A 72089-nucleotide genomic window follows, 5' to 3' on the forward strand; every position below is an offset into this window, starting at 1 on the left:
TCAATGTCATCTTCCTCATCTCCCCAGTAGAAAGAACTATCAGCAGGAAATTTATCCAGTCAACTCATGTGACATGATCTCTATTCAGCATCAGTCTATGGAATCTAGCAAGGTATGGATGTTATTAGTTAAATCTGGTCTTGTCTCTTCCGAGTTCATTTGTTGTCTGACTGTTCTGCTTTGAACAATTACTTCTTTAAAGTAGTTCACCTCATCTGTGTTTAAAATCTTTGATTATTTATTGTGTCATTCAAGAATTAATTAGTGTTTCCTAAGCAACAACAACAACAACAACCCAGTATAATCCCACAAGTGGGGTATGGGGAGGGTAGAATGTACGCAGCCTTACCCCTACCCTGGCAGGGCAGAGAGACTGTTTCTGATAGACCCTCGACTAAAGAAGGTGAAAGAAGAGCACCCAAGGGTGTGGCCTAGTGGTCAATGAAGTGGGTGAGAACCATGAGGTCTCAGGTTTAAATCCCAGCGGAGGCAAATATTAGGTGATTTCTTCCCATCTATCCAAGCCTTGGTGAATAGAGTTACCTGGCACTTGTTGCTGGTGGGAGGTGGCAGTTATCCCGTGGAATTAGTCGAGGTGCGCGCAAGCTGGCCCGGACACCACGGTTATCAAAAAAAAAAAGGTGAAAGAAGCCTTGATAGCAAGCAATAGCAAGACAAATAATTAGAAAACTAAATCGAAGATAGCAACAGAGAATATGAAAGAGGTACCGATAACAAGTAATAGCAAGACAATATATTTAGAAAACTAAATCCAAGGCAACAAACGAGAATATGAACGAAGTACTGCCAGCAAACTATGGAATTAGCGATGGCAAGTAATAACAGAACAAGACATGCGAATATAGCAAACTAAGGAAAAAAGGGTACCGTACTAGCACTAATACTATCGAACTATAGAAGACAAAGGGAAACGCACGACTACCTACTAACCTTGTACCCTAATCTTCAACCTCCACCCCTTCTATCCAGGGTCATGTCCTCGGTTTAGCTCAAGCTGCGCCATATCCCGCCTGATCACCTCTCCCCAAGACTTTTTTGGCCTACCTCTACCCCTCCTCTCACCTCCCAATGCCAACCTCTCACATCTCCTGACTGGGGCATCTGTGCTTCTCCTCTTAATATGCCCGAACCATCTCAACCTCGCCTCATGCATCTTTGCCTCCATAGGGGCCACTCCTACCTTGTCCCGAATAACTTCATTCCTAATTCTATCCAACCTAGTATGCCCACACATCCATCTCAACATCTCATTTCAGCTACTTTCATCTACCGGACATAGAAGTTTTTGACTGGCCAACACTCTGCCCCATACAACATAGTCGGTCTAACCACTACCTTGTAGAACTTACCCTTAAGTCTCAACGGCACATTCTTATCACACAAGACACCGGAAGCGAGCCTCCACTTCATCCACCCTGTTCCGGTACGGTGTGTGACATCCTCATCTATTTCCCCATCCTTTTGAATTATAGATCCCAGATACTTGAAACTCTCTCTCCTTGGAATGACTTGCGTATCAAGCCTCACATCCCCGTCCGCCTTTTGGGTAACACCGCTGAACTAATACTGCTCAGTTCTTTTACTTGTCCAAAATAAGAAGTTTCTACTTCCATGCTTGTTTGTGTTTCGTAATTATTCTGACCATCTAATAGATGACACACACTTTGCATTATTCGCCACATTTATCTGTTTTTCCACTAGCCATTCTTTCTCTTTTAATCGGTAGGTAATATTGTTCAAATCATCACAGTGCCAAGTGCTCTTTCTTTCTGTAGTTGGAAGAATATTGCATCTCGATCATTAGGAGAATCAAAGAATTTTACTGTTGGCCCGGAGACATAGTGATGGGTTCTGGAAGCTCTGCATCGGTTGGGGAGCTTCCCATATACCTGAGGTATGAGATGGACTCCAAAGATTTAGATCTTAATTCCAGCTCCACGCCATCAGAAGGAATTGAAGATGACATGAAGGCAGCTGCACAAGATATTGCCAGTTATCAGGTCTCTTTTTTTGGATGCACTTTCTGGGTTTATTGCCTCGTTATTTCTGTTGTGAACTTAGAACTACTACAATAATTATAATGAGCATTAGCATGGTTGCATGCTAGTCATGGTCAGAATCAAGGACAAGGGAAGGCTTTGGTCGTATGAACATTGAACCATGTATATTCAATTGGGAACAAGTGAGGAATATAAGAGCTAACAACTGCATGTTATGGACATGCACAATTAAACAAGCTAGCTGTCAATCTTGAAACTTGCTCTAGCGTAGGTCTTGCCATAATCCTGTTCACAAATGTAGGACCCCCTTTGAGTTAGATTTGCATTTTGAGTTAATAGGATTTCCGAATTACAAAAATTAAGCACTGAAGATCCTATTGTCATTGCTACATTGTTTTTTCTCTGCTCGTAACGCTTTTGATTTTAGTTTTTCTTTTTTCTTGTCAAGGCCTTTTTGTGCTTTTTAAACTAATTATCCTCATCTGGATTTCAACTCTTGCTGTAAATGTGTTTAGGTTACTTCATACTACTTCTAGATCATGCGTATGGCTTTTCCTGCCACTTCTAAAATATTCCTTGATGTCAATTCTAATTTTTCATGCTTAATTCCTATGGTTGGGTGTTCCAAGTCTATAGTTGCCAGTTAAAAGTATGGCTATAGATTTGTCATGAACATTTTCAATTGACTTTTTCATATGTTCCTGGAAGTTGTTGGTTTGGATGTGCTTATCATAGTTGATGTGGTTATATACGTGTGCCAATCAGGTTGTTTTATCTGAGGATGGTAAAATTGTTGGCTTCCAGCCGACCAGTCGTGTTGCTGTTAATCAATGGGCAGCAAACCCTTTGGTGAAAGAGCTCTATGGAGGGACAAAACTTTCTCCTGGTATACAAACATTCATACTAGCTGTTTCATTAATTGATGGTCTAATCTATGAAAATATCAGTTACTTAGCTAGGATGATTGTTGGATGCAGGCTTGATAGAACGAGGTCTCAAGATAAGCCATCCAGGCGATGTTATTGTACTGGAACTATTGATGTCAGTAAATCCTCAAAGTTCTTTTGCTTTGGTAAGACCAGTTAATGCGATTGCTGAAAACTGTTGATGAACATGTTTGCACCTTCACATTCAATACTTGTACAACTAGTTACAGAGATGGGCAAGCCTTGTTCCAGGTATAAAGGATTAGAGGAATTTACAATACTTTGGGTTCCCTCTTTACTTAACTGTCATGTGAGTTTTCTTGGCATCGCTGCAGAGTAGTGCGGTTGATGAAATGACCCAATGTGTTGACAACTTTTGTACACAACCCGAACTTCCTCAGTCTGTCTGTAGTAACTGTGGCCGACTCACAATGCATTGAAAGACCATTTGGTGGAAGGTAGTAAAACACCTAGTCCATCACTAACCATGTAAATTCGAAGGCCCTCCTCCCCTTCCCCGGGGCAAGTTGTAAGCACCAACGGAAGGCCAAGATATCATAACTTTTGTTCCATACAAGAAGTGCTTCCTCTAAAATGGTTTTGACTAAACTGAGAAGCTTTGTCCGGTCATCTTTGCTCAGTACTGCAGTAAGATGTTACAGAAAAAGTTTACTGTGAAGTCACCAGACCTATGATTTGAAAAAGAAAAAAGATGCAAGTGAATTAATTCAGTTCCTGACTTTCAGTTCCTCTTTTGCTGCATTCCTTAACTTCTGAACATGTCATGCTGACTATTGATGTTACCATTAGCGGAAGAACATAAAGTGGAAGAACAAAGAATTTCGTAAAATTGAGAGCTTTTTGAAAGTAATTCTAGTACATTGATTTCCACCAATGTGTAGTTCAGAATTTTATAGTCCATTAATTACCATTACCAATCAGTTCAATGACCGTGCAATTGACTGCTTGGCTAGTACAAATACCACAAATTCCATATAGAAATTATGTCTATCCAGCCGCATCTTGATCTCTTTGTGAATATCCCATAAGTTTATGGGATTAAAGAGATGATCTCATATTTTGAGATCTCTTTTAAGGGGATATGTAACCCTTTTTATAAGAGTGACCTCTGTACTTATCTTCCGGAGACTATGGAGTTAGGAATAGTTTCATTTCTATTCTTCTTTGTCGTACGATTTTATTCTATCATTGTTGATTAGACCCTTTTATTCTGTTCTCTCGTGGATGGCGAGGACGCGTACCGCATCTTCAGCGGCTCGTGCATATCAGGAGTTTGACCGCTATTTTGTTGTGTAATTTACCTAATATGGAGGTATACATAATTCGACGAGGATATAGATTAATAATGTGGCTTTATGGAAAAGAATGATTTTTATCGAGCACTTTTTGAGTCAACTTAATGTTATCAATCTTGGCTAAAGACTACCAATTTTAACTTCATGGCTTCACATCATTTGCCAACCACCATCATCAGCCACCACTGCCACCAATCAATCCACAAACTACCACCACTAACCACCTTTGTGACTACCCTTCGCTGCACGACATCTATTGTCAACCGTTTACACAAAACAACGAACCACCACCATCAACCACCTTCACTAGCCATTATTAGTCACTTGCCATCAATCATCTCTACTTCCACCGCCAGCCTCCACACAATCACTCCTGCTAATTCCCAGCACTACTCACCATTGCTACTAGTCACCCCCATGAGCCATTTCTCCGCCAACTTAAATGCACAACCACCACCACTAACCACCTCCATCACTAGCGGCTATCATTCATCGTTTCAGCACGTATGTCACCACTGGCCACCATCGAACAATCAGGGGCGGTTCAACGGATCTCGTGGCATAAGGCGAAACCATATAGAGAGGCCCTTAAATTTATTTTATAAAATATTTACACTAACAACAAAATTTGCTTTTTAAATAACAAATTAATTATTTAAGACAAAAAAAAAAAGCGAATTTCGAAAAAAAAATAGGAAGAGCACAAAAAATAAAGTGGTGGACTATCAGATGTTGAGGTCCATAACTCAAAGTGAAAATTTTGATTTAGCTATCATCACAAACAAGAAAAAGAAATAAACGTACATAACGTAATAGCTTCAGTTTTGAGCATTGACGGTATAAAAAATATTTACTCCTTCTAATCAATTTAAACGATAATTATAGTTCATTCTATTAAGTACTTAGCACTTATTGGTGAATATCTAAATGTCACGACCCAAAATCCCAACCTGTCGTGATGGCGCCTATCTCGATACTAGGCAAGCCGAAAATCTCGATAAACCACAAATCTCTTAAGTTTGAAAATACAATAATTTAATACAATACAAAATTTCACAAATACTGACACGAACACTTCCCAAAACCTGGTGTCACTAAGTACATGAGCATCTAATATGAATACAAGTCTGGAAAAATACGGTCTATAATAGTCTAAGACCAAAATACGGTAAATGAAGAGGTAGGGAAAGAAAGACAAGGTTTGCGAAACACGACAGCTACCTCTGAATCTCCTGAAAATCAACTGCGCGAAATGTTCAACACCCGCTATGTCCGGGAACACCTGGATCTGCACACGAAGTGCAGGGTGTAGTATGAGTACAACCAACTCAACAAGTAACAATAATAAATAAGGAACTGAAGATAATGGCGAGCTACACAGTTACAATTCATTTTCAGTAATTCCAGCAAAGAATAGACGTGCTTCCAAATCCGGCAGTTTAAGTCAAATAAATTTTATACAGTTCAATTTCATGTCATCCGGATATAAAATCTTTCAAAGATTTCACAACGATGACAGATAGCAATCAAGTGCAATAACAAATGCAAAGCAAGTACAACTTCTCAAGCGACAGTCACTAAACTCATCACAACAGCTCAACCACTCGGCTCTCAGCCCTCAACACTCACACTCAATGGGTATCCGCGCTCACTGGGGGTATACAGACTCCGGATGGGCTCCTACATCCCAAGCGCCATAATCCGCACGGACAACTCACGTACTGCATGGACAACTCATGTGTTATAATATCCTGCACGGATAACTCACATGCCATATATCCTTACCTCACCGACAGGTCATCGGCCTTACTCAACCCTCAACCTCTCTAGTCTCTCGGGCTCTCGAAAATCACAAAGATAAGCCCAAACAAAGATAACATAGTAAATCAACAAATATCAAGAAAGACTGAGGTATGATGCACAAGTAAAATCATGACTGAGTACAAGACATTAATTAGAAAATAATTCAACAAGTACGCGACCTATGTGGGTCCCAACAGCACTATCACATAGCCTAAGCATGATTTTTAACATGATTTACAGTCAAATTTCTTCAACACAAAGAGAGCTTATAACTAATAACAAGTTATTCAACTTTACAGTTTTACGGGACGGACCAAGTCACAATCCCTTCGGTGTACGCCAACACGCCCGTCACCTAGCATGCGCGTCACCTCCAAAATAATCACATGACACAAAGTCCGGGGTTTCATACCCTCAAGACAAGATTTATAACTGTTACTTACCTCAAAACGTGAAATTCTTTACTCTGCTATGCCTTTGCCTCGCAAATCGGCCTCTGAATGCCTCGAATCTAGTCACAAATAATTCGTTTCAGTCAATAAAATTTATTGAAATTAATTCCATAAGAAAATACTAATTTTTCATAAAAATCTGAAATTTAGCTCAAAAATCGCCCGTAGGGCCCACGTCTCGGAGCCTGACAAAAGTTACAAAATCCGAAAGCCCATTCAACCACGAGTCTACCCATACCAATTTCACCAAAATTCGACCTCAACTCAACCCTCAAATCTACAAATCTTATTTTCAAATTTCTAAGTTCCGATCTCCGATTTACACCTCAAAATCACGTAATCTAGTCTGATTATTCAATGATAATTCAATATTATGGAGTAGAAATGATCACAAGGGACTTACCTCAAGTTTTCCTTTAAAATCTATCAAAACTCGCTTCTCCTCAAGCTCCAATTTGTCAAAAATGGCGAATAGGACGAAGTCCCTCCTTTATAATTCTGCCCAAACAGTCTCGGTTTTGCCTCGATCTTGGCCTTGTATTTTGGCCTTTGATCGAGATCCTCGATACTGGGCCTCGATTCTGACCCTCGACCCTGGCCCTCGATCATGTCTTCGACCCTGCATTCGATCGTGGCCCTCAACCCTGGGCTCGATCGTGGCTTGATTCTGGGTTTGATTTTTGGGCTCGATTCTGGGCTCGATTTCTGGGCTCGAATCTGGCTGAAGAATTTCCAACAGAAGGAAATTGCAGCAGCTGTTGTAGTTCAATTTTTGATCCGTTAACCATCCGAAACTCAACCGAGGCCCTCGGGACCTCAACTAAATATACCAACAAGTCCTAAAACATCATACGAACTTAGTCGAGTCTTCAAATCAAATCCAACAACAATAAAAACACGAATCACACATAGATTCAAGCCTAATGAATTTTAAAACTTTTTATTTCTACAAACAACGTCGAAACCTATCAAATCACGTCCGATTAACCTCAATTTTTGCACACAAGTCATAAATGACATAACAGACCTATTAAAATTTTCAGAATTAGATTTCGACCCTGATATAAAAAAGTCAATCCCTGTGTCAAACTTCCCAAAAATTCAACTTTCGGCATTTCAAGCCTAATTCCTCTACGGACCTCCAAATAATTTTCGGGACACGCTCCTAAGTCCAAAATTATCATACGGAGCTATTGGAATCATCAAAATTCAAATCCGAGGTTATTTACACATAGGTCCATATCCAATCCACTTTTCTAACTTAAATTTTCAATTATGAGACTAAGTGTCTCATTTCATTTCGAATTCTTTCCGGACCCGAACCAACTAACCTGATAAGTCATAAATCAATTGCAAGGCATAAATTGAGCAGTAAATGGGGGAAAGGGGTTATAATATTCAAAATGACTGGCTGGGTCGTTACATTTTCCCCCTCTTAAATAAACGTTCGTCCTCGAACGAGTTTAGAATAATACCTGGAGTCTCAAATAAGTGTTGATATTTGTTCTGCATCTCCTGATCAATCTCCCAAGTAGCTTCTCCGACTGGCTGGGCTTTCCACTGCACCTTCACTAATGCTATGTTCTTTGACCTCAGCATTCGAACCTGCCGGTCTAAAATAGCCACCGGCTCCACATCATAAGTCAAATTACCGTCCAACTGTACTGTACTGAAATCCAGAATGTGAGACGGATCCCCGACATACTTTCGGAGCATGGATACATGGAACACTGGATGAACACCTGATAGACTAGGTGGCAAAGCAAGTTCATAAGCCACCTCCCCAATTTTCTTAAATATCTCAAAAGGCCCAATATACTGAGGGCTCAACTTGCCCTTTTCCCCGAATCTCAACACACCCTTCATGGGTGAAATCTTGAGCAGAACCTTCTCCCCAATCATGTGAACAACATCACGAACCTTTCTATCGTCATAACTCTTCTGTCTAGGCTGTGCCGTGCGAAGCCGTTCCTGAATTACTTTGACCTTCTCTAAAGCATCTTGAACCAAGTCAGTACCCAATAGTCTAACCTTACCAGGCTCAAACCAACCAACCGGAGACTGACACCGTCTCCCATATAAAGCTTCATACGGAGCCATCTGAATGCTTGACTGGTAGTTATTATTGTAATCAAACTCCGCGAGTGGCAGAAATTGATCCCAAGAACCTCCAAAATCAATGACACAAGCGCGTAGCATATCCTCCAATATCTGAATAGTGCGCTCGGACTGTCCGTCCATCTGAGGGTAAAATGTTGTACTTAACTGAACTTGTTTGCCCAATTCTTGCTGCACTGCCCTCCAAAACTATGAGGTAAACTGCGTACCCCGATCTGAAATAATGGACACCGACACACCGTGTAGGTGAACAATCTCGCGAATATAAATCCTAGCCAATCGCTCCGAAGAATAATTAGTACCGACTAGAATAAAATGCGCAGATTTGGTCAACCGATCTACTATCACCCAAACAACATCAAACTTTCTCAATGTCCGTGGGAGCCCAACTACGAAGTCCATGGTAATACGCTCCCACTTCCACTCCGGAATTTCAAGTCTCTGAAGCAATCCTCCTGGCCTCTGATGTTCATACTTTACCTGTTGACAATTTAGACACCGAGCTACAAACCCAACTATATCTTTCTTCATTCGCCACCACCAATAGTGCTGCCTCAAATCCTGATACATCTTTGCGGCGCCTGGATGAATAGAGTATCGCGAACTGTGAGCTTCCTGGAGAATCAGCTCACGCAAACCATCTACATTAGGTCTACATAGCCTGCCCTGCATCCGTAATACACCGTCATCTCCAATAGTGACTTCCTTGGCATCACTATGTCGAACCGTGTCCTTAAGGACAAGCAGATGTGGATCATCATACTGGCGCTCTCTGATGCGATCATATAAAGAAGACCGAGAAACCACACAGGCCAAAACTTGATTCGGCTCGGAAACATCCAATCTAACAAACTGATTAGCCAAGGCCTGTACATCCAAGGCTAAAGGCCTCTCTGCTACCGGTAAGTATGCTAAGCTGCCCAAACTCTCCGCCTTACGACTCAAGGCATCGGCCACCACATTGGCCTTTCCGGGATGATAGAGAATGGTGATATCATAATCCTTAAGCAACTCCAACCACCTTTGCTGCCGCAAGTTAAGATCCTTCTGTTTAAACAAATATTGTAGACTCCGATGATCAGTATATACCTCACACTGGACACCGTACAAGTAATGCCGCCAAATTTTCAAGGCATGAACAATAGCTGCTAACTCAAGATCGTGGACTGGATAATTCTTCTCATGTATCTTTAACTGTATGGATGTATAGGCAATCACTCTACTATCTTGCATCAGCACTGCGCCGAGACCAATACGCAATGCGTCACAATACACAGTATAAGACTCTGAACCTGTAGGCAACACCAATACTGGAGCTGTAGTCAAAGCTGTTTTGAGCTTATGAAAGCTCTCTTCACACTCATCCGACCACCTGAACGGAGCACCTTTCTGGGTCAATTTAGTCATAGGCGATGCAATAAACGAGCATCCCTCCACAAAACGACGATAATAACCGGCCAAGCCGAGAAAACTCTGAATCTCAATAACTGAAGATGGCCTGGGCCAACTATGAACTGCCTCTATTTTCTTTGGATCCACCTTAGTTCCTTCACTGGACACTATATGTCCCAAGAATGCCACTGAACTAATCCAAAACTCGCACTTAGAGAATTTTGCATAAAGTCTCTCCTCTCTCAGCCTCTGTAATTCAATACCCAAGTGTTGTGCATGCTCCTCCTGGCTACGTGAGTACACCAGAATATCATCAATAAATACCACTACAAATAAATCAAGATATGGTTAGAATACACTATTCATCAAATGCATAAATGCTGCTGGGGCATTGGTTAGCCCAAAAGATATCACAAGAAATTCATAGTGGCCATAACGAGTTCTGAATGTTGTCTTCAAAATATCTGAATCCCGAATTTTAAACTGGTGATACCTAGATTTCAAATCAATTTTGGAGAACACCCTCGCTTCCTGAAGCTGGTCAAATAAATCAGCAATACGTGGCAAGGGATTTTTATTTTTGATTGTAACTTTGTCCAACTGCCTATAATCGATGCACATCCGTATAGTACCATCCTTCTTTTTCACAAACAGAACCGGTGCACCCCAAGGTGACACACTAGGCCTAATAAAGCCCTTTTCAAGGAGTTCCTGAAGTTGTTCTTTTAATTCTTTTAACTCAACTGGTGCCATACGATACGGAGGAATAGAAACGGGTTGAGTGCCCTGCACAAAGTCAATACCAAAATCAATATCCCTGTCGGGTGGCATACCCGGCAGGTCTGCAGAAAATACATCCGGAAAGTCTCGCACGACCGGTACTGAATCAATAATAGGAGTATCAGCATCAACATCTCTCACAAAGGCCAATATGATAGACATCCCTTTTCAACCATACGTTGGGCCTTCAAATAAGAAATTACCCTGCTAGGAACAAAATCTAGAGAACCTCTCCATTCAACCTTTGGCAACCCCACCATCGTCAATGTCATAATTTTTGCGTGACAGTCCAGAATAACATGACATGGAGACAACCAATCCATAGACAGGATTACATCGAAATCAACCATACCGAGTAATAAGAGATCAACTCTAGTCTCCAATTTCCCAATAGTTACCACACACGACTGATACACACGATCCACAGTAATAATATCGCCCACCGATGTAGATACACAAACAGGTAAAACTAAGGACTCACAGGGTATATCCAGATAATGAGCAAAATATGATGATACATATGAATAAGTGGAACCAGGGTCAAATAATATAGAAGCCTCCCTGTGGCACACTGAAACAATACATGTGATCACTGCGTCTCAGGCAACAATATCTGGCCTGGCAGGAAAGGCATAGAATCGAGCTTGCCCGCCACCTGATCGGCCCCCCTCTTGGGCGACCAATAGCTTCCTGACCCCCACCCCGAGCTGGCTGGGTGGGTGATGTAACTGCTGGTGCTGGTGTCGTTGGTCGAGAACTCTGCTGTTGAGACCCACTCAACAGCCTAGGACAATCTCTCTTGAAATGGCCCAATTCTCCGCACTCGAAACAACCCCTCCTCTGACGGAATTGCTGCTCCTGATAACCCGAATAATTACCAGTAGAATCTTGAGCAGACGAGGCATGATGAGAACTCTGCGCTGGTAGTGCACTGAATGAAGACTGGCCTGAGTGAGCACTGTAAGAACCGTGGCTAGCTGATACAACACAATGAGCTGGACGACCCGCCTGAGCGTGTCTGTAAGAACGGCCCCTACCGCGGTAAAACTGACCCCCTGAAGGAACACCGCTGAAATCACTAGAACCACGAGGCCTCTTAGCCTCCCTCTCAACCCGTTCCTGGCTGCGAACCATCTCAATCTGACGAGCAATGTCGACAACCTCGTCGAAAGTAGCACCAGACACTCTCTCTCTAGTTATGAGTAATCGCAGCTGAAAAGTAGGGCCATCTATGAATCTCTTGATCCTTTCCCTATCTGTGGGAATCAACCAGATAGCATGGCGGGCCAATTCTGAAAATCTCACCTCATATTCTGTCATGGACATATCACCCTGACGAAGCTACTCAAACTGCCTGCGCAGCTCCTCTCTGCGGGACTGAGGCACGAACTTCTCCAGGAATAGACCAGAGAACTGCTGCCAGGGAAGGGGTACTGCACCGACCGGCCTACACGTCTCGTAAGACTCCTACCATCTGAAGGCAGCCCCAATAAACTGAAAAGTAGTGAATGAGACCCCACTAATCTCTAGAATACCCGTTGTCCGAAGCATCCGCTGACACTTATCCAGAAAACTCTGGGCATCCTCTAACTCAGCACCTCTAAATGGTGGAGGTCGAAGCCTCTCAAATCTCTCAAGTCTCCTCTGCTCATCATCTGCCATAACAGGAACTACCGGGGTCTGAGCGGCTGCAGCCGGCTGGGCTGGTAGTTCCCCCGGTATCTAAAGTCCTGTACTACCTGGTCTGGAGTACGGGGTACAGGGGTAAGAGTACCTCCCCCGGCCTAAGAAGTGGCAGGTGCGGCCTGAGCCGAAACCACCTGCGCCAGACCAGTGCAGGCTGCCAATATCTGGGCCAAAGTCTCTTGAAGGCCTGGAATCTCAATGGGCACAGCTGGTGACTGAGCTGATCCTGTCGGCTCAGCTATATCTGAAATCTACTCCTGAGCTGGAGCAACTAGTGGTACTACAAGTGCTGCTCCAACTGTGGTACGAGCTACACCTTTCTCACACCCCAAACTAGGGGAGGCACGATTGGCACTCGATACTGTATTCGATCGAGTTAGCCACTAAACATACTAGCTAACTAGATTGGGGGCCCAACAGATCGGGCAGCACAACATCTGAAATACTAAGCCTGGACCATAAGGTTATGACATGAATAACAATAAGCCATATAAACATAGGTAGACAAGCCAAAATAATAAAATACTAGCTAGCTGACGAGGCCGCGACTGAAGACATACATGCCTACACACCTATATATACATGCCAGGCCTATGGGCTAGAGACTGAAAGCAGCAAAAAGAAACCCAGAATATTGTGTCCACAATAGCCTCTAAGAGTGTCATAAGCACTGTCGGGATAAGGCCCCAACTATACCCAAACTGTACAACAAAAGTAACCATCCTATGAAAGCTCCAGGAAGAGGTGGAGCTTACCAACTCACAGCTGAACCCCGAAATCCTAGCGGAGGGGTCGATCAGAGTCCCTACCTGGACCTGCACGCACGAAACAAAAATGCAGTGTCCCCAGGCAACGGGACATCAGTACGAATAAAAATGTACTGGTATGTAAGGCAGAAAGTAGAATCATACATAGCTGATGTAAAAAGGTAATAAAGATACCACCCGACACTGAAACTCTGATAGCCTCCATGGCCGACATCCGACCTCATAGTAATAAAATATGCATGGTATGATCGTGTAATCGTATGTCGTGAATACATATATATATTGATGTAAATGCATGACATACCCAACCAAATGCTAGCAATGGCGGTCTCTCCCGATAGCTAACCGGTATCATATTGCCAACCTGTGGCCATCTGTACAATATATATAGTCTTTCGGGCAAGTAGGCCCCTTACCTCCGATTATAGCTCGAAGTCCATGCATAATATGTCATGTATGATATGAACTTTGAATGCACATAATAGGCCATAACAAGAACTTAGCTAACCTTGGCTCATTGGCACTCTTATTCTCATAATCTCATAATCACCTTCGTATCGCATACAAATGTCTCGTGGAACCTCATATCTTTTTTAATAAGTTTGAAAACTTAACTAGACTTTTAGAAAGATAACTTAACTCTGAATATGTTCATAAAAAGCTTAAGGTGCTTCACTTAGTCCTTATACCTGATTTCTTGATAATTAGTAAAAGAAAGTATTTCAAAAAAATCAAATATTTTAGTAGTTTAAACATAAAAATTATATTTGGGAATTTTGAAATCGACGTGTCACTTTAGAGATTTTAAAATACACTTTAACAAGGAAGAAGGACTGATCGCAAATACTAAATGCCTTTATTTTTAAGTCACACAACCCAAAGACGAATAAGAATTCATATATATGGACATATATTTAAGAAAGCCGACAAAATGACATATATAGATGTCGAATACCCTTTTTAACCGAACGAGTGGAATATCAACCTAATAGCATCATGAAAATACTTCAGCTACGATACCAATGCCTTTCACAGAAGGTCTTTCTAGCAACAGAATAGTAAAATATCATATTTGGCGTCTTAGGAATTTTCCAAAATTCGTGCTAAAAGGAAGGACGAAGCTTAGCCTTAACATACCTCTCCAACGAACGTCCGAATGCCTGTAGTTCCTTCACGAAAGTTGTTCCTTATGTCCTAAGCTTCGAAACCACTATATATATGCAGCTTATACGCACCTATAAACAGTTCATAAATGAGTTTAAATCGGCAGATTTGCCATATGACCCTAACTTGACGAAACGCCCATAAAACTTTGTAAAAACGATCATAAAAGAGTCCCAAGATGATTACCTTGGCAAACCAAGTATAAATCCTGAAGAACCAGCAAGAACAACAATTTCCTATCTTCCAAAAATAGCTCCAAACACAGCTAATAGAAGGGGAAAACGATTGCAAAGCGTAGAGATTGCGCTTCTAGGCACGGGGGCAAACTTTAACGATAGAAATCTTTAAAAACGCACCTTAATCACTCAAAAAACACCATGAAACATCTCTTAAGCTTTCTCACTGTTTTGGGACGAAGATGAAATGTTTTGGGGTCTTAAAAGTCAGATTTTCCGACTTATACCACTTGTTTGACCCGACCCGGTTCGCGACCAAATTTCAGCCCGGACAGTCCGCGGTAAAACAGTCCTAACTATTTACTCCAATGTCGGTTTGATGTGAGATTTTTTTGGTTGCAAACTAGACCCGTAGACCTTCGATTTGGTAGGTTGTGGGTCCCATAACTCTTTATATATTGGGATAAATGATCTGATACATTTGATCCAAAGTTTAGAAAATTTATTAGAGAAATTTACGATAACTTTTGTCGACCTTTATTTCGCAACTTGCTTGACTCCAAAACTTAACATGTGACCAGTGTGATATTATAATACCTCATAACACATTATTCTTAGCATATTATACACTCTTAGTCTTATCCCACAGGTGCAAGTTAACTTAAACCTTCCGAACGCGCGGGGGTGCTACCCGAGCCATTTCTTTAACCATGAACCTTTGTTTAAGGGATTCCTTTGACTTAAAGCTTTAGTTTAGTTCCTTGATATTACCACACATTTTCAGTCTTATTCTCCCAATGTGCTATACCCAATCATATATACCTAATATAACCACGCCACGTTACGTATATTACGTAAGAGAAGAGAGAAACACCTGGGGTCTCACAGTCTCCCCCCTTAAGAACATTCGTCCGCGAATAGGTCAAGTCAATTCTTTGGTTTCATTTCTTGTCCGCTAATACGTTATTTGCGAGGCTATATTTGTTACATTTGCAAAGCATAAATCAAATTCTGAAGATTCCAACTACTAGGCTTCGTATAGCTATCTCGCAATAAGAAATTTAAATTGCACTTTCAAGTCATTTAAAATCCAATTAAGTTGCTGTAAAGAAATAATTGGCAATTATTTAAATGCGACTCACCTTAAGTCGTAAATAGGTGGGGGTACTTCTTCCTCATTTCCTCCTCAGCTTCCCAGGTCATTTCCTCGATGTTGTTATTTCGCCATAACACTTTCACGGAAGCCACTTCTTTAGTTCGAAGCTTCCTTACCTGCCGATCTAAAATAACTACTGGTACCTCTGCATAAGATAAGTCTTCAGCAATGTGAATATCCTCAATGGGCGTAATACGTGAAGGATATCCAATGCACTTCCGCAACATAGATACATGAAACACAGGATGGACTGCTTCCAATTCTAAAGGCAAATCAAGCTCGTACGCCACCCTACCAATCCTCCGAATAATCTTATACGGTCCAACATACCTGGGGCTGAGCTTCCCCTTCTTTCCAAATAGCATGACGCCCTTCATAGGCGATACTTTCAGGAAAACCCAATCTTTTACATCAAACTCTAAGTCTCGTCGTCGAACATCTGCATAAGACTTTTGCCGACTTTGTGCTGTACCCAGCCGGTCTCTAATAAGTTTTACCTTTTCCATTGCTTGCTGGACTAAGTTAGGACCTAGCAACTCTGCTTCCCCGACCTCGAACTAACCGATCGGCGACCTACACTTCCGCCCGTATAGTGCTTCGTAAGGAGCCATCTGAATACTAGCTTAGAAGCTGTTATTATAAGCGAACTCAATAAGAGGTAGATGATCATCCCAACTTCCTTTAAAATCTAGCACGCAGGCACGTAACATATCCTCAACTGTCTGAATAGTACGCTCTGCCTGTCCATCAGTTTGCGGATGAAAAGCGGTGTTAAGATTTACCTGTGTGCCTAGACCCTTCTGAAAAGATTTCCAAAAATATGCTGTAAATTGAGCCCCTCGATCAGAGATAATAGATAATGGCACTCCGTGAAGACGAACAATCTCTCGAATGTAAAGCTTGGCATAATCTTCGGCTGAATATGTCGTCCTGACTGGCAGGAAATGAGCAGATTTTGTAAGCCTATCAATAATTACCCAAATAGAATCATACCTCCGTGGAGTGCGAGGCAAACCAGTGATGAAGTCCATATTTATCATGTCCCATTTCCATAATGGAAGCTCAATACACTGAGTTAGGCCTCCAGGCCTCTGATGTTCGGCTTTAACTTGCTGGCAGTTGGGACATTGGGCTACCATCTCCGCGATATCTTTTTTCATTCCATTCCACCAATAGATCTGTCGAAGGTCCCGATACATCTTTGTCGCTCCGGGATGAACTGCATATCTAGAATAATGGGCCTCCGAAAGAATCTTGGCATGGAGCTCTCCTACTGACGGTACACATAAGCGGCCCTGGTATCTAAGGACTCCATCTCCAGTTAGCTCAAATAAAGGTTGTCGCTGCTGTGGAATACTTTCCCTCAGTTTTATAAGCTCAGAATCCTCGTGTTGTCGTTCTTTCACTTCAGTAACAAAAGAAGATTTTGCCGTATTCTGAACGAGAATGCGTCCACCCTCTGCATCTACCAAACGCACCTGCAAACTAGCTAGCTGGCATAGATATTTGGTCATCTTGACCTTATTAGCTTCAACATGGCTTAGACTGCCCATGGACTTCCGGCTAAGGGCATCAGCAACAATATTAGCTTTGCCGGGATGATATAAAATATCAACATCATAGTCCTTTAGTAATTCTAGCCATCTTATTTGTCGTAGGTTCAGCTCCATCTGTTTAAATAAATACTGAAGGCTCTGGTGGTCGGTGAAAACATCAATATGAACCCCATATAGATAATGCCGCCAAATCTTTAGGGCAAATACAACTGCGGCTAACTCAAGATCGTGCGTAGGATAGTTCTGTTCATGTTTTTGCAACTGTCTGGAGGCGTACGCGATAACCTTACCATGCTGCATAAGAACACAACATAGGCCAATTCTCGAGGCATCACAATATACAACATAACCCTCGGTTCCATCCGGAAGAGTCAAGACAGGTGTTGTAGTAAGCCTTTTCTTTAGTTCCTGAAAACTTTGTTCACATGCCTCAGTCCACTGAAACTTAGCTCCCTTATGTATCAGTTTCGTCAATGGTGCAGAGATAGAGGAAAATCCCTCCACAAACCTTCGGTAATACCCTGCCAAGCCTAAAAAGCTACGAACCTCTATCGGATTCAAGGGCCTCGGCCAAGTCATCACAGCTTCAATCTTTTGGCCATCAACCTTGATACCATCGTCGGTAATAACATGACCAAGAAAAGCTACAGAAGTTAGCCAAAATTTACATTTAGAGAATTTAGCATATAACCTGTAGTCCTGGAGAGTCTGCAATACAGCTCGCAAGTGGTCCGCATGCTCAGCTTCCGATCATGAATATATCAGGATGTCGTCAATAAACACAATCACAAATTCATCCAAGAATGGTTTGAATACCCGGTTCATAAGATCCATAAAGGCTGTTGGGGCATTTGTAAGCCCGAAAGACATGACAAGGAATTCAAAATGGCCATACCTCGTCCTAAATGCTGTTTTTGGGATATCAATATCCCTGACTCGTAGCTGATGATAATCGGATCGCAAGTCGATCTTCGAAAAGCATTTGGCACCTTGTAACTGGTCGAACAAGTCATCAATCCGGGGAAGAGGATACTTATTCTTGATAGTGACTTTATTTAGTTGCCTGTAGTCAATGCACATCCGCAAAGACCCATCTTTCTTTCGAACAAAGAGCACCGGAGCACCCCATGGGGATGTACTTGTCCTAATAAAGCCTTTATCGAGCAAGTCTTTCAGTTGTTCCTTCAATTCCCTTAGCTCTGCAGGAGCCATTCTGTAGGGAGGAATGGATATAGGCTGCGCATCAGGAAGCAAATCTATAGCGAAATCGATTTCCCTTTCAGGGGGAATTCCTGGAAGCTCGTCAGGGAATATCGTCGGGAATTCATTCACAATAGGAACCGACTGAAGAGTCGCTGGCTCCTTATCTATATCCCTAAGATGAACCAGATGGTATATACAACCTTTAGCAATAAACTTCCGAGCCCTAAGGTATGAAATAAACTTACCCTTGGGCGTGGCTGCATTACCTTTCCATTCAAGGACAGGCTCACCAGGAAAATGAAATCGGACCAACTTTGCACGACAATCAATATTAGCATAAGAAGTTGTCAACCAATCCATACCCATAATGACATCGAAGTCTAGCATAACCAATTCAACTAAATCAACAGAGGTTGGACGGTCATTAATTAATACTGTACAATCTCGATAGACATGATTAGCTACAATAGAGTCGCCAACTGGCGTAGACACCTCAACTGGCTGTGGCAACAACTCAGATCTCATGTCAAGCTTACCAGCAATAAATGGAGTAATATATGAAAATGTAGAGCCGGGATCCATCAATGCATAAATGGCATGAGAATGTATTGTCAATATACCTGTGACAACATCTGGGGATGCCTCTGAATCCTGTCGGCCTGTGAGTGCATAAAAGCGGTTCTGGCCACCACTAGAACCTGAGGTGTCTCCTCCACCTCTCCCCCTACCACGGCCCTGAGTAGACTGTGGACCTGGTCGGGGAGCACGGACTGAGGGCGAAGAGGCTGCTGTGAATCCTGAAGGCTGAGCTGGTGTACCTCTGCCTAACCCCGGGCACCGGCTAATATAATGTCTTGTCTGCCCATAATGAAAACATGCACTCGAACCCTGTCTACATTGCCCGGTGTGCAGCTTACCGCACTGAGTACATGGAGGAGTAAGCTGTCTCATCTGTGCAGAACGCTCATGTCGACGGCCCTCGGGCTGGCCTGAGCTCTACCCCGGTCCTGACTGAATATAACGATCAAACCGCTGGCCCTGCATCTGTGATGGGAAACTACCTGCTGACCGAGGTGGATATCGATGGAGTGGGGGCCTAAACTCAACTCGTGGCTCCCTATAAGACCCCATAGTACGAGCCCTCTTACTCTGCTCCCTATCCCTGCGAGTATCACGAATTCGACGGGAAAGGTCCTCTGTAGTCTGAGCGAAAGCCTGTATGCGGGAAATATCTACATCATCCGATAGGGATGCAACCCTACAGTCTCTAATCAGATAATCCCCCAAACCATCCACATAATGATGAACTCTAGCCCTCATGGTACGTACTATATCTGGTGCATACCTTGCCAAAGAATTAAACTTATGGCTATAATCCCTCACATTCATATCCCCCTGCTTTAGGCTAAGAAACTGGTCAAGACGGGCCTCCTGAACCTCCCGTGGCAAATAATGGGCTAAAGAAGCCTCAGAGAAGTCCTCCCACTCTGCTGGTGGAGCATCGAGTCCTCTAGATCTCTCCCCTGCCTCATACCGTAGGACGGCTACATCATGTAGTCAAAAAGAAGCCAACTCCACAGCCTCGGTGACGGAGGCATGCATCACCCTCAATACTCTATACATATGGTCTATAAAGTCCTGGGGATCCTCAGTGAAACTGGATCCTGTAAATAATGGAGGGGCCAAGTGAAGAAACTCTCGTACCGTCGAGCTTCCTATCCGATCTCTCCGGGCATCTGCTCCTGACTCTAGCTGTCACTCATGAATAGAAACCATCCTAGTCAGCAACTGAACAGCCTCCCTCATCCCCAATCTCTGATGGGGGAACAATAGGTGCTGGAGGTCCTGTGTCTCTAGCTGCCTCAAGTACTAATGGAACTGGTGAGGCTAGGGGTACTGCATCTCCCTGGGCTCCAACAAGTGCTGGGGAAGCTGAAACTAGGGGTACTGGAGACTCACTGTGAGCCTCTAAGGGAAATCTATCCCTCTGACCCGGTGGGGAACGACTGGTACCTTTTCCCAGATCCATACCTATCTCTCGTTATGCCATCTCCTGAGCGTAGGTAGCCTATTAGATAGGAAACACAAAGCACGATTTAGATTTCATATGTTCTTATAACTTCGCTCTATAGCACGATCTATTAATTGAAAGAAATGTAACTATTCCTAAATGCCTCATAGCCTCCTGATTATAATTGTGCTGCACAATACACTCATAAGCAAGACTCTACTAGACACGGCTTGTGGACTCCCTGGGATACGACCTGCTCTGATACCAAGTTTGTCACGCCCCAAACTAGGGGAGGCATGACTGGCACTTGATACTGTATTCGATCAAGTTAGCCACTAAACATACTAGCTAACTAGATTGGGGGCCCAACAGATCGGGCAGCACAACATCTGAAATACTAAGCTTGGACCGTAAGGTTATGACATGAATAACAATAAGCCATATAAACATAGGTAGACAAGCCAAAATAATAAAATATTGGCTGGCTGACGAGGCCGCGACTGAAGACATACATGCCTATACACCTATATATACATGCCAAGCCTATGGGCTGGAGACTGAAAGAAGCAAAAAGAAACCCAGAATATTGTGTCCACAATAGCCTCTAAGAGTGTCATAAGCACTGTCGGGATAAGGCCCCAACTATACCCAAACTGTACAACAAAAGTAACCATCCTATGAAAGCTCCAGGAAGAGGTGGAGCTTACCAACTCACAGCTGAACCCCGAAATCCTAGCGGAGGGGTCGATCAGAGTCCCTACCTGGACCTGCACGCACGAAACAAAAATGCAGTGTCCCCAGGCAACGGGATATCAGTACGAATAAAAATGTACTGGTATGTAAGGCAGAAAGTAGAATCATACATAGCTGATGTAAAAAGGTAATAAAGATACCACCTGACACTGAAACTCTGATAGCCTCCATGGCCGACATCCGACCTCATAGTAATAAAATATGCATGGTATGCTCGTGTAATATATTGATGTAAATGCATGACATACCCAACCAAATGCTAGCAATGGCGGTCTCTCCCGGTAGCTAACCGGTATCATATTGCCAACCTGTGGTCATCTGTACAATATATATAGTCTTTCGGGCAAATAGGCCCCTTACCTCCGATTATAGCTCGAAGTCCATGCATAATATGTCATGTATGATATGAACTTTGAATGCACATAATAGGCCATAACAAGTACTTAGCCAACCTTGGCTCATTGGCACTCTTATTCTCATAATCTCATAATCACCTTCGTATCGCATACAAATGTCTCGTGGAACCTCATATCTTTTCTAATAAGTTTGAAAATTTAACTAGACTTTTAGAAAGATAACTTAACTCTGAATATGTTCATAAAAAGCTTAAGGTGCTTCACTTAGTCCTTATACCTGATTTCTTGATAATTAGTAAAAGAAAGTATTTAAAAAAAATCAAATATTTTAGTAGTTTAAACATAAAAATTATATTTGAGAATTTTAAAATCGACGTGTCACTTTAGAGATTTTAAAATACACTTTAACAAGGAAGAAGGACTGATCGCAAATACCAAATGCCTTTATTTTTAAGTCACACAACCCAAAGACGAATAAGAATTCATATCTATGGACATATATTTAAGAAAGCCGATAAAATGACATATATAGATGTCGAATACCCTTTTTAACCAAACGAGTGGAATATCAACCTAATAGCATCATGAAAATACTTCAGCTACGATACCAATGCCTTTCACAGAAGGTCTTTCTAGCAACAGAATAGTAAAATATCACATTTGGCGTCTTAGGATTTTCCCAAAATTCGTGCTAAAAGGAAGGACGAAGCTTAGCCTTAACATACATCTCCAACGAACGTCCGAATTCCTGTAGTTCCTTCACGAAAGTTGTTCCTTACGTCTTAAGCTTCAAAACCACTATATATATGTAGCTTATACGCACCTATAAACAGTTCATAAATGAGTTTAAATCGGCAGATTTGCCATATAACCCTAACTTGACGAAACGCCCGTAAAACTTTGTAAAAACGATCATAAAAGAGTCCCAAGATGATTACCTTGGCAAACCAAGTATAAATCCTGAAGAACCAGCAAGAACAACAATGTCCTATCTTCCAAAAATAGCTCCAAACATAGCTAATAGAAGGGGAAAATGATTGCAAAGCGTAGAGATTGCGCTTCTAGGCACGGGGGCAAACTTTAATGATAGAAATCGTTAAAAACGCACCTTAATCACTCAAGAACACCATGAAACTCTCTCTTAAGCTTTCTAACTATTTTGGGGGTGAAGATGAAATGTTTTGGGGTCTTAAAAGTCGGATTTTCCGACTTATACCACTTGTTTGATCCGACCCGGTTCGCGACCCGATTTCAGCCCGGACAGTCCGTGGTAAAACAGTCATAACTGTTTACCCCAATGTAGGTTTGATGTGAGATTTCTTTGGTTACAAACTAGACTCATAGACCTTCGATTTGGTAGGTTGTGGTCCCATAACTCTTTAGATAGTGGGAGAAATGATCTGATACATTTGACTCAAAGTTTAGAAAATTTATTAGAGAAATTTACGATAACTTTTGCCGACCTTTATTTCGCAACTTGCTTGACTCCAAAACTTAACATGTGACTAGTGTGATATTAAAATACCTCATAACACATTATTCTTAGCATATTATACACTCTTAGTCTTATCCCACAGGTGCAAGTTAACTTAAACCTTCCGAACGTGCGCGGGTGCTACCCGAGCCATTTCTTTAACCATGAACCTTTGTTTAAGGGATTCCTTTGACTTAAAACTTTAGTTTAGTTCCTTGATATTACCACACATTTTCAGTCTTATTCTCCCAATGTGCTATATACCCAATCAGATATACCTAATATAACCACGCCACGTTACGTATATCACGTAAGAGAAGGGAGAAACACCTGGGGTCTCACAACCTCGACCTCTACCTCGGCCCCGGCCTCTACCACGGCCTCGCCCTCTCGCGGCCCTAACTGGTGGCACTAGTGGCTGACCGTCCGATCCGGTAGTACGTGCTCTCACCATCTGTGAGAGAATAGAATAGCAGAAATTTAGTTTCCAGAATCAACAAATTCGCACGACAGAATACAAGAAAGTGAATTTTTAAGGGTTCTACAGCCTCTCAAAGATAAGTATAGATGTCTCTGTACTGATCCGCAAGACTCTACTAAACCCGCTCATGACCCGTGAGACCTATGTAACCTAGGCTCTAATACCAACTTGTCACGACCCAAAATCCTAACATGTCGTGATGGCGCCTATCTCGATACTAGGCAAGTCGAAAATCTCGATAAACCACAATTTCTCTTAAGTTTGAAAATACAATAATTTAATACAATAAAAAAATTCACAAATACTGACACGAACACTTCCCAAAACTTGGTGTCACTGAGTACATGAGCATCTAATATGAATACAAGTATGAAAAAATACGGTCTATAATAGTCTAAGACCAAAATACGGTAAATAAGGAGGTAAGGAAGGAGAGACAAGGTCTGTGAAATACGGCAGCTACCTCTGAATCTCCTGAAAATCAACTGCGCGAAATGATCAATACCCGCTATGTTCGGGAACACCTGGATCTGCACACGTAGTGTAGGGTGTAGTATGAGTATAACCAACTCAGCAAGTAACAATAATAAATAAGGAATTCAAGATAATGACGAGCTACATAGTTACAGTTCATTTTCAGTAATTCCAGCAAAGAATATACATGCTTCCAAATCCGGCAGTTTAAGTCAAATCAATTTTATACAGTTCAATTTTATGTAATGCAGATATAAAATCTTTTAGAGATTTCACAACGATGACAGATAGCAATCAAGTGCAATAACAAATGCAAAGCAAGTACAGCCTCTCAGGCGACAGTCACTCAACTCATCACAACAGCTCAACCACTCAGCTCTCAGCCCTCAGCACTCACACTCAATGGGTACCTGCACTCACTGAGGGAGTACAGACTCCGAAGGGGCTCATACAGCCCAAGCGCAATAATCCGCACCGACAACTCACGTGCTATAATATCCTACACGGAAAACTCACGTGCCATATATCATTACCTCACCGACAGGCCCTCGATCTTACTCAGTCCTCAACCTCTCTAGTCTCTCGGGCTCTCGAAAATCACAAAGATCAGCCCAAACAAAGAAAACATAGTAAATCAGCAAATATCAAGAAAGACTGAGGTATGACGCACAAGTAAAATCATGACTGAGTACAAGACAATAATTAGCAAATAATTCAACAAGTACACGACCTCTGTGAGTCCCAACAGTACTATCATATAGCCTAAGCATGATTTTTAACATGATTTACAGTCAAATTTCTTCAACACAAAGAGAGCTTATATCTAATAACAAGTTATTCAACTTTACAGTTTTACGGGACGGACCAAGTCACAATCCCTTCGGTATATGCCCACACGACCATCACCTAGTATGCGCGTCACCTCTAAAATAATCACATGACACAAAATCTGGGGTTTCATACCCTCAGGACAAGATTTATAACTGTTACTTACCTCAAAACGTGAAGTTCTTTACTCTGCTATGCCTTTGCCTCGCAAATCAGCCTCTGAATGCCTCGAATCTAGTCACAAATAATTATTTTCAGTAAATAAAATTTATTAGAATTAATTCTATAAGAAAATACTAATTTTTCATAAAAATCTGAAATTTAGCTCAAAAATCGCCTGTGGGGCCCACGTCTCGGAGCCTCACAAAAGTTATAAAATTCGAAAGCCCATTCAACCACGAGTCTACCCATACCAATTTTACCAAAATCCGACCTCAACTCAACCCTCAAATCTACAAATCTTATTTCCAAATTTCTAAGTTCCGATCTCCGATTTACACCTCAAAATCACGTAATCTAGTCTGATTATTCAATGATAATTCAATATTATGGTGTAGAAATGATCACAAGGGACTTACTCAAGTTTTTCTTGAAAATCTACTAAAAATCGCCTCTCATCAAGCTCCAATTTGTCAAAAATGGCGAATGGGACGAAGTCCCTGCATTATAATTCAGCCCAAACAGCCTTGGTTTTGCCTCGATCGAGGTCCTCGATCATGGCTCTCGACCCTGGCCCTCGATCATGTCTTCGACCTGCCTTCGATCGTGGCCCTCGACTCTGGGCTCGATCGTGGCTTGATTCTGGGTTCGATTTTTGGGCTCGAATCTGGCTGAAGAATTTCCAACAGAAGGAAATTGCAGCAGTTGTTGTAGTTCAATTTTTAATCCGTTAACCATCCGAAACTCACCCGAGGCCCTCGGGACCTCAACCAAATATACCAACAAGTCCTAAAATATCATACGAACTTAGTTGAGTCTTCAAATAACATCCAACAACAATAAAAACACGAATCACACATAGATTCAAGCCTAATGAACTTTGAAACTTTTCATTTCTACAAATAACGCTGAAACCTATCAAATCACGTCCGATTAACCTCAAATTTTGCACACAAGTCATAAATGACATAACAGACCTATTAAATTTTTCAGAATCGTATTTCGACCCCGATATCAAAAAGTCAACCCCCAGGTCAAACTTCCCAAAAATTCAACTTTCGGCATTTCAAGCCTAATTCCTTTACGGACCTCCAAATAATTTTTCGGACACGATTCTAAGTCCAAAATCACCATACAGAGCCATTGGAATCATCAAAATTCAAATCCGAGGTTGTTTACACATAGGTCCATATCCGGTCCACTTTTCTAACTTAAATTTTCAATTATGAGACTAAGTGTCTCATTTCATTTCGAATTCCTTCCGGACCCGAACCAACTAATCTGATAAGTCATAAATCAATTGCAAGGCATAAATTGAGCAGTAAATGGGGGGAACGGGGTTATAATTTTTAAAATGACCGGCCGGATCGTTACACTAAAATAGATTGTAAATAACCTAATATAATATGTCGAATTACACTAAAAGAAAATTGGTGCATGAATGCTTTTGTGTTCATGCAGTTTCATAGAACATTGAAAAAGAAATTTATTATGTTGTCGATACATATAACTTAATTCCTATATAAAAAGGATAAAATTAAAATTGAAGAGTGAAGCAAATATACTAATTAATGAGGGAAGAAAATTACCATAATTTATAAATTTATTTGTATAAATAACCTCAATCGAGTAACAAAAAAAATATACTGTAACACTTTTCTTTATACTAATTATTTATATAATAATAAGAATTTAAATAAATTTGGGGCCTTCAAATTTTAGGGGCCTAAGGCAACGGCTTCACTGCCCAAAGCCTTAGAGCCGCCCTTGCGAACAACTGCCACTGGGACACCCTTATGCCACCACATTTCCCAGCGTCTTTCACAACCACGATCCACCACCTTATAACAGTCTTAGTTAGTGACCATTGTCTCTGTTAGCTGCCACCACCATTAGCTTTAAAATGTGATTCATAAAAAAGAATACAATGCCATATAACTTAATATATTTTGTGGATATAATATTTATTAATTTATTAAAAATTTATTCATTTTAGTTTATAAATAAATAGAAATTGTATAGGTCCTTTCCTCACCGAGGATCATGGGCCAATAACTTCAGATACAAAGCATGATTTTTTCAAGACGTGCAAGGTGCTTCCAGCCTTTCAACAGGAAATACTTCAACATAAAAGTCAATTTCCGTTCTTCTTGTACCCGTGGCAGACGTATGCTCGGTTGAAGTATGAGGATGCTGAAAAGACAAAAAAAAATTAATTGTTAATGTTCAAATTTGGATACAATATATTAATATTAAAACATGCATTCAGCTTCATAAATCATAATCTTAATAAATACAAACGGACCTAAATATTCCTAGAAAATATTGGACCCCAAAGAAATAAGTCATTCAAGGTAATATAACCCAGGGGCGGCCCGATAGTAAGGCAACTCAAGCAACCGCTTGAGGCCCCATATCTATATGACCCAAAATTTTCTAATATTAAATAGATGCATATGATAATTTTTATAAAAAAATATTTAATATATATAAAAAAATGCATTTTTCATGAAAAAGGAAATAAGAGATAATTTGGTAATATGAATAGTTACTTTTGGGATTCAGCCCTAAACTTTAGGTGTGAATATGTTTCTTGACTCCTTTATACACTATCATCGGTATCATGAGGCCCATATTACTTTGATTACTTTGTCTTTCTTTACAAGTTCACTATCTCATAAAACATTCCGTCAAGTAAGATAGCAAAAGGCAATTGCAACCCTTTTTTGTCAAGCTTTCCCGACATTGCACTAAAAATATTGAAGCAACAAAGTAATATCAAGTTATCTATAACTGTTTGTTAAACCAGGTTCAATTGTTCCGTACTTTTCTTATTACTTTGCATCTAGAATTTGTTATTTTTTGATATCTTTTGTTTGTAAGTATATGTATCATCTTTTTATTTATTTATTATGAATTTTAATATGTCAACAAGAAAATATGAATTTGCATATTAAAAATGCCAAAAATGGAAGAATTGAAACTTTAATACAATCCCAAAAAGGAGCGCTTGATAAATTTTTAGCGAACAATAAAAATTTTAAATAAAAAATTAGGAAAACTTTTGTGGTAGATGAACACAGGGGCAGATCTACCTTATTAGGTAGGGGTGCTACGCCACCCGCTCGCTTTGCTAAAATTTTTACTATTTATGTGAGATATCTGTGAAAAATAGGATATATAAAAGTAGTGGCACCCCAAATACATAAAGTTGACACAGGTGCCAGTGGTTCAACGTCCATTCTGTACTCACGAATGCAAGTTCAATTCTCGGAGCTGCATCTTTGCTTTTTACCTTTTTTCCCTGACTCCTTTCCCAACTTTTTGAGATTTTTCTTTATTCTCAGTTGGCCCCAAGGCCTCACCCTTTTTTTTCTTCGTTTTCTTTTCCTCGTTTCTTCCTTATATTTGCTAATTTCTCTCTTCTTCTTTATTTTTTAAACTTTTGTATATCAATCCTCATTTTGTTTCTATTTTTTATCTTTATGCCTTACCTCATGAGAAACTTTTTGCGATAGGTAATTTGAATTGATTTAGTTAGCATTGAACTTATTTTTATGACACAATATTAATTTATATATTAGAATATAATTTGAACTGTATTTTTTTATTGGCTTTTGAAAAAAAACTTGATTAATAGTTGATTATCATAGGTTGAACATTGAAGGTTTTGCTTTAAAATATTTGTCATATAACTCGACAATTAATATGAAAAAATTAACCCAAGAATAATAAAGGTAAATTAATCTAGTCAAACAAAGAATATATAGTATTAAGTTACTCTTTAAGCAAATTTTTTAATGGGAGGCACTCTTTCATGAATTTTCTTTTTTTTTTTTTTTGCAATTTTTTCAAATATATATATTTAAATTAAGTATAAAAATACTGAATCTAAATCAAACTTATTTCTTTGTGAATGAAAGACCTATTTGAGTTTACCATAAACTAACTGAATCGGCCAATCATTCCTATTCGGTCTTTGTAGCTAGTTGTAGGTATACTTTGTGGTGTACGCATAAATTTTTATGGGTGGTGTCAACATTTGAAGAAGTGAACCAAACAAATTACTATAGTGAACAACAATTCCAATTTTTGTATTTATACTCAATATTTTTATTTTATTTATTAATTATATATACATATCTAGTAAAATAAATCGGTGGAACGGTGTCCCATGACACCGCTTGATGTTATGTATATCTGCCCCTGAATATACTGTATGCATAAAGTAGTGGCACCCGTAACCTCCGAATCCTGGATCCGCCTCTGGATGAACAAATCACTAATATAGTTGAGTTAGACAAACAATGAAATCCAAAGAAGAAGAAGAAATTGGTGAGTCACAGATTTTCTAGAAAATCAAGAAATTCTAAAAGAATTAAATAATAATCCTAGAAAGTGAAAATATATATAATCCTAGTCAAGAAATCGATTATAAATAAATTATTAATAATATTACATCTCAAAAAATTAGAAAAATAAATTTTAAATAAAATATTACTAAATGAGTTTTTTAATATCGAAAAACTTGGGCCGTATTTGTCCCCGTACGCCGTTGGGCCGCCTCTGGTATAACCCCAAAAAATCTAATTTTTTATTATGATATTTGTTCAGAATAAATAGCATATAAAAGATTCCCCACTTGCAAGAATCTCAAAAGTAGCAGACTTTATATTTCCTTCGTCAGTTGGCTCCTCTTATTCTTCTTCTTCACCTTTTTCTGGGGCTAAAGTGCACAACAGAGAGTAACTAACAATGGGAAGAGGAAAGTTTAAGGGAAAGCCAACTGGTCGACGCCAGTTCTCCACTCACGAGGAGATGAGTACGTTTTGTGTATTTACGTTTCTTTCTATGTCAAATTTAGTTTTTAGATTAACTTTTGAGATCTGAAATTTTGTGATTTCTTTCTTTGATTATGCTATTGGAATAATTACCCCATTTTGGTCTCAGTTTTTGTTTTTATTTCTAGCATGAGTGAAAGTTATTTCGTATGAACTGTTTGGTTGGTTACATGTCGATTAGAGATTGAAATTTGTGTAATCAGGACTTTTTGAGTTTTGCTTTGAAATTTTTCGCTGAATTATTTGAAAAAATTGAAGTAATTTAGCTTACTCTAGGTGGAGTTTTAAACTGTTTTGGTTATCAAGATAATTGCTACTCTCTCCATTTCAATTTGTGTTAATGTGAACGTATTACTATTTGGATAGTTGAACAAAACTTTCTTTGACCACGCTTTTTGCAAATACTTTTAAATATTTTGAATTATTAACTATTGTGACTTGACTTATAGCACTTTTTATATAGTTTCTAAATATGTAAATTTTATTTCAAAAAATATAAAAATTCTATGTCCGAATTAACATCGAAAATTAGTCAGTTTGAGCCTCGTATTCCGCAAAGTTTCACACTGAAACGGAGGGAGCACTGTTCTCTATATTCGAAGATGTAGATACTGTAGATTTTAGGTGGATTGTAACTTTCAGCTGTGGATTACTTATTCACAGGGTGGACTTAGTGTACAAGATATGGTTCATCCGAACCTGGTAGCTAGGGTCAGACGCTGTATATGTGTTAAAAAATTCACAAAAATAAGTACAAATAATAGATTTTGAACCTAGTAAATCAAATGGACTTTAGAATTTCAAATTCGAACCCATAAAGTTCAAATCTTGAACCCGCTGATGCTTATTCATGCTGATTGATTGTTGAGAATGGCAAAAGGAAAAAAACAGGTTTGCTCTAAGTAGAAAACTGTGACAAGGAGAGCATAGAGGACAGTTTGACTCTTACTGTCCTAAAGTTCTAAGCTGGAGTGCTGTTGTGCGATTGTTCTATTGTTGGGTGTTTGTATTTCTGAGAGCTAAGTTATAGTCTATGTACTTTTAAAAGATTTATGAGTTTGAGTTTAATGAAATTTTCAGCCTGATTAAAGCATGTGACTATGTGCTCTAACTTATGCTATGTTTGGCCTCCTCCTCTTTTTTTTCTTTTTTTTCTATTCTTTTGGGTGTCTGTCACAGGTTGTGGACTTGTTTTCTCCCCTCCCATCCTCTCCTCGAGGCTATTTCTACTTTGTGTAATCTTACTGGAGAGCTCTCTCTATATGTATTGTCTATATATGAGTAGCAAAAAGTTTAGGATCAGCCAAGCTTTATCTTGGATTTGGTTACTTGCTGTTGGAACTAAGTGCCAAGCATCCATGTGTTTTCTGAAGAAGCCATTTTATATAAATGGCAACATTTTGATGTTGCTTCTGAGCTCAATAATTTGTGTTTGTCGTGCTACGATGATAGGATCAATTGATTTTGGTGCTTCTTTTCGTATTGCAGTTGCAGGTACTTCTGCTCGTCCTCGCACATTTAAGAAGGTATTCTTCTTTAGCTTTTCTCAACTCCTTGTTTTGTATTTCATTACAAGCTTGCCTATGTATATCTAATCAATAGAAATGATGGCATTGGTGAGTCAGCACCCAGAAAATTGTGTTTTTGGTTCAATTGTCAAAAAGCTTTAGTGAGCATGATAGCAATGCCGCTTCAAAATGTTGCTTCTAACTTCAATGATAACCTGGTAAAAGATAGTGTTGCTACACCTTTTAAGTGTCCGAAACCAAGAAACTATGTTGATCGGAAACATAGGTGTTGTCCTATAAACTATGTCACTAACTTAGGTGTTGTCCTATAAACTATGTCAATGCAGTTTTTTTAGTTGTCTCCTTAGATTTTATAGTTTCGTTAAATCAGTATATTTTATCTTGGTTTGTAACTAAAATGTATTCTTTAATGAAGAGAATAATCTGGTATTTGATGGCAGCTAGTGGCTGTTATGATTATCAGTGACTTTTGGCTTACCTTGATGCAATTCGTTTTCTTTAATGAATTTGATTTCCTCAGGTAGAGGCTGAACATGAGGAAGATGAGAGATCTGAGGAGTCTGAAGAAGAATCTGATGGAGAGACAGAAGTCAGTTATCTATGACGCATTCCCTAACAAAAAAGAAAAAAAATCTTTTCTTTAATAATTTGATGTGGTTTTTACTTTATGAGGCTTCGGGAGCTACCTTTAACATTTGCTCTTTGCTTTTGGCTGTTCAAACAGAAGAGGAAAGGTACAGAAGGTATCATTGAGATTGAGAACCCTAATTTGGTCAAACCAAAGAATGTGAAAGCTAAAAATGTTGATGTAAGATAGTGTGATATTTTGTTATCTTTTGATATTGATTGTTTTCCGGACTTGTATTTGAATGGGGATCTTTTGTTTTGCAGATTGAAAAAACAACTGAGCTTTCAAGACGTGAGAGGTTTGTTGAAGCTTATTTTTTTTGTTTTATAGTGTGGTATTATCACAATGAATCTCTCTTTAGTTTTTGTCATTTACTTTTCTGTTCATGTGAAGTTGAAAGAGAAGGCATACTTTGTGCCTCCTACTATCTGTGGCATCAACTACGTTTCACTTGTACTTAAATGATCATTAAGCTAGATGTTCCTACTTTTTGGTTCTTACCTCTCATGGCTGTTGCTTTATATTCTTGATTTCCAGCATTTCATATAACATGGGACTTGAAATGCTGGAAATCAAGAATATAAAGCAACGGCATAGTCTCCCCCGAGCATGTCTTAGCTATTTCGATTCCACCTCATATCCCAGCGATTAATTATATCTTCCATTTTTTAGGTGTGCACTTGTCGACAAGTCACATGCAGTAATAATTACACGTTGTACAATTGTTTTTGAAGTTTGCAGAATGAGTAATTATCAAGAATATGTATCACTTATACACTCATTCTATAAACTTCGAAAATGGTTTTACAAAGTTTAATTGTAAGTGCATGTGACTCGTCGACAAAGTGCACATGTGACAATTAAAGATGGAAGACATATAATTTTAAGTATACTGCATCTCAAAGTTGGCCAAAATAAAACGTAATGAGCTGTCATGTTTTGATTCCTTTTTCTTGGATGATGCATGTTATTTTCGATCCATATAATATTTTACAAATCGAGTATGGTTACTATAATGTTCTATTGAACATAACATAGTTCACTTAATTTGTTAATGAAATTGTACAAAACTTGGATTTTGTTATCTGCATTCTCATATTGGATTCTAACAACTTATAATTGTTACATTCTAGCGCTAATTTTGATTGAATTTATAGTGAATTTTCTCATCATTATTTAGTACATTCGACCGTATGAAATGTATATTGCTATCGATCCTTTTTTTTAATCCATATACATTAAATTATTTAGAGTCGTCATTTTATCCTGTGGATTTCTTAATTTGAACATCGTATATCTGGATAGTGATTTCAAGTTTTCTATGCTCTTTGTGATGTTTGTATCTCGAATTCAAAGAATGCAGAAATGTAGAAATGCTCTTGAATTAGATCCTTCAAAGGATCTATAAACTTGTCCCTTCTTTCACTATTTAGTGTTGTGCTCGTTGAAATTTTATATGTTTCAGTACTTTTTGGCTTCTATATTATTGTTATTTCACATGGTTCTTGCTCACAGAGAAGAGATAGAGAAACAGCAAGCTCATGAAAGGTACATGAGGCTGCAAGAACAAGGGAAAACAGAGCAAGCAAGGAAAGATTTAGGTAATGCCACACATAATACTACTTCTTTCTATTTATTAAGTTTAGAATTGCCCAGATTGGGTTCAGTTCACCTTTTCTTTAAATTGGGTGTTCATTCACTTCACTTGACAATTTTGTAGGTCCATTCATATTTTGTTTTTGATACATTTAATATTCAGATGTCCTAAACCAAGTGTCTAGTGCATGTTATGTTTTATGTTGATAGGATATTCCTAGTATGAGTCTCTGCAGCTTGGTTTACAATGTAGTTCAAGTAATTTGCGAATTTTGAATTAGGTAACTCTGTTCCCGCTTTTCTCATTTTTTCTCCAATGCCTATTTGCTCTACACCCGCAAATTATATACTCACATACACGGTGATGTCCTGGTCAGTTTGGTACTCTGTGACTAACTTACCGAGTAGCTTCCTGTAACTCACAATAGGTAATCTTGTGCATCAAGACTAGAGCAGATGAGCTCAGATGGGACTCCTATACCTCAACCACTCAGCCATCCCCTTCTCCTTGGGATATATAATTTTGCAATATTAGCATAAATGACCATGAAATTTGTATTTTTTTGGAAATTATGAAATGTGATGACAGCTTTAGAAAACTTTTACTACAGACATCAGTAAATTTTCTCTCGCGCACACCAACACACTGCAACAAAAAAAGAACTAGGGGAAAAGGCCCCCAGGGGGCGTATTCTGTGTATAAGTGATTGCATAGGTTGCACTGTTTCAAGGTAAAATTGGACGAGATGAACTAGTTCCGGGAGTGAGATACCTATAACTAGAACTGTCATAAGTAGTTGCTATTGCTCTATATTTATGTAGTTATGCTAGATTAAATTTTATTCCATGATTTTGCAGATCGGTTGGCTCTCATACGACAACAGAGAGCAGAAGCTGCAAAAAAGCGAGAGGAAGAGAAAGCTGGTAATTTCTTGGATGGTTATACCGATCTCTTAAAATTTTCCTTTTCCGTTTCTGCTGCGAGGATTAACATACTATTCGTTGGTGTGCAGCCAAAGAGCAGAAGAAGCTGGAAGCCCGCAAGTAACGATACCAATCAACTATTCCTCAAATACAAAATAGTTCCCTACCACAAGTTCCTCAATATCAAGGCATATTACTGTTTGTTTTTCCTGACACTATTGTCTTGTTTAAAAAGTAAAGAGTTAAGTATTACAATTGAAGCACGAATTTTAGGGCTCTGAATCTGTATACAAATAGTTCAGACTGGCCTTAACATGAAGAATATGGATAAGATTTAATGCTTTTTTGCTGGAAAAAGTTGGTTGAACTAATCAGTGTTTTGTACCCAAGACCTCTTTTTACCTGTTTCTAGTTCCTATTAATGTCCAAAGGGAACGCCTAAGGGAGATGCTCTTATGATGTCGACGTAATTTTTTTATTGACTTTACTAGAAGGGCATTTTTGGTATTTGATACATAGTTAAGTTTGTGTTATATGTCTTGTTCTTAAATTTGACTTCAATGATTATTCCCCTTCTAGTCTCCACTTCAAACACCCTTTGTTTCTTCATCTCATTGTCTAATTTCTAGAACTTTTTTTTGAAAATAACTTAACGGGACCCCCCCCCCCCCCCCCCCCGCGCAAAATTTCTTGTCAAGTCCTAATTCTTCGAATAGAAGTGTGGTTTAATTCTTAGGTTAAATGTACGTTCTAATGTGTGTATATCAGCAAGATTACATTGTGACATATTAGGTGAATCCCACGTCGATAAAATACTAGAGAGAGATATTGAGTATATAAGTAAATAAGCATTAGACCCTAGTGACGCGTTTTAAAGCCGTGGGGGCTAATGCCCAAAGCGGACAATATCATTAGTGGGCTAAGCTGTACATATGATATCAAGATTCACTCCGCGTTCCTGTACATATGATATCAAGATTCACTCCGCGTATAACCTTGAACTATGGTAAGAAAATCTCATTCCGAGAAGTTTAGAAAGAAAAATAAAACCTTTATTTCTGTTTTTGTTGGGTGAAAGAAAATGCAACTTCTAGCAAAATAGACATGCATGCATGATACTTAGTGTTATTTGTAACATTCACTCTATTGCAAGTATTCTGTGGCAACAAGAAAGTTTCCTTAGCTGAAATTCCCTTGATTTACAAATACACATGAAAATATGAAACAAGTAAATTTTTAGCTAATGTACTTCAATCCCCGTTTCCCTCAAAATAATGTACTAGTTCCTTTGGCTAATTAACTTACATTTGCTGAAAATGGGATTTGCTGTGTATATACTTGCATCCCTGATTAAATTCAAGTTGGTCAAATCATCAGCTATTTAGTTGATCAATCCAGAGACGGGCAGTTTCAACTGAATCCATTGTTTTTGGCATATATGAAAAAGAAAGTTTAGAATGTTGGTATATAATAAGATCATACTCATTCTGAACGCTCAGACTCTAGAATCTGAATTTGCCTCTGGATCGATCCTTGTTTAACCAGAACAACATCCACCTTTCTTAACAGCAGATACATCATCTTTACCAATGTTAATAGTTTGTCCTCTGGGCACAGATGTTGGATCATCTCCTATATCAAGAGCTTTTCGACTGACCACTCGATAAATCTGTGTAAGCACTTCTGTGAAAGCATTTTCTACATTCAATGCCTCAAGTGCAGATGTTTCCATGAAAAAGGTATTCTCTCTTTCTGCAAAACCACTTGATTCGCCCGTGGGAACAGCACGAAGATGGCGAAGATCCGCCTTGTTTCCGACGAGCATGACAACGATGTTTTGGTCTGTGTGATCTCTGAGCTCCTTGAGCCATCTTGCTACATTTTCAAATGTTACATGTCGAGTAATATCATAAACCAGTAATGCACCCACTGCTCCTCGATAATATGCACTTGTAATGGCACGGTACCTTTTATGAGGTAGAAAAGATGATTAGAAACAATGATTCAAGGCAATATTATGGAGGAAAAATATCGTAAATATTGCGAAATGAACGATTTTGGAAGGGGAGCCTTGGAGCAACGGTAAAGTTGTCTTTGTATGACCTATAAGTCACGGGATCGAGCAGTGGAAGAAGTCACTAATGCTTGCATTAGGTTAGGCTGTCTACATCATACCCCTTGGGGTGTGGCCCTTCCCTGCACCTTACGTGAACACGAAATACTTTGTGAACCGTGCTACTCTTTATTGCGAAATGGACGATTTGTATGACCATTTTAGCTTAAACGGATAGAGAATAATATACTTTGAATTACTTAATAATATTGTGTCTCAATTATAAACCAGTAAGCACTTGTGATGGAAACAATATTCCAGGCAATATAGGGGAAAATATTGTAAATTGCAAAATCAATGAACTAGAGCAAGTGGGAGAAGAAGGATTCTTTTCCTAGAATTTTTTCATATTCAACCAAAACTTCACTTCTTCTCTACTTTTCCTATTCAAACGGATTTTCATCGAGGGGATTCAAAAAAAATAAAAAAAATACATGAATAAGTTAAAAAAATTCAACATCTAATATATATAGATAACAAATATATTAATGCATGTAGCCATACATTCGTCAATAGATAGAAAGACAAACTTACATGATAAAACCGACTAGGAGATGGGATTTATTAAATGTAGTAACGGATTTAACATCAGGATTTGCGGATACGACATAACGCACTGTTTCACGGCCGAACCTTATATAAGGTTCTACCATGAAACATTGAATTTTGTCTTTATAGAATCTTTTGAGAATCAACTCTCTCAATAAAAAAAAGGAAAGATTCTGAATTGAGAGAGTGAATTCTGAGATGTATATATCTAATTCTATAATATCTATACTTGTTTATGCCCATATGTATACACACAAAGTTCGGCCGTAAAACAGTGCGTTCCGTCGAATCCACATATCCATTGTTAGATCTGCCACTATATTTAAATCTCATTTTTCTCAATTCAGAAACTACAACGTCTAAATTCCATATCCGACACTATTTATATGAATGAAAAGAGAATGGTAAAGGGGAAGGATGTCACCTTTCTTGGCCAGCAGTATCCCAAATCTGAGCTTTGATAATCTTGTCATCGACATGAATGGTACGAGTGGCAAATTCAACGCCAATGGTAGACTTTGATTCTTGGCTAAATTCATTTTTAGTAAAACGAGAAAGCAAGTTTGATTTTCCAACACCAGAATCCCCTATTAACACAACCTTAAATAAGTAATCATAATCTTCATCTGCCCTATATGCCCCCATTTTCCCTTTTCTTTAATCTTTATTTTTGTGGTTAAATTCTTCTACATATGAATGAGAAATTTCACTTTCTCTTTTGAGTTATTTTTTTACCTTTCACCCTCCCTTCTAATTGGCTTTTTTTTCTTTTGGATTATTGTGGATTGAAAGAGAGAGGGAGAAAGAGAGAAAATGGGAGAGAGAGAGAGAGAGAGATTATAATAAAATGAATATTCTTGGATTAATGATTTACCTCAAATAAAATAACAAATCACCTCTCCTTTTGTTTAGGAAAGATGGAGGGTAGGAGTTTTTCAGTTTGGCATAAAATATGATATGTTGTTAAAATTAAGCCTATAAATAATTATAATGAAGATTCAAAAAAGCACAATGCACCTAATGGAGTGACTAATTATTATGGTTCATTTTTTTTCCCAAGAAAAATTGAAGAATGAAAAATGCGACACATGTGTTTTTAGATTTAAACATTGTTTTGGAAAATATTGATAACTTTTTTTAACTAATTAAGTTATTAGTTGGCGTTTTGATAGATTGGTTTCTTACAAATCATTCATTTCCAGCGTAAAATCCGCAAGTTTTGATAAATTTTTTAGTTTTATTATAATTAATTTTCAAAAATTGTGAAATAGATTTCTTTTTGGCGAAATCACACATTAATGAAGTCAATAAACAATTGCTGAGGTAGAATATAAAGCAAGAAAAATTGAAACTTTGAATGAAGAGCAACACAGCATATCAAGTGGATCATAGCTCAATTTAACAAAATGGTAATATTTAATGTGAAATGAGCTTGGTTATGAAATTTAGGTACAAATGCTCGACATTTTGCAGTTTAAATTCATTCTATAAAAAGTTATAACCTTTCTATATATTGAAGGTGCAACGGTGCGTATACACCTTTTTGGAAAAGAAAACAAGTGTTTTGCCCGGGGACACACTATTACTTCATTTCTCTCAAATTATCTGTTGTGATTTCTAAAAATAATTGTTTCAAATTATTTGTGTTACACCCTGTGCATCCCAAGGTGACATATAATGAATATGAAACTTGTTAATCATGATTTAAATGATTTTAAAGTCATAATATGACCATATATGATGTTTGGATAGAAAATATAAAGTTTGGGAAAAATCGGATTTAAGTTGCGGACAAACCGACTAAGGATTTGTCTTATAACAAGGCTTTTTGAGAAATAAATTTTATGTATTATATGAGGTCATTTTGGGACATATTATATACCAAATTGAAGGTCTTGGAATGTAATTTTTAATGCTCTTAACCGTTCGTTCATACGACATCCGGATAAAAAGATATAAGCATCGGAAGATAGGCGAATGAGAGGGTGCCAAGCTAGCACCTCTTTGACTTTTCAAAAGTTGATATATATATCTTAACTCGTCTATGATCACACCTAATTTTTGATCACACCCCAAATTCTATTCTATTTTAGTATAAATATTTCTTTTAGGTCTAATCTTGATATTTTAAATTTTATCTCATTTTTCATTGGTTTTATTGGAGAAAAATTAAAAAGCTACAAAAACAAATTGCATATTCTTAGAGTATATATTTTGTTCCTATATTTAAATAGAAGAAAAACATTTTTTTTAATTAAAAACTTAATAAGTAGACTAGTAACTTTTAATTTATTTTTAGTGTCATTTAAATCATAGTCCAAGTATATATTTGTATTGGTCTAAAATAGATAATTATATTCTTATCTTTATATTTTCTATTATTTCTCTTAACAAAAAAAGAAAAGAAATGGAGAATAAAAGATCCTAATTTAATCACTAATCCATTAATCTCTAACCTCCCAAACATCCCACCAGCCTCACGTCCCTCACCCTCACACTCCCTAACTTTCATATCTCTCACCCCACGCACAGCATCACATGCACACGATCTCACCAACATCTATATATATAAATGCATAATCTCCTTTCATGGGGAGGGGGTCCAATATTTTAAGGAGGAGAACGAATAAAAAAAAAGGGAAGAAAAGAAGAGGAGCTAGCAGCATGGCAACTCTTTCATCTTCACAAATAAAAAATAAAAGCTTGTCTCCTCTTCTCATATACACTGGGGGAGCTCCATCATCTTCTTTGTTTCGCCGCTAACTCCATCATTTCACCTTTTCTTTTTTTATCATCATCTCACCATTAGAACCAGCTCTCCCCCACCATAAAAACCTGCTGAAATCAGCCTCAAAACAGTCCCAAACCCAGACATTAGAGCCACCCAAATTCAGCTACTATTCACGTCAAAATACAGCCAAAATAGCCCCGAAACACAGCAAAATCAGCTGCAAAAACCATTAAAAAAACTGCAGAAAAATTGATTCTTTTGGTAGTTTAGTCCGGGGTAAAAACAGTCGAGTCGAGGTTCGAAGTTCGTTGAGGTCTTCATACACGGTTCACAATTTTCAAATAATTTATTGCTGTACATTTGAACTTCTCTTGTTAATATATTGAAAAGCTTATTCAAAGATTCATCTTTTATCCTCTTATCTAATTTTACTTAAATATTGCTATGGCATTTTATATTTGAATATTGTTACATGATTATCTGAAATTCATGAGTTCAGTTCTACTGACTTAGTTCGTAGTATCTCTCTTAGTTACTTTAATTAGTTTATCTATTTTGGTGATGTATGTGGCCTGTGTTCTTGAATGAATGCATTAAATTGTTAGATGGATTAAGTTGGCAAATTAGTGGTTCGTGTTAGAATGTTTAATGAGCTTATGGAATTTAATTTTTCAACAATAAGGATTGGTTCTGGCCCTTTTAAATAACTTTGAGTCCCAATAAGTCTGAATTTCTGCAAAGCCCAGTGTTAATGAATTAAGTAAATAACAGAACTTCTCCAACATCTTAATGATCTAATGGACTAGCTAAGGGAATCTTAATAAGTTTAATTTTTCCTACAATCCCTCCATAATCCGTGACACTGCAGTAATTTCAAACTTAGGAAATGAATAATAAACATAGTGTGCTTTAGGCACACTTTTGATTAACTATGTATACGTTCGCGTGGCATAATTTTGATTTCCAAAATTAAAAACGAAGTATGCGTTTGCGCGACTTTGGGCAAAATAATCTTAATAAAATAAGGTGTTATTAGTTGTGTACACGTACGCGTGACATGATTCTTGACGCGCCAAATGAAATGAGTACACGTACGCATGACTCGTTTTAAGATAATTTCATAATTATTAATAATCAAGCAATTTAAAAGCGGTAAAAGGTAAAACGCACATAGGTTCTAAAACGCGTAATAAATAATTAATTAAGCCAGGTATGATTAAAAGAGACCGTGCTAAAATCACAGAATCCAGGAGTGCCTTACACCTTCTCCCGGGTTAACAGAATTCCTTACCCGGTCTTATATTTTTGCGGACCGTAATCCGAAGTCAAAACTTTCTCGATTTGGGATTTAAAATAAACCGGTGACTTGGGACATCAGAAATCATCCCAAGTGGCGACTCTGAATCTAATAAATAATCTCATTTCGATTAATGTCATTTAAATTGGAAAAACTCCTTTGGCACCATTCCCCCGGAAAAAAGAAGGTGTGACAGCACTGACGACTCTGCTGGGGAACAGAACCCAGAATCTCTAGTTCAGGGTTCAGAATTCGAGCTTGTAATGTGATATATACTTGGCTTTATTGATTTGATATTTTTACTGTATTTTTGGGCCTAATGTGCTAATTACCGCTTTGATATTATTTGAACTGTATTAAATTGTCTTCTTACGCCTCCCTTCTGAGTCTTCTGAATTTCTGGTGCACACGTGCGCGTGGCCCACTTTTCTGTTAGAAGTCATACCAATTAGAACGAGGCTGGGTCAGTAACTAGGTCGGGTAGACTTTTGTGCTCCCGGTACATTGCTCCCACCTCGGCTCGAGTTGTCCGGTTGGGCAAGCCAGGTCTAAAACACTCCTCAGGATTTAAATCTAGAATAACATAGTCTCATGCCAGATCCCTATTAGGAACGTTTGTTTGCATCATGTGCATTTGACTTTGGGGACTCAACACAGGGGTTGGGTCTGTCTAGGACAGGTGTACCTGAGAATTACATGACCATCATGACGCATCTTATGTGCTACTCGTGCATTATGTTTGATTTGGTTTGTGCATGTTTACGGGTTTTTGAAAATAAAATAAAAATAAAAAAAATATTAAGAAAAACAAGGAGGAAGAAAATAAAAGAGTGAAATTTAGCCGGTTCTCATAAAATCTCTCTTTTTAAAAATCAAGCCGTGTCAAAATTTTATTCAAAAGATGTTGAAAAATAGACTAAGATTTTGAAATATTCCCCGCTTCTGACCGAACTACGCTGGTCTGATTCTCACCGAATGTGAGATACGTAGGCAAACCTCATCGGTTCCGGCCCCCATTTTCAAAAAATCCAAAAATATTTTCCCTTTCCTTAATTCTTTCCTTAGAAAATTCCAAAAAAAATCATTAAATCCAATTATATTTTCCTTTTTTTCCAAAGTCTTTCATTCGAAAAAAAAAAAATTTGCAAATCAAAATCCAAAAATATTTTTTTTCCTTCTTTAGAAATCTTTCTTCCAAAAATTCAAAGAAAGATCAACCAAAATCCAAAAAAAAATATATTTTCTTTCTCCTTTAAGAAGTCTTCTTTTCAAAAATTCCCAAAGAAAAAATAAGAGCTAGCTTATGTACTTTGTTTTCGGTATTCCCGAACTATGCAAGATCTGATTCATGCGGCGTCATGATACGTAGGCAATCCCCATCGGATTCGATCATTGCCATCAAATAAACTGAGTGAAAAAGAAGAAGAAAGGAGTGACAAAAATAACAAAGAAAAACAAAGAGCGAAAAACAACAATAACAAAAAAAAAAGCAAGAGTGAAAAAATACAAAAAAAGAACTCTTTGTCCAATTTGAAAAAGAAAACTGCGGAAACTTTTCGGGAATGCTGTCAAATGGCGCAAGCAAGACTCCAAGGTAAAGCATACAATAAATGAAGCAGAAATGGTTACGGTCTTCCTACAGGCCCAAGAGGCGGACTACTTCCAGAACATGATGTCCGTTATGGGTAATTCATTCACCGAGGCTATCAAAATTGGAGAGATGGTCGAAAGTGGTTTAAAAATGGCCAAATCTTGAGTCATGTTGCCATTAAGGCCACATCACAGACCGTTGAGAATGGTTCGGGGAGTTTGATGAACAGAAACAGGAGGGAAGAGGGAGCCATGATGGCTTTGCGCTCGAAGGGGGCCCGCAGGTCATTCAACCAATCATATATGCTTCCTAAGGTCCCACAACAATATTATCCCTATCAAGATGTTGTTTATGCTGTGGAACTGCCTCTCTATGCGATGATAAACGCGCAACCTTACACGCGGCCACGACATTATACACAAAACCGAGCTCCACCTCCCAGAAATGTCCGTCCCTACCAAGCTCCATATAATCCCCAACCAAATGTTCTCCAATACAATCCTCGCCCAAGAGAGTTCCTCAGAAGGAATCAGTTCATTCTTATAGGTGAATCATATTCAAGTTTGTTTCAAAAGCTAATCGGGCTAGGTCTGTTGCAGCCAGTAGCCCTGAACCAGCCAAATCCTGAGTTCCCCTCGTACCAAGCTAATGCTAGATGTGAATACCACTCTATAGCCGTTGGATATGATACAAAGGGCTGTTGGACCCTCAAAAGAGCAATTGAAGAATTTGATCCGGCTCTGAAAGCCATTGTAACCATTGCCGCAATAGAAAAGAAACCTAAAAATGGACGCCAAACCTGAAACTGTCCCTATCAGACGGGAATCTGGGTAGCCGGTCTTACTATCTTTTCTACATTTCGGGTTATTTCAGGGTGTTATCCGAATTCTTTTACTTTACTGTCTTACTTTCTGATGTAAACCCTTATATTTTTTTTACATATAAAATTCAAATAAATGAAATCAATGTTTCATCATCTATGAATGCCTTTTTTATTAATTTTTTCACCTTTCTTATTCTCTTTTCAGTTTTGTTAATGCAGATTTTAATAACATGACATGCTTGCGAACTTTATGCCCAGATCCTAAAATGATGTCAGACCTTGAAATAATGAATCAAGAAGTAGAATGTGCCGAAGATAAGGCTTGTAAGAAAGTAAACAAAGAAGGGAAAACAAGCCTAAACCAAGTCCAAATGAAAATCGCCCTTACTTGATTGGTTTATGGCACTGTAGCCATGGTAACATTAGAAGTTGAAATTTCTTCTCTTCGGATCATTGTTGAAACCTAGTTCGAGGATGAAGATTGAGTCAAGACCCGATTGAAGAAAATGACTTTGGTTGATGAAAAGCGATTGACTGCAGTTTGCCACAGGCAGTTGTACCAACAAAGAATAGCCCGTGCCTACAACAAGAAAGTGCGGCCCAAGAAATTTGAAGTAGGGCAACTCGTTCTGAGGCGTATTCTTCCGCATGAGGAAGCTAAAGGAAAATTTGCCCCGAATTGGAAAGTACATACATTGTAACAAGAGTGCTGCCAAAAGGGAGTACTGTATTTGGGAGACATTGAAGGAAATGTTCCCGATACAAATGTCAATGCAGACGCGGTCAAAATGTACTATGTTTGACCCTTTACGCAGCTTTAATGCTCTCTGATTGGGATGACGAAGGCTTTCATTCTCACTACCCAAATACTATTAACCCTTTGCTAACCCTTTGAGCCAGATACGTTTTCCTTGGCCACCCTCTTTGGTACCTTGTATGTAATGAGAAAGAAAAAGAAAAAAAAATAAAAGAAAAAATAATAATAAAAAAAAGAACAAAAAAAAAGAGAAAGAAGAAAAAACGGAAAAAAAAGAAAAGAAGCAAAAGAAAACAAAACAGAAGAAAAACAAAACAAAAATAAAAACAAGTTCAAGTTAATTGAACTACGTTCGACCTGATTCCGAAAGGATACGTATGCAGCCTCAATCTGGGGTTCGGTCACACCAAAATAAAAATCCATATTTTTCCAGTATTCAAAGAAACTGGGGCAAGATTTTATTTTATTTTCGATGGTTGTTCCATCAAAATAGTTCCAAAAGTTGTAATTCAGTTGAATAGTTCTTTTTACCTTTCCCTGCTAAAAACTTTTGATCAACTTTCGAGAATGCTAAGTTAGTATGCTACGGGTAATGCCTCAGCCATTGAAGAGAGAAAAAATAAATGAGAGAGTCTTATTAGTGAAAACCTTCACGGGCACTATAAGGCAATAGTGAGTTGAGAGAAAGGCAAATGAGAGAGGTCAATTGGTGTAAACCCACAAAGGGCATCATTGATCGATTTAAGGCTTCGTACATCCCGACACAAGCATGGTCAAGGCAAAGAACTTAGTTTCAAAGTTAAGTTTACAATAGATTTTGAGAATTAGACGGTTCAAATGGATCGGGCATCCAGTCCAAAGTGCATGTCATGTTTATTGAAGTCAGCATATTTCCTCCAGATAAGTCCTTTCTTATTCTTTCCTCTGAAAGGGACACTTCTTGATTAATTTGTAATACCTATTAGTTCACCTTCTTATTTTCTTTTGCATTACTCTTTTGATCTCTTTCAGTCTAATTTTGTCAAAGCAAAGCAAAGAAAAGGCCGCAAAACTGGTTACAGTTTCCCCGTTATATATAAAGCAAAGATTACTGGGCATAAATCGTATGGGCAAAGGCATAAAGCCATCTGTGATTTTTCCTGACGAACAAAAGGCTTGAAGGACTGAACAATGCTTCAAGGTTCAACAAAAGTTACTCAGTTAAAAGTTGTTTTGGGAGCAAGGTTGTTTGCATCATAAACACAAGTGGTGATAGGCGCAAAATAGTCTGGTTTTGATGTTGAGAAAGAAGATCTCCAGAAAGTAAAGACAGAATCTCCCGGCGATTTGTACAACCATCGACAGAGTCAACTTTTCTAACAAGTGTAATAGACTCGAGGTCAAGTCACCCAAGAAATCAAGGCCACAAACTGACCACCATTTTAAAACTAACGATTTTTTCTTTGTTCAGAACAGGAACATAACAATTTTAGGAAACAGTCCATGAAACGACAAACACCACCAAGTGAAGTTCTCAAATACTTGATTTCCTTCCAATATACATGTAATCATGTTATTTTTAGTTTCATTATAGGGAATCAATACCCTATCTTCACCTCAGGGTACTACATCCCCTGGTTGCATTTCTTATTGCTATCATAGGGTACGGCATTCCCTAGTAGCATCTCAAAACGCCATGAGCCTCAACTTTCTGCTAACATAGGGTACGACATTCCCTAGTAGCATCCCAGAGTGCCAAGAGCCTCACCTTATTGCCAATACAGGGTACTACATCCCCTGGCTGCCTTACTTTCTACCAACATAGGGTACGACATTCCCTAGTAGCATCCCAGAGTGCCACGAGCCTCATTTTTATTGCCAACATAGGGTACGACATTCCCTAGTAGTATCTCAGAATGCCATGAGCCTCAAATTTCTGCCAACATAGGGTACGACATTCCCTAGTAGCATCCCAGAGTGCCAAGAGCCTCACCTTATTGCCAATACAGGGTACTACATCCCCTGACTGCCTTACCTTCTGCCAACATAGGGTATGGCATTCCCTAGTAGCATCCCAGAGTGCCACGAGCCTCATTTTTATTGCCAACATAGGGTACGACATTCCCTAGTAGCATTTGAGAACGCCATGAGCCTCATCTTATTTCCAACACAGGGTACTACATCCCCTGTCTGCATTACTTTATGCCAACATAGGGTACGACATTCCGTAGTAGCATCCCAGAGTGCCAAGAGCCTCACCTTATTGCCAATACAGGGTGCTACATCCCCTGGCTGCCTTACTTTCTGCCAACATAGGGTACGACATTCCCTAGTAGCATCTCAGAGTGCCACGAGCCTCATCTTATTGTCAACATAGGGTACTACATCCCCTGGTTGCCTTTCTTTGTGTTAACATAGGGTACGACATTCCATATTATTAAAAAAAGAGAGGAATAAACTCGTGTCTTTTTCAATCCTTTATTGTGCAATAGCAAAGATAGTTTTATATATTTTCAATAACTCACAAAAATTTCCTAGTGCAAACTGGGGCAGAAAAGTTTTGTTTATTTGTGATGACTTGTAGGTTTTTCTACAAAGCACAGATTAGATGTGCAAAAATAAGATTCCATCTCTTGCCAGAGAAAGTGGAGCATTTGATCTCAATACCAGCCACAACCAGCTTTGGCATAATGCATGCAGAGACATAGGGTCTCAAGATCCATCTTCTCATCAGCTGATCAAGAAACAAGCCTATGAGAATATTTCATAGTCTATTACACCGAGAGCTTCAAGTTTCAGTTTAAAGTCAATGGGGAAGCAAGTCAAGAATCAAGATAAGATTCCAGATGGCATTTAGATAGGAATTTTGTAACTTTTAGATTTCAAGAGTATGTAATTTTCTTTTCATTTTGATGTAATAGTAGGAACCGCGGATCGGAACCTCGACGGAACTTCACTCGACTCCCCCTCTAAGCATACTCCATCACACTTCTTCCACTTGAACTACACGTGACCTGATTCCCTTATAACCCGGGATATGTAGGCTGCCTAAAATCAAGGTTCGGTCACATACCTTTCTTTTATATTATTTTTTATTTTAAATAATAGTGAGGTCAAAAATCAGTAACCTTGTTTATTTTCTTTGCCTGAAAACTCTTTATGTTTCCAAGCAAAGAGGGGCATGCTGTGAATACCTAATTTTTGACTACACCCCAAATTCTATTCTATTTTAGTGTAAATATTTCTTTTAGGTCTAATCTTGATATTTTAAATTTTATCTCATTTTTCATTGGTTTTATTGGAGAAAAATTAAAAAGCTACAAAAACAAATTGCATATTCTTAGAGTATATATTTTGTTCCTATATTTAAATAGAAGAAAAACATTTTTTTTAATTAAAAACTTAATAAGTAGACTAGTAACGTTTAATTTATTTTTAGTGTCATTTAAATAATAGTCCAAGTATATATTTGTATTGGTCTAAAATAGATAATTATATTCTTATCTTTATATTTTCTATTATTTCTCTTAACAAAAAAGGAAAAGATATGGAGAATAAAAGATCCTAATTTAATCACTAATCCATCAATCTCTAACCTCTCAAACATCCCACCAGCCACACGTCCCTCAACCTCACACTCCCTAACTTTCACATCTCTCACCCCACGCACAACATCACATGCACACGATCTCACCAACATCCATATATATAAATGCATAATCTCCTTTCATGAGGAGGGGGTCCAATATTTTAAGGAGGAGAACGAATAAAAAAAAAAGGGAAGAAAAGAAGAGGAGCTAGCAGCACGGCAACTCTTTCATCTTCACAAATAAAAAATAAAAGCTTGTCTCCTCTTCTCATATACACTGGGGGAGCTCCATCATCTTCTTTGTTTCGCCGCTAACTCCATCGTTTCAGCTTTTCTTTTTTTATCATCATCTCGCCATTAGAACCAGCTCTCCCCCACCACAAAAACCTGCTGAAATCAGCTTCAAAACAGTCCCAAACTCAGACATTAGAGCCACCCAAAATCAGCTACTATTAACGTCAAAATACAGCCAAAATAGCCCCGAAACACAGCAAAATCAGCTGCAAAAACCATTAAAAAAACTGCAGAAAAATTGATTCTTTTGGTAGTTTAGTCCGGGGTAAAAACAGTCGAGTCGAGGTTCGAAATTTGTTGAGGTCTTCGTACGCGGTTCACAATTTCCAAATAATTTATTGCTGTACATTTGAACTTCTCTTGTTAATATATTGAAAAGCTTATTCAAAGGTTCATCTTTTATCCTCTTATCTAATTTTACTTAAATATTGCTATGGCATTTTATATTTGAATATTGTTACATGATTATCTGAAATTCATGAGTTCAGTTCTACTGCCTTAGTTCGTAGTATCTCTCTTAGTTACTTTAATTAGTTTATCTATTTTGGTAATGTATGTGGCCTGTGTTCTTGAATGAATGCATTAAATTGTTAGATGGATTAAGTTGGCAGATCAGTGGTTCGTGTTAGAATGTTTAATGAGCTTATGGAATTTAATTTTTCAACAATAAGGATTGGTTCTGGCCCTTTTAAATAACTTTGAGTCCCAATAAGTCTGAATTTCTGCAAAGCCCAGTGTTAATGAATTTAGTAAATAACAGAACTTCTCCAACATCTTAATGATCTAATGGACTAGCTAAGGGAATCTTAATAAGTTTAATTTTTCCTACAATTCCTCCATAATCCGTGACACTGCAGTAATCTCGAACTTAGGAAATGAATAATAAATATAGTGCGCTGTAGGCACATTTTTGATTAACTATGTATACGTTCGCGTGACATAATTTTGATTTCCAAAATTAAAAACGAAGTATGCGTTCGCGCGACTTTGGGCAAAATAATCTTAATAAAATAAGGTGTTATTAGTTGTATACACGTACGCGTGACATGATTCTTGACGTGCCAAACGAAATGAGTACACGTACGCATGACTCGTTTTAAGATAATTCCATAATTATTAATAATCAAGCAATTTAAAAGCGGTAAAAGGTAAAATGCACATAGGTTCTAAAATGCGTAATAAATAATTAATTAATTCAGGTATGATTAAAAGAGACCGTGCTAAAACCACGGAATCCAGGAGTGCCTTTCACCTTCTCCCGGCTTAACAGAATTCCTTACCCGGTCTTATGTGTTCGCGGACCGTAATCCGGAGTCAAAACTTCCTCGATTTGGGATTTAAAATAAACCGGTGACTTGGGACACCAGAAATTATCCCAAGTGGCGACTCTGAATCTAATAAATAATCTTATTTCGATTAATGTCACTTAAATTGGAAAAACTCCTTTGGCACCATTCCCCCGGGAAAAAGGAGGTGTGACAGTCTCTCTCCTCATTTTAACATAGAACCCGACCAGAGAACACCATAAAACCTGTCCTTGAGCTCTCTAATAGTGTTTTAAAGAATACTAACATCCCGGGTACGAAATCGAGAAGCGATAACATCAGAACGATCCCTACGATGTAAGTATCGCTATATCGCCTCTCTTTTCTTTGTAGTTTGAGTTTTGGAATGTATTTAATAGTTAATAAAATGCCTAATTTCTTTATTTAAGTGTTTAATTATCAAGAAAGGTTGATAAATTCATTTCCAAATATTTAGAACTCACGGGACGGTGATTGGATGCCGTGAGTTTGATTTATTTCACTTTTAGTGGACTGTTTTGTAGTCTACTCATGTTGGCCTATTGTGCTGCTGATTTATGGAGTTTGGAAGGATGAAGGGCGTGGAAAAACACCACATGTGGTAGGGTAGTAGGCTGGTCGCTCGTTGTTGCAATTTCAGATTAATTGATAACTTATTGATTGGGTATGTTATGGTATATTTGGGGGTTTTGTTGTATTAAAGGTCCCGAATTATAGTGGGTTATTTTTAAGTTGCTGATTGTATTGTGTTTGTATCTCACCTATAGTAGGCTTGAGGAAGCAGTGAAATTAGGGGAAATGTTGTCCGTTTTATTTTAGAATCGAGTTATCATTTGAGATACGTGATATACTACCGTCATCTAAGTTGTACACATATTTCTTTGTTATAGAGTTGGCGCGGTAGTTGTCATAAGCTTGTTGTTGAGTTGCATTGACGACTTGAGGTATGTTAAGGCTATCCATTCTTTCCTTTTAGCATGATCCATATGATACAAACGAAACGTGCAAACGCTGAACTTTCATAAATGACTCTATTCATAGAAGTACTAGGGGTTCCTATGTTCTGGATTGCCCATATGTCATACTTTCATATTGTCAGTTCATGGGTCTCATGACATCCCGAGAGATATTATTGACTTACTTCATTATGCATTGCATCTATTTATACATGTATACTGACCCATGACCAGATGACATTATATACGCGTATAGTATATGTATATGGGGTATGGGGAAAGGTTATGGCATTATATATGTACCACGACCTGATCATCTGGTATACGTTGATGATTTCGCCCACAGTGGCTGAGATGATATGATGGGATGCCCTCAGAGGATTGATGATATTATGTACGCATATACCTATGCATGGTATGATATTTATACGCACACGCATGACATTATAAATGTTTCATGATTTACAGAGCTATTCAGACTTACAGGTTGAGTTTTTTACTCCATGTTTCTTTCATGTCTTTTATATACTGCTTTCACGCCTTACATACTCGGTACTTTATTTTTACTGACGTACCTTTTTCTTGGGAACGATATGTTTCATGCACGCAGGTCCCGGTAGACAAGTTGAGAGTTATCCTAGTAGGCTATCGGCTCAGCGGAAGGTGTTTGTGCACTCTACTTGCTCCGAAGTTGCCTATTTGGTTAGTATGATTTGGACATGTATTGATTGGTATGTCGGGGCCCTATCCCGGCCTTTATGACATTTATGTACTCTTAGAGGCGTGTAGACAGATGTCATGTATATGGATACTTGTATGGCTTTATCGGTCTATGTTTTGAGTATACAAATGATCATGTCGGCCGTATAGGCATGTATGTCACATATATAAGTTTCTATATCATGTTGGGTCATCCTATGTCTAGTATTCCCTTATATTTTATTCTTGTTATCTTATAACGGCCCTTTTGGCCCACTTACCCATGACGGTATGATAAGAAAGATATGTTACATTGGTACTCAGTTGTGTAAGGCACGGGGTGCCCATCGTGGCCCTGCGGTTTGGGTCGTGACAATTTGTCATTTTAGAACTTCAAGACAAAATTAATTATTTTTTTCTCATTTTACCCTTAGGAGTTAATTGTTCTTGAAGTTGGAGATGACACATAAATAAAATAAATATTCAATACAGAGAGATAATACCTTAAGATATAAATAAGGGTAAAATAGTCAAAACTTCTAATTAATGTTTCTTAAAAGTCGTATAAAAAAGAAACACGACAGATAATTTGAGGCTACATTGGTCGTATCGATAAGAGCTACAATACCATCATAAATAAATGCTTACAAGTTCACATGAAATCGCCTATTTGGTTATTAATATAGCAATTGCTTAAGTAAAATGTAGTAGGTATGCATTCGATATAGCTTAATCTAAATTAGTTGAGTTAATTAGAGGTAAATCCTCTAAGTATATTTGAATCGCCTATTCGGTTATTAACACCTGGTGCTATAAAGAATTGAGTTTTTTTCTTTCTATATTTCCTTACTATGAACTTGAATCGCGTAAGTTGTGTTTCAATGTTAAAATGTAAGGTTTGAAACTCTCACCTTGCTCGTTAATGGAGTCAGAAGAGAGAAAGAGAAACAAAGTATTAAAGAAGGCAACTGTTTCATTCTTTGTCGTTAACACTGTACATCCCTTTTATACAAAACTAACAACTTCCACTAATTAACTTAACAAACTAATACAGCTCATTGACATCTATCATTAACTAGCTAACATCTATAACTAACACCCTAACTAACAAATACACATGAGCTGCACATGCTCTATTTGAACATGCCCCTTCAAGCTGGAGGGTGCAAGAAATTGAGCACACCAAGCTTGCCAAGTAGATGTATGTGTTGTGTAGTCCCTAGTTCCTTTGTCAGCAAATCTGCTTGTTGATCCTTAGTACTCACATGAATTTCCATGACTATTCCTTTCTTGATCTTGTCTCGAATGAAGTGGCAATTAACCTCGATATACTTTGTTCTCTTATGTAGGATTGGATTTTCTGCAATCTGTATGGCTGATTTGCTATCACTAAAAATTGTCACTGGTGAAATAACATGAACTCCCAACTCCTTAAATAGCCCTAGTAGCCATGTTATTTCTGCTACTGCTGCAGCCATGCTCCTATATTCAGCCTCGGCTGAGCTTCTGGATACAATTTGCTGCTTCTTTGATTTCCATGACACTAAACTATCTCCAAACTTTACAACATAGCCAGTGATAGACCTCCTGGTATTGGGACATGCAGCCCAATCTGAATCACACCAGCATGTGAGTCTTTCTGCATTTCCAGAACTCATCAAAATGCCTTGCCCAGGTGCTCCTTTCAAGTATCTTACAACTCTCATTGCTGATTCCCAGTGAGACTTCTTAGGCCTTTGCATAAATTGGCTTAATTTTTGCACGTCATAGTTGATATCAGGCGTGGTAATAGTAACATATAAGATCTTACCCACCAACATTTGATAGGAACTGATATCTTCTAGTAACTCATCATCTTTAACACCATTTGCTTGGTCATATTCTGTAGTAGTTAGTCTGACATTTGCCTCCAGAGGTGTAGAGGCTGGCTTGGATCCACTCAGCCCCAACTCTGAGATTAACTTCAGTATATACTTTCTTTGGTTTAGTAGAATTTTAGTCTTGGATCTCAAAACTTCAATACCTAGGAAATATTTGAGTTCTCCTAAGTCTTTGACTCTAAATTGCTGATGTAGTATGTCTTTGGCATGTCCAATTAACTTTGCACTATTTACTGTGATTAGAAGATCATCTACATACACTAATACAATCACAAGGTTATCCTGCTTCCTTAAAGAAAACAATGAATAATCATGATAGCTTTGAACAAAGCTTGCTCTCAGTAATGCCTTAGCTAGTTTGATATTCCACTGCCTCGAGGCTTGTTTGAGCCCATACAAAGACTTCAATAACTTGCAAACCTTTTTTTTACCCTGCTGCCTGAACCCCTCTGGTAACTCCATGTATACTTCCTCAAATAAGTCACCTTGTAAAAAGGCATTGTACACGTCCATTTGAAATAAATTCCAGCCCCTTGAAGCTGCTAATGCTATCACAGATCTCACAGTGACCATTTTGGCTACTGGTGAGAAGGTATCATGATAGTCCAACCCTTCTCTTTGACTATATCCTTTTGCAACCAACCTGGCCTTGAATCTGTCAACTTCACCCTTTGACTTGTACTTGATCTTATACACTCATTTTGAGCCCACTGTATTCTTTCCTTTTGGTAAGTCAACTATGCTCCATGTTTTATTATCATCCAAGGCCTTGATCTCCTGCTTCATTGCTTCCACCCATCTACTGTCCTGTACTGATTCCTTGAATGTTTGGGGCTCTACTAGTTGAGAAAACTTTGATAGATAGCATTGATAGCCAGGAGTAGTCTTATCATAGGACAAATAGTTTGAGAGTGGATAACTGTAGGTATTCACCATCTTACTGATGACATAATCTTTTATCCAAATAGGCTCTTTAGTCTGTCTGCTAGATTTTCTACCACATTGTGGTTCTGCATTTGCATTATCATTCTCCAGAACATGCTGCCCACTTGTATTTTGTTGTGGACTTCCTTGATGTTCTTCACTTCCTTGAGCTGCAGATGAGACATTAGTTTCTGTTCCAACCTTCTCAGTCACTGCTGTGTCTTGCAACTCATGATCCTGCATATCAGTTGCTTCCTCATGATGAATTGACTCTTTTCCTCTAGTTGCCATATATTGAGTTTCAGTTGTGGATCTCAATTTCACAAGGTGAATTTATAAGGGAGAGCACATCTGTGAATTCAACTCCTGATGAGTGTCTGCAATCTGTGGCCAAGTACCACTATTTTCATGAGCAAAAGGAAATATTGACTCTTTGAATATCGCATCTCTATATGTGAAAAATTGTTTGGTCTTCCGGTCTAGGAGTATATACCCCTGTTGTGTCTCTGAATACCCCATGAAGATAGACATCCTTGCCCTTTTTGCAAACTTGTCTCCCTTGGGCAAGACTGTTGCAAAACACAAACATTGTAGTACTCTCAAATGCATCAATGATGCCTTCTTGTTGTACATTAGTTCAAAAGGTTTTTTGCCCTCTAGAATACTAGAAGGCATTCTATTGATCAAGTATACTGCACTTTTCACACAAATGCCCCAAAACATAATAGGTATTGATCCTTGAATCTTTAATGCTCTAGCAATGTCCAAAATATGCCTATGTTTCCTCTCAACTATGCCATTCTGTTGAGGGGTATAAGCACAACTGCTTTGATAAATTATTTAGCAATTCTGTACACTGAGTGTTAAAAAACTCAGTCCTATTATCTGACCTAATAAGCTTGACTGAAGTTCCAAACTGGTTCTGAACCATGGTTAAAAATTGTTTTATCATAACTATAACTTCAGATTTCAGCTGTAAAAAATATATCCATGTGTATCTAGAGTGATCATCCACAATTGTAAGAAAATAATGCTTTCTATCAAAAGTTGGAATTTTATAAGGTCCCCATAAGTCCATGTGTACAAGGTGAAACAGAACATTAGATCTAGATTCACTAAGAGGAAACTTCAACCTTGTCTGCTTTGCCAATGGACATACAAAACAGGTATTTTGTGCTATACTACTAGTATCAACATGTAAGGTTCTCATATTCTTCGCGATCGCGTAGAGCAAATGACTGGGCAGAGAGTTTAAGTTCTAAAATGGGACTTTGTCCCGTTTTCCATTTTTACCGATTTGGAGCTCGGATTGAGGTGATTTTTGGGAGATTTTCAGAGAAAGCAACAGGGTAAGTATTCTTAACTCAATATTGGTTAAATTTCCCGAATCAATCACTGTTTTTATTATTTAATTGGTGAATTAAGTAGAAAGGTTTTAAAACCCTCTTGGATAAATTTGAGGATTTGAGGGCCGAATTATTATCGAAATTTTGTAATTTTGGTATGGGTAGACTCGTGGTTGAATGGGCGTTCATATTTTGTAATTTTTGTCGGATTTCGAGATGTGGGCCCCACAGATAATTTTTGAGTTAATTTCGGATTTTTATTGAAAAATGTAGTATTTTCTTATGAAATTAATTCCTATATTTTTTGGTGACTGTATCGAATTATTTTGGCTAGATTCGAGCCATTCAGAGTTGAATAATTGAGGAAAAGGCCTACTAGTGGATTAAATTGGAGCAAGTCGAGGTAAGTTTGTTGCCTAACCTTGCAAGGGAGAAATTACCCCATAGATGATTTAAATTAGTAATTGTTGCTAATTGTGGGGGCTATGTATGCACGAAGTGAGGAGAGCCCGTGCATAGCTACTATTTATGCTAAAGTCCGAGTAGTTTAGGACTCAAATTATGAATTACGTGTGTTAATTATATCCTTTATTTAATTAAAGTATTTGAACTATACCGTGAATTGTTAGGGAAAATAGTAAAAGATTGAAATCTCATATACTTGATTTTTTGTATAAATTAATTAATTGTTAAAAGAAATTGTACACCCTCTTGTATTAATCTCATAATATATATATATATATATATCTTCATTCCGGAGGTATATAAGAAAATATCCTCCTTTCTTGTAGAGCGGGCCGAACGCCTCAGAAGTATATATGCATCTATGGATCACGCCGCACATCCCTCGGCAGTGTACATGATACTCTAGATCGGGCCGTACGACCTCGGCAAAAATCATGCCTAATAATAATAATTACACGATACCTTGATATTTTAATTGCTGCTTGTGAAATTAATTAATAAATTGGAAATTTTCGCATTTGAAGGAATTTAATTATTTCTGCTGGTTAAAGAAATTATTTTGTAAATTCTATAAATCATGTTGATTTAAATATTTCTATTGTAATATTATTGACCCATAGTGAGTGTCAAAGTCGACCTCTCGTCACTACTTCTTCGAGATTAGGCTTGATACTTACTGGGTACACATTGTTTACGTACTCATGCTACACTTGCTGTACTTTTTGTGCAGGACCCGAGACAGGTACTATCGGAGGACCCATCGGTGCGTACCCACGTTATCTAGAGGCTTAGTGGTGAGCTGCCCCTTTCTAAGCCATTCTGCAGCAACTAGTGCCTCTTCTTGTATTTGTATTCTGTCTATTTTATTTCAGACAATATTTAGAATTTTGTATAATCTATTAAATTCTCATACACTTGTGACACCAGGTCTTGACACACACTAGTAGAGTTTATGGATTTAATTATATTACTTTGGTTTTAACTTATCTTATTTCTCACATTGTCTTAATTTTAGCAAGTACTCCGAGTTTTATTACTTCGATAATATTTAAAGAAATAAATATATGTTTAAATCATTAGTTGGCTTGCCTAGCTGGATGTTGGGCGCCATCACGACCTATAGGTGAATTTGGGTTGGGACAACATGGTATCAGAGCACTAGGTTCACGTAGGTCTCACAAGTTATGAGCATACCTAATAGAGTCTTGCGGATCGGTACAGAGACATCTATACTTATCTTCGAGCGGCTATAGGGTGTTAGGAAACTACCTTTCTTTATCTTCCATAGTGCAATTTATGTAGAACTAAATATCTTTCTCTTATTCTCTCACAGATGGTGAGAACGCGCTCTAATGAGATTCCAGACCAGGGAAGAGCTACTACCCCTATTGTTAGAGGCCGAGGCAGAGGACGAGGGAGGGCTCCAGCCCGTGGTAAGGGACGAGGATGTCCCAGGATTGTTCCAATTATACCACCAGTGGGTCCTGTAAAGGATCCCATTATTGAAGAACAGGGCGAGGTGCCAGTGGCAGAGCCAGCTCCGGTGGATTTCACATCTGCACCGGGATTCCAGGAGGTCATGGGCCGTATGCTGCGGTTCATGGACACTATGACTCATGATGGTTTATTTCCGACAGACCCAGCCACATCTCAGGCGGGCGGGGGAGCACAGACCCCTATCGCACAGGTTCATGGGCAGGCAACTACTGTATATCAGACCCAGGGTGCACTACCCGTGGGTGGAGCCCAGCCAGTGGCAGCAGCTACACCTGAGCCCAGACCAGCTACGACCGCAGAGCCGCAGAAACTATTGGACAGATGGACTAGACTACATCCTCCTATCTTTGGGCGTGAGTGACATGAGGATCCCAGGACTTCATTGATCAGTGTAGGGACAGACTGCACAACATGAGGATATTGGAGTCTCATGAGGTAAACTTTGCTACTTTTCAGCTAGAGGGCAGAGCCCGTAGATGGGGGAAGTCTTATCTTCTTGGCAGACCAGCGGATTCTCCTCCCATGACTTGGGACAGGTTCACTCATATTTTCCTGGACAAGTATATTCCACCATCCCAGAGGGAAGAGTTGCAGTTTCAGTTTGAGCAGCTCCAGCAGGGTCATATGTCAGTGACTGATTATGAGGCGAGGTTCTCTAAGTTATCTCGCCATGCACTTATGATACTCCCTACTAAGGCGGAGAGAGTGCGGAGGTTTGCGGTGGGTTTACATACTAGAATTCAGGCCACTATGGCCCGGGAGGTTAAGATGGGGACTTCTTATAAGTTGATCGTGGAGATATCCCGGAGTATTGAGAGTGTGCGTCAGCGTAGCCGGGAGCAAGTTATGAGAGATAAGTGTTTTAGATATTTCGGAGAATTCAGAGGTTCTCCGTCTAGGGGCAGAGGTCAGTTCGTGAGAGGGAAGTCCAGTAGGCCCCCATATCCAGCACCACCGCCTCCTCGGGGTGCTCCAGTGCGACCTTATTTCAATGCTATGCCACAGAATTCTTATCGCCCACCAGCTATTCAAGGTTCTTCCAGTGGGTATTCAGGTCACCAGGGCCAGGCTCTTAGTCAGCATCCCATCGCATCGAAAAGTTGTTACGAGTGCGGGGATCCCAATCACATGCGGAGATTCTGCCCCAGGCTTCAGGGTAGACCAGTGCAGCAGGGTCAGCGGCCTATGATTACCACACCAGTTGCTCCACCAACCGTTCGACCACTAAGAGGTAGAGGATAGGTGGGTAGGGGCCATCCTAGAGGTGGAGGTCAGCCAGGCGGAGGCCAGCCAGTTGGCGCTCCAGCTCGGTTCTATGCTTTTCTGGCCAGACCAGATGCAGAGGCCTCAGATGCCGTGATTACAGATATTATTTCTATTAGCGGCAAAGATGCTTCCGTATTATTTGATCCAGGATCTAGGTATTCATATGTGTCATCTCTATTTGCTCATTTCCTGGGTGTTTCTCGTGAGTCTTTGAGTACTCCTCTTTATGTGTCCACTCCTGTGGGCGATTCTGTTGTTGTGGATCGAATCTACCGGTCTTACATTATTACATTCTGTGGTTATGAAACTGGAGCAGATCTTCTATTGCTTGAGATAACCGACTTTGAAATCATCCTGGGCATGGACTGGTTATCTCCATATCATGCCATCCTAGATTTCCATGCCAAGACTGTTACCTTGGCTATTCCAGCATTGCCTAGGCTGGAGTGGAATGGTTCGTCTGTTAGTGCATCTAATTGGGTTATTTCTTTTATGAAGGCTCAACACATGGTTGAGAAGGGTTGTTTGGCTTATCTAGCCTATGTTCGGGATACTACTGTAGAGACTCCGACTATTGATTCAGTGCCTGTAGTTCTAGAGTTCTCCGATGTATTTCCTTAAGATCTTCCAAGCATGCCACCAGATCGTGATATTGATTTATGTATTGACTTGGCTCCAGATACCCAGCATATATCTATCCCACCGTATCGCATGGCTCCGAAAGAATTGAAAGAACAACTTGAGGAGTTACTAGCCAAAGGGTTCGTTAGACCGAGTGTATCGCCTTGTGGTGCACCGGTGTTATTTGTGAAGAAGAAGGATGGAACGATGCAAATGTGTATTGATTATCGCCAATTGAACAAAGTCACTATTAAGAACAAGTACCCGTTGCCACGTATTGATGATCTATTTGACCAGTTGCAGGGTGCTAGGGTGTTCTCTAAGATCAACTTGAGGTCGGGGTACCACCAGTTGAAGATTCGGGATTCGGATATTCCGAAGACTGCTTTCCGGACTAGATACGATCATTATGAATTTCTGGTGATGTCTTTTGGTTTGACTAACGCCCCGGCGGCGTTTATGGATTTGATGAACATGGTATTCATGCCATATATTCATTCATTTGTTATTGTCTTCGTTGATGATATTTTGATTTACTCGCGCAGTAAGGAAGAGCACGAGCAACATATGAGAATGGTACCTCAGACACTTCGGGAACATAAGCTATATGCTAAGTTTTCCAAATGTGAGTTTTGGCTAAATTCTGTAGCATTCTTAGGGAATATTATATCGGGCGAGGGCATTAAAGTTGATCCTAAAAAGATCGAGGCAGTTCAGAATTGGCATCATCCCACTTCAGCGTCTGAGATCAGGAGTTTATTGGGTTTAGCAGGTTATTATCATCGGTTTGTGGAGGGATTTTCATCTATTGCAGCGCCTTTGACCAAATTGACCCAGAAGGGTGCTCCGTTCCAATGGTCTGATAATTGTGAGGTAAGCTTTCAGAAGCTTAAGACAACATTGACTACAACACTAGTGTTGGTGTTGCCTTCCGGTTCGGGGATGTATACAGTGTATTGTGACGCTTCACGCATTGGTTTGGGTTATGTATTAATTCAGGAGGGGCGAGTTATTGCATATGCTTCACGTCACCTGAAAACCCACGAGAAGAATTACTCGGTACATGATTTGGAGTTTGCTGCAATTGTTCATGCTCTTAAGATTTGGAGGCATTATCTTTATAGGGTGTCTTGTGAAGTTTACACTGATCATCGCAGTTTACAACATTTGTTCAAGCAGAGGCACCTAAATTTGAGGTAGCACAGATGGATTGAGTTACTAAAAGATTATGATATTACTATCTTATATCATCCGGGCAAAGCAAATGTAGTTGCAGACACCTTGAGTAGAAAGGCAGAGAGTATGGGTAGTTTGGCTTTAATTTCAGCGGAGGAAATCCATTAGCTTTGGATATTCAGTCCTTGGCTAACAGACTTGTGAGGCTGGATATTTCAGAACCCATCCGAGTTCTTGCATGTGTAGTGGCCCAATCTTCATTAATTGAGAAGATAAAGGCTCGCCAATATGATGATCCACACTTAATGGTTCTTCAAGAAACGGTACTGCGGGGTGATGCCAAGGAAGTTACTATTGGTGCAGATGGTGTTCTGCGTCTCCAGGATCGTCTATATGTTCCTAATGTGGATGGACTGAGGAAAACGATCCTAGAGGAGGAACATAGTTCTCGGTATTCTATTCATCCAGGTGCTACGAAGCTTTATCGTGACCTGAGGCTGCATTATTGGTGGCGGCGAATGAAAAAGGACATAGTGGAGTTTGTAGCTAGGTGTCTAAATTGCCAGCAAGTTAAATATAAGCACCAGAGGCCAGGTGTCCTACTTCAGCGGATGACTATACATGAGTGGGAATGGGAATGCATTACTATAGACTTTGTAGTTGGGTTGCCGCGGACCTTGCGGAAGTTTGATGTAGTTTGGGTCATTGTTGACAGGCTGACCAAGTCGGCACACTTTATTCCGGTTGTGACTACATATACTTCAGAGAGGTTGGCCCAGATTAATATTCATGAGATAGTTTGGTTGTACGGTGTGCCAATTTCCATCATATCAGATAGAGGCCCTCAGTTTACTTCACATTTCTAGAGAGCAGTACAGAGTGAATTGGGGACTCGCGTAGAGCTCAGCACAACTTTTCATCTGCAGACCGATGGGCAGTCAGAGCAGACAGTTCAGATTCAGGAGGATATGCTCAGGGCGTGTGTGATTGACTTTGGATGTCAGTGGGATCGTTTCTTACCTTTGGCCGAGTTTACTTATAATAACAGTTACCAATCCAGCATCGAGATAGCTCAATTTGAGGCTTTATATGGTCGGCGATGTCGCTCGCCCATCAGATGGTTTGAGCCCGGTGAGGCTAAGTTATATGGTACTGACTTGGTGAAAGATGCCTTGGAAAAGGTAAAGTTGATTCAGGAGCGACTTTGTACATCACAGTCCAGACAGAAGAGTTACGCAGATCAGAAAGCGCGTGATTTATCATTTATGGTGGGTGAAAAAGTTCTCTTGAAAGTTTCATCGGTGAAAGGAATCATGAGATTTGGGAAAAAAGGGCAAGTTGAGCCCAAGGTTTATAGGTCCATTTGAGGTGTTGAGACGAGTTGGGGAGGCTGCTTACGAGCTTGCTTTGCCTCCCAGTCTATCAGGAGTCCATCCGGTTTTCCATGTATCTATGCTCCGGAAGTATCATGCCGACCTGTCACATGTATTAGACTTCAGTACAGTTTAACTAGATAAAAACTTGGGTTATGAAGAAGAGCCAATTGCCATTGTTGATAGGCAGGTTCGCCAGTTGAGGTCCAATAAGATTTCTGCAGTAAAAGTCCAGTGGAGGGGCCAACCAGTTGAGGAAGCGACTTGGGAGGCCGAGGAAGACATGCAGAGCAGATAGCCATACTTATTCAGCACTCTAGGTACAATTTTAAACTCGTTCAAGGACGAACGTTTATTTAAGAGGTGGAGAATGTAATGACCCAACCGGTCATTTTGACTTTTAGCACCCTGTTCTCCTAAATAAAACTCCCTGTATGTGCTTTTATTAATTTATGACTTGCGGGGATAGTTGGTTAGGGATTTGAAAGTGTTCGGGTTGAAATTAGAATACTTAGTTCCTTAAGTTGGCCTTAAAATGCTAAGTTTGACTTCGGTCAACATTTTTAGAAAAATGACCCGGAATAGAATTTTGATGATTCCAACAGCACCGTATGGTGATTTTGGACTTAGGAGCGTGTTCGGAATTTTATTTGGAAGTTCGTAGTTAAATTAGGCTTGAAATGGCTAAAATAGGAATTTAAGTTTGGAAGTTGGACCGGGGAGTTGACTTTTTGATATCGGAGTCGAAACCCAATTCCGAAAATTTTCATAGCTCTGTTATGTCATTTATGAATTGTATGCAAAATTTGAGGTCAATCGGACTTGATTTAATAGGTTTCGGCATCGAATGTAGAAGTTGGAAAATTTAAGTTTCATTAAGCTTGAGTTGGAGTATGATTCGTGGTTTTACCGTTGTTTGATGTGATTTGAGGTTTCGACTAAGTTCGCATGATGTTTTAGGACTTGTTGGTGTTTCTGGTTGAGGTCCCGAGGGACTCAGGTAAGTTTCGGACGGCTAACAAATCATTTTTGGACTTTGGGAGATAGCTGATAGCTGCTGGTAGTTTTCTTCTGGTTTCCTTATACGCGATCGCATAGGTTCATCCGCGATCGCGTAAGCTAATTAGGGATAGAGGCGACTTTGTTCTACGCGATCGCGTGAAATGGTTTGCGATCGCGTAGGCTTGTTTGGGGCAGTGATAATTTTTATTCTTCGCGATCGCGTGAAGAGGGCCGCGATCGCGTAGCTGTGGGAGTTTGTTATTCACGAACGCGTGAAGAAGGTCGCGTTCGCGTAGAGTAAGTGGAGCAGAAATGGAGGTCATGCGTTTGTGCTTCGCGATCGCGTGGATACGTTCGCGATCGCGTAGGCCTTTAAGTTTGAGCTTCACGATCACGTGGACAAGTACGCGATCGCGTATGGTTAATTTGGGCAGTGAAAATATTGTGCTTCGCAATCGCGTGAGAAGGTTCGCAATCGCGTAGAGCAAATGACTGGGTAGAGAGTTTAAGTTTTGAAAATGGGACTTCATCCCATTTTTCATTTTTACCGATTAGGAGCTCGGATTGAGGCGAAGTTTGGGAGATTTTTAGAAAAAATAACGGGGTAAGTATTCTTAACTCAATATTGGTTAAATTACCCGAATCCATCGTTGTTTTTATCATTTAATTGGTGAATTAAATTGAAAAAGTTTGAAAACCCTCTTGGATAAATTTAAGGATTTGAGGGCTGAATTTTTATTAGAATTTAGTAATTTTGGTATGGGTAGACTCGTGGTTGAATGGGCGTTCATATTTCGTTATTTTTGCCGGATTCCGAGACGTGGGCCCCACAGACGATGTTTGAGTTAATTTCGTATTTTTATCGAAAAATATAGTATTTTCTTATGAAATTGATTCCTATAATTTTTGGTGACTGTATCAAATTATTTTGGCAAGATTCGAGCCATTCAGAGTTGGATAATCGAGTAAAAGGCCTACTAGTGGATTAAATTGGAGAAAGTCGAGGTAAGTCTCTTGCCTAACCTTGTAAGGGGAAATTACCCCATAGGTGATTTAAATTAATAATTGTTGCTAATTGTAGGGGCTACGTACGCACGAAGTGACGAGAGTCCGTGCGTAGCTGCTATTTATGCTAAAGTCCGGGTAGTTTAGGACTCAAATCATGAATTACATGTGTTAATTGTATCCTTTATTTAATTAAAGTATTTGAACTATACTGTGAATTATTAGGAAAAATAGTAAAAGATTGAAATCTCATATACTTGAATTTTTATATAAATTAATTAATTGTTAAAAGAAATTGTACTCCCTCTTGTATTAATCTCATAATATATATATCCTCATTCTGGAGGTACATAAGAAAATGTCCTCCTTTCTTGTGGAGTAGGCCGAACGCCTCGGCAGTATAGATTCATCTATGGATCGCGCTGCACATCCCTCGGCAGTGTACACGACACTCTGGATCGGGCCGTACGACCTCGGCAGAAATCGTGCCTAATAATAATAATTATACGATACCTTGATATTTTAATTTCTGCTTGTGAAGTTAATTAATAAATTGGAAATTATCGCATTTGAAAGAATTTAAATATTTCTGCTGGTTAAAGATTTTTTTTTGTTGTAAATTCTATAAATCATGTTGATTTAAATATTTCTATTGTAATATTATTGACCCATAGTGAGTGTGAAAGTCGACCTCTCGTCACTACTTTTTCGAGATTAGGCTTGATACTTACTGGGTACATGTTGTTTACGTACTCATGCTACCCTTGCTGTACGTTTTGTGTAGGACCCTAGACAGGTACTATCTAAGGACCCATCAGCGCACACCCACGTTATCCAGAGGCTTAGTGGTGAGCTGCCCCTTTCTGAGTCGTTCTGCAGTAACTAGTGCCTCTTTTTGTATTTGTATTCTATCTATTTTATTTCAGACAATATTTATAATTTTGTATAATCTACTAGATGCTCATACACTTGTGACACCAGGTCTTAGCACGCACTAGTAGAATTTTTGGATTTAATTATTTTACTTGGGTTTTAACTTATCTTATTTCTCACATTGTCTTAATTTTTGCAAGTACTCCGAGTTTTATTACTTGGATAATTTTTAAAGAAATGAATATATATTTAAATCACTAATTGGCTTGCCTAGCTGGATGTTGGGTGCCATCACGACCTATAGGTAAATTTGGGTCGTGACATTAGGCTAGTGATCTTACCTGTTGTATTTGCTTGACATTCTCCAGAATCCTTTCTGAGAAGGCTGAGTATCTGGCTATATTGCTTATCAGTGAAGTAATGTCCTCTGTCAGCCGACTTCATGAGTTGGCCACCTTCAGCTGATTGAGAGGATGAGCCTACATCTGCATGATTCACAACAGCAAGTGGCTCTCTCTTCCAGTTGTCTGGTTTACCTCGACCATAATTCTGAGTTCCAGCACCAGCTTTCTTCCTTTGATCAAAATCAGATGGATAGCCAATGAGTTTATAGAAATTTTCTTTGGTATGGTTCCTCATGTGACAGTGCTCACATTGCATAAATTGCTTCCTTCCTCGAAAACCTCTACCTTGTCCTGCTTGCATTGCCATAGCATCAACCTTATCAGTCACAATATTGGCACCAACTGTTTGTTGACTCTAATCTTGTATAATCATAGCATATACTTGATTGAGATTTAGTGCAGTGGTCTTCATCAAGATTTTCCTGCGTGCTTGATCATATGAATCATTTAAGCCACTTAGGAATTACATTACTCGCTGCCGGTGCATCATTTCCATATTCTCCTTTGATTTTGGACACCCACAGTTAGAGAATGGGGCTAAAACATCATATTCATGCCAAAGCTCCTTCAATTTCGAAAAATAAACTGAAACTGAGCTAGTTCCTTGTGATAATGCTCCAATTTCACGATGTAACTGAAAAATCCTCACTCGATTGACTTTGTCAAATCTCTCTCGTAAGTCTTCCCAAACGAGATGTGCATCTAATGCATAGACGATACCACCTAGGAGTTCTACACACACATGGTTCATAATCCATGACAACACCACCGCATTGCAAGTTTTCCATTGTTCCTGCAATTCAGCTATTTCATACAGATCCTTCTTGCATGTGCCAGTAACAAACCCTAGCTTCATTTTCCCTAAAAGTGTGATCCTCATCGATATGCTCCAAAGCCCGTAATTGTCTATTCCATCAAGTTTCACTGGTATAGAAACTGAGCTTGGAGTGTCGGATGGACCTAGGTATAAAGGATGTGTGTGGTCGATCGAAGTTTCTGTCATTGCTCAAAATAATTTGACAGCAATTGATCGAATTGAAGACTTTATGTGAATTTCGACCTAAACGAGATGCGAAGCAAGATGCGATGCGTAGAATCGATTACTCCTGCTCTGATACCATGCTAAAATGCAAGGTTTGAAGCTCTCACCTTGCTCGTTAATGGAGTCAGAAGAGAGAAAGAGAAACAGAGTATTGACGAAGACAACTGTTTCATTCTTTGTCATTAACACCGTACATCCCTTTTATACAAAACTAACAACTTCCACTAATTAACTTAGTAAACTAATACAGCTCATTGACAGCTGTCATTAACTAGCTAACAGCTATAACTAACACCCTAACTAACAAATACACATGAGCTGCACATGCTCTATTTGAACATTCACAAAATCACTTAAAAATGAAAACAATAGCCTATATTATGTGAAACGCAATCTTAAAATCGAGTCATTTTTGTAAGATATTTGGAGATTGTGAGATCGACATGCTTAAAGTAATTTTAACTTCTTAGAAAAATTAAATTTGTCAATGAATTTGAATGTTGTGAAGGTTGCGGTTGTTGTTGTTGTTGTTGTTGTTGTTGTCGTTGTCTAAATCGCTAAAGTTAGGTGCTAATCGCCTAACAACTTGTTTGGATGATTGTTACCTATTGTATTGTATCGTATTGTTACTTTAAATATGGTGTTTGTTTTGATTGTTACTTAAACTTTATTGTATTACGTAACGATGAAATGTGCCACTTTATGTAACGACCGATTTGGTGTGGTCGCATCATTACGTTGTCTTTTTCTCTCAATCTCACCCTTAATTATTATTAAATAATTTTATTTTATCATTTACCCTACCTTTTTATATACCGCATCATAATTATTTTTAATAATATTGCAAGTTTATTATTCATATTACTGGTATGTGATATCATAAAACGACGGCAAACGACACAATCTATCCAAACATTATATTCATCAAACAATACAATACAATAAAATACAATATAATACGATAAATTATGAAATGATATGTAACAACCATCCAAACAAGCTGTAAGTATTTATGAAATCGCCTATGTTATATGAAGGCACTTCATGTAATATGATCTCTTCATGTGATATTCATGTAAAGGCTGCCTTTTTTTATTTTTGTTTTTACCAACGTTAATTAAAATCATTATTCAGTTATTAATATATGGTGCTATAAATAATTGGAGTTCTTTTGATTTTCATACTATGAACTTTGATCGGCTGTATTATATTCACAAATCGCTTAAGAATTAAAGTAATCGCCTATGTTATGCAAAAGACGATCTTAAAATCAAGAGTTATTTGTGTAAGATATTTGAATATTGTGAGATCGACATGGTTTAAATAACTTTAATTTCTTATAAAATTTAATTTGTGTATGAATTAATTACCCTTCTTTTTATGTTATTTTAATAAGACGTTCACTCAATTGAAGCTAACATGTCTTTTCTTTATATAAAGGTTAGTGGAGTCCACATGGTCGCAAACAATATTTTTTTATTTAACTTGTCATGGACTTTTGTTATTTTTGGGATATTATCACTTTTAGCCGCAAGCAAAAACTATTTATATTTGATAGTTGAAAACGTATATAAAATTTGAATAATTTTTGTATATAACATACATAATGTATGTATACACAAAAAATATACAAATTTTATATATTTTTCGGTTATTATTTTTACAGCGGCTATACAATGTCATTTTTTCATTATTTTTTTTTTGTAAAAGGTGATTTAACTAAGGCCTAAGGGGATCATACGGGAATGCACAAAACAAAAAGACACTATTTACCAACAACTAGTTATTTTAGTCAAGCTATCAAAAATAGCCAAAAACAATTACGAATAATATACAATATTAAAAAAATATAGGCAATTTGTTTTTCAATGGGTATTGTTGTATATTAAAAAATCAGGCAAAAAAGAATATTTTTCAATAGGTATGGTTGAAATTTGTTGAAAATATATAAATGAGGTAACATATGGAATTTGAACAAGATTAAATGTGATTTGGACTGGTTTGGTATCAAAATTCGTAGTAAAAATCGAGTTTATAAAATTCTTCTGCGACATATGTATCACGTATATATCTCATACACAGGTATATATGGATATACATATGATCCATATGTGATACACAATGTGATACATATATCATCTTTTCCATGTTCATCTTCTACTTCGAATTAATTCAAACCACCTCAAAACTCCACCAAATCATCCCAAAACTGAGATTCAAACTCCTTAAGATGTACCTAATCTATCCAACAACACTTTCTCAAAAGAAAGCAAAATATTAACCTTTTAATGGCTATAAATTGCTAATTGGCTAATATTGATAGCATTTGGCTAATATTAATAATATTTTATGAATTAGCCAATTTTTATACTAATGTACTTATGGGCAGACATAACTAGTAACATTTCTTTAACATTTAATAAATATATCTATTACTATTAAAATAGAGTTTCCAAATTCTGAAAAGTCAATATATAAAAGTGGGTGGCTCTCAAACTACAGATATCTTTCAGTAGCAGTAACATTTATAGGAGATTCAAATTTCACGTAAATACATGATAGGGAAATATTTTATTTTATCTTCTTATCACGTAGTACTGTTTTTTCTTCCTTTTGCTTTAACTTAGCCACAGCCTTCGTCTGCAAAAGTTTGAATTTTTTTCAAAAAACCAAAGAACAAATTGCAGCATACAATAGATAGTTGTGCGCCGTGTAGAAGGTTAGTACGTAATCGTGCGTTTTTCCTGTACATACCAGTAGTATTAGGGCAAGTTTTGTACTTTCTTATTTATTTTAGATTTATATTATTATCTGTTGTTTCTTTCGCTTCAGTTTTGTTGTTATCTTGCTGATGTTACTGTCCGTTGCTAATACTTCTTTTGCATATTTTTTAAGTCGAGAGTCTATCGGAAACAACATCTCTATCTTCTCAAGATAGGGTAACGTCTTCATGCACACTATACCCTTCCCATATTCCACTTATGTTTATTATTGTTGTTATTGTAAAGAACAAATTGCAGCGTGATTAAAAAAGAGAAAGAAAAAAAAAGTTAATATTCTACCCGTTTCATTTTGTGTCTTAGTTTGACTGAATATAAAATTTAAGAATATAACAAAGATTTTAAACTCAGTAGTCGTAAACAAGTCATATCAATTTTAGAAGTGCACTAAGGATAAAATGAAAAATATTAGAAAATTTGACCCAAAAAAATAATATTAGAATTAAAATCTTGCTCAATATAAAAAGGTGGTATTTTTTCGAAAAACAGGTAAAAAAGAAAAATAAGATGCATAAATTGAATATGAGGGAGTAGTTATTAGTAAAGACAGCAGTAATCTCTCTTCTAATGATTTTCTTAAACTTTTTTGGGTCAACTAAGTATATCCATTATTATTTTAATGGAGTTCCCAAATTTGAAAATGTCAATATATGAAAGTTGGTGGCTGTCCGGTTACTGTCATTCTTCAGTGGCAGTGATAATTGTAGAATTTATTTTGGCTCTTTTGTGTTTCCTTGGTTATAATATTTTCACATTATACGTGGTTTTTCCTCGTACATTATCATTAGAGACGGAACCATTATTTTTAATTTTATGGGTTGTATATTTTTGAACAATGACTTTACTAATAATTAGGTTCAGAATTTAATAGGGTTTTTTTTCACTTTTAGGCCGCGCCAAAAATAATTGACATTCGAAGGAGAAATAAACAAAAAACGACACTGTATTTTTTGGAAGGCATTTTGCTCTCTGGAAATTCCCTCAAAGTTCTCAAACTTTGTATTCTTTTAGAGTGTAAAAGATCGTCTCTAAAGTGTGTTAGAGTGTGTCTCAAGTGTGGGAAGAGCAGCCCCTTAAATAGGCAAATAAAGTCACTTTTTGGAGACTGACTTTGTATGCTAAATACTGTTCAAAGGTTGTCCAAAAGGTGAAAGAACAACCTGAAAACCTGCTGTAGCAGTAGCAAAGAGTCATTTCAGCCATGTAACGACCCAACCAGTCGTTTTGAGCCCTAGCGCGTCGTTCAGCAGTTTGAGGCCACGAGTAGCTTCACTTCAGGTATTATGACTTGCATGCATGGTCGGAATTGAAATTTCGGAAGTTCGGAGTGATTTGGAAAGAAAATTCTCATTTCAGAAGCTTTAAGTTGGAAGAATTGACTAAAGTTGAATTTTTGAGTAAACGATATCTGAATCGGGATTTGAAGGTACTAACAGGTTCGTATGATCATTTCAGACTTGGGCATATGTCCGTATCGGATTTTGGATAACCCGTTAGTACTTCGGCACCTATTGTGGAAGTTAGCATTTTGGAAGAATTCCATAAATTTGGGTTGAAGAGCATTTCAAGGTTATCGATGTCCGTTTGGGATTCTGAGTATGAGAATAGCTCCGTATGGTGATTCTGGAATTGGGAGCGCGTCCCGAAGTGTATTCGGAGGTCCGTAAGTCATTTTGGAGTCATTTGGCTAAAGCTAGAAATTTGAAGGTTTTTGAAAAGTTTGACCGGAAGTGGACTTTTTTATATAGGGGTCAGATCCGATTTTGAAAGTTGGAGTAGGTCCGTAATGTCGAATGTGACTTGTGTGCAAAATTTGAGGTCAATCGGACGTGATTTAATAGGTTCCGGAATCGAATGTAGAAGTTTGAAGTTCTAAAGTTCATTAAGCTTGAATTGGGGGTGCAATTCATGATTTCAATGTTGTTTGATGTGATTTGAAGCCTCGAGCAAGTTTGTGTTATGTTATGGGACTGGTTGGTATGATTGGACGGGGTCCCGGGGGCCTTAGGTGTATTTCGGGGTGGTTTTAGATCATTTCGGGCTGTTTTGCAATAGCTGATGCTAGTGTGTGGTGTTGTTCTTCGCGTTCGCGAGGATCCTCTCGCGTTCGCGAAGAAGGATTTGGCTTCTGAGATTTTTTTCTTCGCGTTCGCGAAGAAGAAAATCTCTGTTCCGCAGGTCTAACTTCGGAGGCTCATATCTCACAATTTATAAGGAATTTGGAGATGATCCAAAATTAAAAATTGTAGCCCTTTATGTATAGTTTTCAGAAAGGTAATCCATTTAGCATTTGGATTTGTGTAAAAAAAGTTATGGTTGGTACACTACAGGCTATCCGGGAGGATGAAGAAATTTATATTTTACAGGGCTGATTTTGACAGCTTATATCTCAAAATCGATAAAGATTTGGGAGATTATCAACACATGAAAGTTATAGTCCTTGATGTCTAGTTCCTAGAAAGTCAAACCATTTATTATTTGGAGTTTTGTACAAAAAGTTATGGCCATTATACTAGAGGCTGTCTGAGAAGAGTTTGAAAATGGCTTTTGAGAATTTTGTTCATTGCGAACGCGATGGGGGTCGGGTCGCCTGGGCAGTGTATAAGTTTGAAAAAATAGGTTTGGCTCATTTCATCTCATTTCCTCCATGGGAGCTGACCTAGGAGCGATTTTGGAGCTCCATTTTCATCATTTATATCAAGGTGAGTGATTCCTACCTATTGCAAGTTAAATACTTGGTTTATATACGAATTTAGGCGTGAAAATTCATGAAAATTAGTAGAAATTTGGGGTTTTGAAGAAAAACCTAAAAATTGATATTTTTGGATTTTAACCACGAAAATTACTATGGGATTGGATGGAAATGGTATATTTGAGTTCTTGAGATTATGGGTAACGATTCCCTCCGAAAATTTTCGAAATCCGGGCACGTGGGCCCGGGGTGAATTTTAGAAATTTTATCATTTTGGATAGGATAATTTATTTAATAGATAAATTTCGAATTATTTAACATGTATTAATTATTTCATATAACTTTTGGATAGTTTCGGATTTTCGGCACCGAATTGGAATTTTTACACGACATCGTGATCAGAAGTGAGCATTGAGACAAGGTAAGTCTCTTGTCTAATCTTGTGAGGGAGAAATTACCCCATAGGTAATTAAATTAATAATTATTTCTAA

At 38.4% G+C, this 72089-nt stretch overlaps 3 protein-coding genes across 7 annotated transcripts in view; 2 read left to right on the forward strand and 1 right to left on the reverse strand.

The window, feature by feature from the left end:
- The window catches only part of LOC104098897 (uncharacterized), an 8510-nt gene extending 4605 nt beyond the window's left edge, over positions 1 to 3905 (forward strand). For 3 of the 5 annotated variants that reach the window (XM_009605742.3, XM_009605743.3, XM_033656805.2), the window contains 4 exons: positions 1 to 112; positions 1797 to 2021; positions 2787 to 2907; positions 2999 to 3905. The exon at positions 1 to 112 is cut by the window's left edge and continues 77 nt beyond it. In XM_009605742.3, coding sequence (XP_009604037.1) covers positions 1 to 112; positions 1797 to 2021; positions 2787 to 2907; positions 2999 to 3129 — 589 coding nt within the window. In that variant the 3' untranslated portion in view covers positions 3130 to 3905. The remainder of the gene's footprint in view (positions 113 to 1796; positions 2022 to 2786; positions 2908 to 2998) is intronic. The other 2 variants (XR_686857.3, XM_009605744.3) reach the window with 2 other exon arrangements.
- Positions 3906 to 29697: 25792 nt separating this feature from the next.
- On the forward strand, positions 29698 to 34959 carry LOC104087363 (uncharacterized). The gene is made up of 8 exons (XM_009591798.4): positions 29698 to 29874; positions 31382 to 31419; positions 31943 to 32011; positions 32147 to 32230; positions 32314 to 32348; positions 33566 to 33651; positions 34505 to 34570; positions 34660 to 34959. Exons 1-8 carry the CDS (start codon positions 29808 to 29810, stop codon positions 34692 to 34694), a joined length of 480 nt encoding a protein of 159 aa, XP_009590093.1. The 5' UTR covers positions 29698 to 29807; the 3' UTR covers positions 34695 to 34959.
- Positions 34960 to 35695: 736 nt separating this feature from the next.
- On the reverse strand, positions 35696 to 38077 carry LOC104087362 (ras-related protein RABA1f-like). Its single transcript, XM_009591797.3, has 2 exons — positions 37657 to 38077; positions 35696 to 36537 (listed from the first exon to the last, which is right to left on the reverse strand). The coding sequence occupies exons 1-2, from the start codon at positions 37875 to 37877 to the stop codon at positions 36108 to 36110; spliced, it is 651 nt and encodes a 216-aa protein (XP_009590092.1). The 5' UTR covers positions 37878 to 38077; the 3' UTR covers positions 35696 to 36107.
- Positions 38078 to 72089: the final 34012 nt, after the last annotated feature.

The sequence above is a fragment of the Nicotiana tomentosiformis genome, chromosome 9, assembly GCF_000390325.3.
Source record: "Nicotiana tomentosiformis chromosome 9, ASM39032v3, whole genome shotgun sequence".
Classification (NCBI taxonomy): domain Eukaryota; kingdom Viridiplantae; phylum Streptophyta; class Magnoliopsida; order Solanales; family Solanaceae; genus Nicotiana; species Nicotiana tomentosiformis.

Bases quoted from the DNA above. Each gene is read 5' to 3' on its own strand.
- LOC104087363 (XM_009591798.4), top strand. From the start codon at position 29,808: ATGGGAAGAGGAAAGTTTAAGGGAAAGCCAACTGGTCGACGCCAGTTC. The intron at 33,652-34,504 runs GTAATGCCACAC...ATGATTTTGCAG, and splicing joins GCAAGCAAGGAAAGATTTAG to ATCGGTTGGCTCTCATACGA. The intron at 34,571-34,659 runs GTAATTTCTTGG...GTTGGTGTGCAG, and splicing joins GCGAGAGGAAGAGAAAGCTG to CCAAAGAGCAGAAGAAGCTG.
- LOC104087362 (XM_009591797.3), bottom strand. From the start codon at position 37,877: ATGGGGGCATATAGGGCAGATGAAGATTATGATTACTTATTTAAGGTT. The intron at 36,538-37,656 runs GTGACATCCTTC...ACCTCATAAAAG, and splicing joins GATACTGCTGGCCAAGAAAG to GTACCGTGCCATTACAAGTG.